The 72,089-nt window shown below is 44.9% G+C and overlaps 1 protein-coding gene across 1 annotated transcript; it reads right to left on the bottom strand.

Moving 5' to 3' along the window:
- Positions 1 to 17,315: 17,315 nt before the first annotated feature.
- LOC124595862 lies at positions 17,316 to 54,205 on the bottom strand. The gene is made up of 3 exons (XM_047134769.1): positions 54,107 to 54,205; positions 30,640 to 30,795; positions 17,316 to 17,900 (listed from the first exon to the last, which is right to left on the bottom strand). The coding sequence occupies exons 1-3, from the start codon at positions 54,152 to 54,154 to the stop codon at positions 17,673 to 17,675; spliced, it is 432 nt and encodes a 143-aa protein (XP_046990725.1). The 5' UTR covers positions 54,155 to 54,205; the 3' UTR covers positions 17,316 to 17,672.
- Between the last annotated feature and the right edge of the window lie 17,884 nt (positions 54,206 to 72,089).

Below are 72,089 nucleotides of genomic sequence, written 5' to 3'. Positions count from 1 at the left end.
AAATTACGCTTGTGATTCACCTGTTTGATAGGACTCTCCTATCGGGTGAATTGAAATTAATGATATTGCAAAGAAGGTTGCTTGGAAGGTAGATTTTTGTAAATATTTTTGTTATTTTCAAAATTTAATGGCTAATTATAGGCATTAGTGCTGTGCGTGTGATAAATGAAGGTTCTACACTGTGTGATCTTGTGTAAAAAAACCATAATTAATATACCAATACAGTGTTAAATGTTACTGCTGAATTACAATAAAATAACCTCAGCATCAACTAGTGTCGTCAAGGTAGTGTTCACACCCCAGCGACGGATAGGCTACAGCAAAATAACCATGAAATTATGTCTCGTAAATAAAGATGTTGGGTGGATGCCTCTGCTGTCAGAGATGATCCCTCAGTCCTTGAGGATCTCTTCTCTTCCTACAAGGAAGCAGGTTAGTACTACTACCCTCCGTACCTAGGTGCCCCGTTGAGACAGGAAGGGGAAAAACAGACTTACCCTCGGGCCTCGAAACCTAATACCGTTGGGGTCGGAAAAAAAAACAAGAGTTGGCAAAGGGAAGCCGATAGAGATTCTCCAACATTTCAAGATAGCTGAAGATGACAGTTTACAAAATGATTATAAAACCAGTTGTGTATAGCTCCTAAAAGTGCAGAATAACAGAGCAGATTAGACATGCCTTGGACGAATGGTTCAAATGGCTCTGAGCACTATGGGCCTTAACATCTGAGGTCATCAGTCCCCTAGACTTAGAACTACTTAAACCTAACTAACCTAAGGACATCACACACATCCATGCCCTAGGCAGGATTCGAACCTGCGACCGTCGCAGTCGCGCGTTTCCGGATGCTTGGACGCTTGGGAACGCAAAGTACTGGGCAAGATAATTGGGCCACTCTGTGAAAATGGTGCTCGGAGAATTGCATGAACTCTATAAAAAATCAGTCAATCACCATGGGTGCAAAGGCAGAAAGATTACAGTGGTTGCCGGCCGAAGTGGCCGTGCGGTTAAAGGCGCTGCAGTCTGGAACCGCAAGACCGCTACGGTCGCAGGTTCGAATCCTGCCTCGGGCATGGATGTTTGTGATGTCCTTAGGTTAGTTAGGTTTAACTAGTTCTAAGTTCTAGGGGACTAATGACCTCAGCAGTTGAGTCCCATAGTGCTCAGAGCCATTTGAACCATTTTTTGATTACAGTGGTTGGGGCATGTGCAGAGAATGGAAGAACAACGAGTGCCAAGGAGGGTGCTAACTGCAAAGCCAGAGGGTATCCGCTCAGTGGGGAGAGAGAAATTGCGATGACTGGATGATGCTTAGGAGTACGTAACTGGAAAAGGCTGGCGAAGTCAAGAGAGGATTGGAGGAGACAGGTGGTTGACAAGGCCCGGGCCCTTCCTGGGCTGTAGTGACGGAAAAGAAGAAGAAGAAATAAATAAAGATGTAAACATAATTTATATGAATCAGTAGGCATCTTACTTTCAGCAGTGCTTACGTGTTTTTTCTCAGTAGTTTATAATCTTAAAAACGTAAGTACGAGGGTTGGAACTTAAATAGTGGCAACTACTTATTCACAATTGATGAAAATGAGTTACATGTTTGCACCTGTTACTGTCCTTCAGAGTAGTCACCAGCGTTGTGGAGAACAAGTTGACAGCGATGTTCAAGGCGTAGTATACCGTTAGCAGAGCCTGTTCTCCTGATGGTGCAAATGGAACGGTCTAAAGTTACGGTGACTCGTGTACGACTGTGATGGTGTTACCCTAACACATTACATTCCTCCACGGTAGACCGTCGATGCACAGTATTACTGTTCGTTTTTGGAGCATCACCTGCGACCAGCTTTGCGAAAGAAGCAGCGACACTTTCTGCGCAACCCACCCATCATTTTGCACGACAATGCGTGGGCGCCAACGGTGTAAGCTGTGGCTGCTCTGTTCGGTCGATGGGACTGGGAAGTACCGTACCATCCACCATACTCCCCGGACTTAAGTCCTTGTGACCTTGATTTGATTCCGAAGGTGGAATCACTTCGTGGCATTCGCTTCAGAACTGTTCCATTGATTCGACAGGCAGTACACAGCTACATTCGCACCATCAACAGGACAAGCTCTGCTGACGATATAATACGCCTTCCACATCGTTGGCAACGGGTTCTACACAACGCTGGTGACTACTTTGAAGGACAGTAACAGGTGCAAACATGTAACTCTTTTGTATCGGTTGTGAATAAATAGTTGCCACTATTTAAGTTCCAACCCTCGTATTTGTTTTCCTACTTACCTTCTTCGAAAAAGCTTCCTCTCTTCGTCCTTACCGAAACAGTAATTCATTGTTGTCGAACATTAGGCAGGTCAGAAAGCAAAAAATGTAAATTCTTTTAAGTTCTGGACATTTGTTAGAAAATTTTCGTGGTCGTAAGTACTCACATGAAACTCGAGGAAATGAAATACGAAAGTTTACAAGTGAAAAGAAATGTGTAAAAATACTTACGAAATTGATAAAATCAACCTTGATAAATATTGTACGGTGATAAATGTACGACTGTTGTACTGTATGATGCTAAAATACTGAAGCTGTGTTTCTGAGTTAGTATATTCTTAAATATTTTTAGGGAGATCCATAAGAACGTTAACAGAATAGAAGAGCCATCACATTTAAATACCACTGCGGCTGCTTGTCGCGTAGCCATAGTATACAGTTACGTGTACCAAGGCTGGAAGGTGCAGCAGTATTCTCAACGAGTGTAAGCGCGTGCGCGTGGAATACAAGAAACAAAGAGTTAGATGTCTGCAATAGTGCTAAATACGCGACGTGTGTTCTGTAGTGTGTCCCTGAGTAAACCCACAAGGTGTAACTAACTGCGCCATCTCCTAACTAAGAGTCGTGAGGCGCATTTTCTCTGGTGTTTCATCAGGTATTTACAATTTCGGTTTTGCATCGTGTAGCTGGAGTCAGCCCACGTGTTACATGCGAGGCGCAATGTTGACGGAAAGCGGCAGTTTCTTTCCCATTACAGACAAAATGATATTTAAAGTGAATCTTACGTGACAACTCGATAGAGCGATCACATATTAGTCTAGTGCGATACTCGTCTAATCGATATGTATTGACAGGGACAGTAAAACGCGAAGAAAAAGCACAAATCCAGTAGCGACTCAGTAGCGCAGCATGCTTGGCGGTAGCTGTCAGCTTGGGCCAGGGCAGTGCTGTCGCTGCCGGAGTACTGGTCTTTCTTCGTGTTTTACTGTCCCCGTCGATACATACCGATACGACGAGGATCGCATTAGGCTAAACTGGGACCGCTGTATCGAATCGGCAGGTAAAATTCCGCTTTGAAAATAATTTTGCTTGTAACGTGAGACAGACACTAGGCGTCTCGCGAAACACGTGACGAGCGCTATTTATGTGGGCTGACTCCAGTTACACGATGCAAAACTAAATTGCAAATATCTGCTGAAACACCAGAGCAAATAAGCTTGACGACTCGTAGGTGAGACACCGTATATAGGCACGTACTTACAGTGCGAAGAGAGCAGCTATACCTGGTCGGATGTTACAAAAATGTATCCAGTTGAAAGACTAAGCTTGATGCACTTAGTTTTCTTCGCTTTTTTCATTTTGATTGAAGTAACGTTGTTGGAATTATGGAGTAACATATACTTCATTTCATTTGTTGAACACTGCACCAATGAGGAACAGGATGCAGAAATAAGAATCACTGTAGTGAGCTCTGTGTTTTGTTACTAAGAGATGCGACAAAATTCTGGAAGTTTTAGGCGGGATGGCAAACAAGTAGTGAACAGACACAGACAAGTAGTGAATAGTCACATCTCTGTTTTGCATAAATAACTTCAGCCTCAGTTGGAATTCTGTAATATTCGTGTAATCTAAAATTGCTGGTACAGGATTCTGAACTTAACAACTGAGCACCGTTTTCACAATACTCAACAACTACGGTGTTCGGCCAGAGTTGCGTTGGTACTCATGTACTTATAAATGAGACAGTTCTATCGCAGTACACAGATTTTATGAAAACTATTTGGCTGTTCAATCTACACACAAAACTGTGAAATTTTTCTAGACTCGACATCTACATAAGATGTGAACATCTACTGCTTGTTGTAGACATTTGTTGTTAGTTTTCGACAAAGCAGCTACCTACTTCCCAGTTTGTGGCCACAGGTACGTGCCCCCCCCCCCCCCCCCCCCTGACAGGGAATTTCATAGCATTAAAAAGGAATTGAGAAAGCGTCAAACCATAACCTTACCATCATACTATCATGAGGTTCTCAGTCACCATGTTACCTATATGTTTGGTGGCATGGACTGGCACGTGTAGGATTTTGAGACTATTGCTGAAATGTAATAAAAGAGAAGCTACCATTCAAATTGTCTTAACTCATAGTTGTTACTTACTTAAAAAAAAGGTAGTCCCATCTGCAAAGTCGAAACAGCATACTTACCTTCTCGGATCATGGTTGAAGTGAGGAAACTAACGTAGTTAGTTTCAAAGACACTTATGAATCCTGACGATTTAAAGGAGCTAAAGGGTCAAAATAAACTAGAACATTATATATTGTTTGATTTGTGACGGTACTCGCCGGTACGCCTTACCGGTACCTCTGACGAAAAAAGGGCTAAAATAATGTTTTATGAGTCTAAATTAAAAAAAGTCCGGAAGTTCGCTGTACCGGGAACACTTCTTCTTGTCTCTCTTTTTTTTCTTCAAATGCATACACATTGATCAGCCAGAACGTTATGACCACCGACATACCATCGATAAAACCCGTCCAGCCGACAGCAGCGTCACGTGACAAGAAGGAATTACCGCTAGTCAGACACACGCACGGTGCATGTAATATCAGTGAGCGTGCTGTCCGTGTGTAGAATGGGGAAGGCGCGCAGTTTATCGGAGTTCGACAGATGACAGATTGTGATGGCCCGGAGGCAGGGCACGAGCGTTCCGGAAACAGCACGACATGTCGGCTGCTCGAGGAGTGCCGTGGTGAGTGTCTTCGACACTTGGCGAAACCGAGGAGAAACCACGTTCAGACGTTGTGGGGTTGGGTGGCAGCCCCTCAGTACAGGTGACGTACGTCGTAGGTTGGGGGGACTGGGAAAACAGGGCAGGCGGTGAACTGTGGCGGAAATAACGTTAGAATTCAATGCTGGGCGGAGTAAAAGTGTTCAAATGGCTCTGAACACTATGGGACTTAACATCTGAGGTCATCAGTCCCCTAGAACTTAGAACTACTTAAACCTAACTAACCTAAGGACATCACACACATCCATGCCTGAGGCAGGATTCGAACCTGCGACCGTAGCGGTCGCGCGGTTCCAGACTGAAGCGCCTAGAACCGCTCGACCACACGGGCCGGCGGAGTACAAGTGTGCTTGAAGACACAGTGCACCGAAAACTCCTAACGATGGGGATCCGCTGTCGACGACACGTGCATGTGACAATGTTAACACTGTATCGGCACTGGATTTTGGCACAGTGACATGGGTGTGATGAATCCCGATACCTTCTTCAACATGCGGATGGGAGGGCGCGAATCGGTCGTATTGAGGGGAGCAGCTCACTGACACCTGTACTGCGGACGGAGACAAGCTGGTGGGTCCAGTGAAGCTCGTGCAGGGCACCATGACGTCCGAGGAGTATCGTACACTGATTGCAGATCGCACACACCCCTTCATGACGAAGATGTTTCCCGACGGCATTGACAATTTGCAGTAAGATAGTGCGCCATGTCGCAGGGCAAGAGTGTGATGAGTGCGCCATGTCGCAGGGCAAGAGTGTGATGGAGTGGTTCGAGGAACACAGTGGCGAGTTTCAGTTGATGTGCTGATCCCCCAAATCGCTACGTCTGAACGCGATCGAACATATCTGGGATGTGATTGAATTTGGCGTCAGATCTGATCGCCCCCTTTCCGGAACTTACGGGAATTCCGTGACTTGTGTGTGCAGATGCGGCGCCAGCTCCCTCCAGCGACCTAATAGGGCCTCATTGCTTCCGTGTCACGACGCATCGCCGTTGTTATCCATGCCATAGGTGGATATACCGGCTATTACCTAGGTGGTCATAATGTTCTGACCGGTCAGTGCATATTTGCAACTGAACGCTGAGGTAATATTGTATTATGTATCTAGAGTTTATCTACGAGATGTAATTTTGTAAGGCATCAGCAATACGCTGCATACTGTTAAAGTATAAAATGATTCCTGAAAATTTGGTTTTTTGTAGATGTTGATTTTTGAGAAAACGATCCCCACTTTAGGTCGCGAATAAATAAACAAATCTAAAAATAATTGTGGTGACTAAGAGATTTAATTTCCATATTCTGTTTGGCAAGTGATGTCATTTGTCGTTAGAACATGAAATAGTGTCTGACCGACAGGTGTGAGACATACAAAGAACGAGCTGTTATGTTTGTAGGCACTGAAGAACAGTGAGTAACGCGCTCTTCGAAATACGCCGCCATCTCGGGGACTCGGCGAGGAGTTTCTGGCTGCACGGAAGTGCACAGCAGACAGATGCACTCGCTCACTCGTCCTCGTCGTCGTAGTCGTTGAGGCTGCAGAAGCCGATGACAAAGTCGAGCAGGAAGAAGAAGGCGCTGAAGATGGCGAGGGAGCCGCAGGCGAGTCCGCACTGGCGGCCGTTGTAGAAGGCGGCGGGCCACACCCCTCGCAGCCGCGTCGAGTTGATGAGCGCGCTGCCCGCGGCCAGCTGCAGCACGGCGCCCATCCCGCAGAACAGCATGTCCTACGGCACGCCCACTCTGTAAGGGGCCCGCGCTGCGGCCTCAGCTGACAGTCAACGCAGCTGCTGTGTCAACTACAGGGGTGTGCAAGCAACAAGGCGGGTGCGTCATCCACTGTGCACGAGAGGTACGGGCATCTGCAATGTGCTCTCTCCTTCTCCCCCACACCGTACTCACACTATCCGTTGACTACAGTGATAATTGGCAATTTTGGGGTAAACACCACATTTAGACCTTGTTTCTGCGGAGGACTACGGTTCAAATCCCCGTACCATGTTTCCCTAAGGCCCCTAAGGGGATGGGGCGGGGTAGGACGTCAAACGGGCCGACTTGGAGCAGGAGAGGCAACACTGTCCACACTTTTACAAATAAATTATGAAACTTTGTCAGTATAACCAAGAAGGATTCAGGATTCACACTCATAGGAGTGAAAGTTAAAAAAACATTACAAAATAAATTTTTTTACGTATGAAATTTCATCATTTTTTCACTTACTATTGGCTGCATTTGTTGCTGTAGATACACTTTTCTTCATAAGTAAGAGAGATTCTTCTATGAATTTTACACAGCGTACAAAACATACTTCCAGGTGTATGAAACAACGCCATATTGGCCTTCAAGAGACACCTAAGCTACAGCGCTTGCGTGCCGTGATTCTGAATATCTTCTCTCGCTCTTAACCAGCCTACTCTGCCAGACTTTAAAATTTGTGTTTCGTTAACACTGGCGATTTAAGCTTTTGTGAAGTTGATAAAATTGTGCTGTCACGGATCGATGCCACACTCACTGGCGTCTTGCAACTGGCAACGGAAACGAACATTTCCGATGGACGACGACAGCGGTCGCGTGCGGACCCGCCGCATCCAGTGATGCACGCCCGCTGAGCCACGCCTTCAGCAGCTCCACCTACAAGTGCGCCTTCTGTCCGCCGCTATATACTTACATGATGGCCAGCCAGTGTTTGACAGTCTTCAGTCTTGGTTAGCCTTCGACAGTTCGCTTGCGCACTAGTAGTACCGGGAGCCTATTGCTGCACGATACATTTAGTTTTCTTCCTGTAATAGCTGTATTTCATTACTGTTCGTTCTTCTGTAAAATTTCTTCGAAACCTTCGGAGGAAGCTGTAAGTTAAGTAAAACTGGTGTCTATTGTATTTACGTGTTCTTTAATCATTTCTGCTGTTGTCTAGTTTCCTTACAACGACAGCTCCTACCACTATGTAGCCCACCTCTCCTTACTGTTGTATACAAAACAGTACACAGCAAAAAGAAAACAGACTTACGTAATCGTTATGCATAAATTATGTCTACAATTGGATCTAAACTTAACGCTGACAAGCAAAGTAGGCTCATAGCAAGAAGGCACTGTTAATTTTACGCTGCTAATGTTCACAAAATTTTGTGGTAAAGTTTACAGAAACGTCAATTTCATAATTTGTAACTGCAACAATAAGCTGTGTTTAATATTCAAGTACTATTTTAGTAGGTCGGGACTGACTAAGCGTGTGGCGTAAGAACGCCGATAGGATACTGAAAATAAAGTGCGGCTCGCATGCGCTGTATCGTTGGGGGCTTTTACAGACCAGTTTGAAGTTATTTCCCAGGCTGACAGACCATATGTGTTCTGTATCAAATTGTTCGTGTTGACTTACCCCACGCTACGTAGTACATTGTAAACAGTTATAGGTGACGCCTTGTAGGATTTCAATATGGTTATTGCGTCTGCACGCAGCACAGACCACATCAATGCCCAGGCATTAAGTGCACGAACAGTACGACGTTTCGGCACGGCTGTCTTAAACAAGGTCCTATGAGAATCATTTGCTGTTGCGGTCTGTCCTGTAATGTGATAATGTGAACTAATGCAGAACAGTGTTCGTATTCTTATGCATGCACATTTTTTCGAATGGTTCAAATGGCTCTGAGCACGATGGGACTTAACATCTGAGGTCATCAGCCCATAGAACTTAGAACTACTTAAACCTGACTAACCTAAGGACATCACACACATCCATGCCCGAGGCAGGATTCGAACCTGCTACCGCAGTGGTCGCGCGGTTCCTGACTGAAGCGCCTAGAACCGCTCGCCCTCTCTGGCCGGCCATTTTTTCGGCTTCGTATTTCTGTACCTACACCCCTAGACTTTTTTCCCTTTGTAAGAAGAATTTTAAGACTATTTTGTTGAGATTGAAGACTGGAACTCCTGCCGCAGTGGCCCAGAGGTTGCGCCATGTCATTACTTCTTCTGTATTACTGCTTACGGGTGTGCTTGATTGCCATCATACTACAGAATGAAATTTTCACTGTGCAGCAGTGTGTGCGCTGATATGAAACTTCCTAGCAGATTAAAACTGTATGGTAGACCGAGAGTCAAACTCGCGACCGTTGCCTTTCGAAAGCAAGTGCTCTAGCGACTGAGCTACCCAAGCACGACACATATGCCGTCCTCACAACTTTACTTCCGCCAGTACCTCATCTGCTACCTTCCACACTTTACGGAAGGTCTGCTGTGAAACTTGATAGACTAGCACTCCTGGAAGAAAGGATACAGCCAGACATGGCTTTGCCACAACCTAAGGGATAAAATTTTCACTCTGCAGCGGATTGACGAGTTCACTTCAGTCAGGAGTTAAGTATAGATTTAGATTTCCTAAACAAGATTCCTTTTTCTTTGGATTCAAACACTTTCTGCTTTAGTGCCAAAGAGGCTAAGAAAAATCTTCAGGTGGCAGACTGTTTGGCGGAACGTGGAGTTACTGTAAGATTTCAGTGGAGTATTACACCCAAAAGTAGTCAAGCGCGCGTGTAAGCTATAGTAAACAACACGTAGTGACATGACGCAACTTCCCGCCTGCTGCGACATGGCTTCCTCGTCTTCAGTTTCAGCAAAATAGTTCGTAACACTCTTCTTAAAACAAAAGAAAAAAAATTGGGGGTATGCGTGAAGAAACGCGAAATTCGAAAAACTGCGGACCACCCTGGTGAACATAGCATGATAGGACAGAAGAGATTAAAATGTAACGGCGTCACATAGCCTGATCGTCTGGAATAGCACGATAGACAACGCTGGCCTTACCGCCCCATGTGACGGACGGATCTTCATAAGAAATTACAGAGCTATTTGGAATTTAGACCAGCATTGGACCAGCAAGGTCTAGCGATTACGAACTTTAAGCTGCTTCTTTCCTTCTCCATGAAAGCCAAATAGGGCGTGTTGAAGAAGAACGTTTGCCACGTCGTCGGTATTCGAATTAGCTTACTCAGGCTCGAGTGCCACAACACAAGTTTACATTAGCGACCTCAACAATGGAGACACGGTTTCAGTGGTTGATACTCTGAAAGCTGGCTTTCATTGCTGAGGATACGAACGAGTGCTCTTGCCGGGTTCTTGACACGAATGTTGCCAGTTCGCATCCTGATCACGGAATACATTTTGAATACCAATGTTCGGCCAGCAAAGTACGGAGAAGTGATAATGTCGAGTCCCTGACCAGCATACTATCTCCCACTGCCTTTGGTTACGTTGCATAGACCTGCAGTCTCTTGTGGAGTAAAAGTATGTTGAGTACCTGGCCAGGAATGTAGGGGAAGTGCTGATTTACGTTTCTTCATCAGACTGTACGCAAGCCTCCTGATTTAAATCCCAGACATAATATGTAGTGTCTCATGGAGTGAGGGCATGTGACCTGCCCGTCAATCGGATGATTAAGCTTGGCCTCGGTGGGGCTGTTCGAGAGTAGCAAGTCTTTTGCTCGCAACTGGCACCGTTTTAATTTTGATACTCCATTGTTGTTTTGGTCAAGAGTTTACGTGAGCGTTGTCATTAACATGTATGTACAAGTAAATAAAGACTCTGGAAAAAATAACGAGTCAGAGAGTAAATTCAGAATAGAAATATTAAGAACTAGTATAGAAATTTGAAGAGACCTCCAAAATGATTTTTTTTCCAAATTTTTGGCGGTTCCGACTAGCCTTTTAAGACAAGTACCCATTCCACCCGCTTAGTCTCTGTTTTCATGGAGAAGTCTTTCGGAAAAATTTATGATGTATGTCATTCGTTCCATGTAAACACGAACAGCAAGCCAAACCATGTGTTGCTCCGCCACAGAAAATACCTCTTCACTATAAGTTACGCTAACAGATTCCTATAGCCAGAGAAGGAAAGTAGTGTGTCAACGGACAGCTCCCTAGTCATAAGCCTCTTACCAATACCTCGCTCGGCTCATAGGGTGCAATAATTGTCGTCATGTCTGACAGCAGTTGTCCATCACTCCCAGCCCCTCGTTCCCCCACCGACACATGACCATGTGCCACAACTGGGAGAGAACGTCTACAGCTACATCATTAAACTTACAGCCCTCTTTGACCTCTGCCAGTTCGTTACCGCGCAATTCCAGCGTTCGCTGCTACTCAACAAAACACCTCTTTCCCTAGTTTTTATAGTGGAGAAGGGAGTCCTCGATGGTCTTGACTTGTTTAGCCCCTCGGCACTTGCCACGGGTGGATTGAAGTGTACTCAGATTATCGAAGACACTACTATACAATAACACAATTACAAGGGATGATCAAAAAGTTTGCGATCGAAGGCCACACAGACTCCTTGCCTAAATGTTGGTGTGGACATACCGCATTGGAGTCGCGCTTGGTTGCATATAAATTGCCTCAACATCCTCAGACGGAAACTTTTTGATCACTTCTTAAATAATAATGCACTGCACAAGAACTTATTACACAACAAGTATACACATGTGACGCACTTTGTTTAGGAAATGAGAGGTAGTTCCTGCGTTAGTCCAGTTTATTTCAAAAATAGCTAAGAAAATGGATCACATCATTCTCTTTCAAATTAATGGCTAGGCTTCTGAAGTTATACTGGATTTTTATTCTATGGCAGTACTATGTTTACGTTCAACATAATTACCAAACGGTACATAACGCCTGAAAACTTTCCGCAGGGAGGTATAACGTGGCCCCAAAGACTTCTGCTCTTCCTCCTCTTCCTTACTTTTATCAGTAATTAAACCTATACGGTTTCAGTTCTGCTTCTGTCTGACCCACCACCAGTTTAGCCTGACATAATTTCTTATTTCTCGTAGTTGGTAACTGAGTATTCCTTGAAATCGTCTTTAATTTGATGCCCTTTGTACTTGGTTTCTGTACTCTACAGTATTTTCTTATAAGCTCTAGATGTTGTATACTTTACAACAAATCCTACTCCCACGTTTAGACAAAAATGCTATATCGACTATTAATTAGTACCAATACGATACTACGGTGTACATTTGCATAGGACGTCGTGTTTTGTTACATCAGCCTCGTAATAATAAAGGAAGTGATTGGGTCTTAGCGTTAAAAGGATCAAGTAGCTGCACATGAAATTCCAAATTGTTTCGTATCGTCTCAACCGGTTATTCTTGAGCGATCTGGATGAAGTCGGGAAAAACAAAAACATATACGGATACGTTATCACTGAAGCAGAGTCGCGTGGCTTGTGCTATGAGACTCATTTACTTGCTGCATATATCTCGTCAACCAATCCTGTGTTTGAAGCATTTAGCTAACATATTTAATCAGAAATTGGATGACAATTGATGCCTATCAAGAATACGTATGAGTAGCTTCTACATTCCGTAAAGATGTAGAAACTGTATTAAGCCTCTGGCGTCAAATACGGCGTCTATAGTGTAACAAAAGATTACTACTGCTTACTTACCGTTATCAGGAAAACGACTTTCATATCCTATAACATGAGATTCTGAATGAAAAAGAACTGACTTCTCGAAGCTGTGGGGCCAAATCAGTTGTGTCACAGTGAAAACGACGGAAAACGAGTTCTCTTTTCCCTTACAATGGCTTCGAGCTGGAACAAAAACATAGGCAGCGGGGTGGTTTGGAAATGTCTTTGTTATGGCAGTATTATGAAAAAAAGCTTAATTTAAAAGTGAATACACTAGAAGAAGAGCTATCAATTTGGTAGAAGTGTGTAGCATGTCGGAAGTACACAATGTAAAAGTAAAGAATACGTAAGTCTGAAGTTGAGGGTCAAACTGCAGGTTTTCTATAACAGACTTGCTTTAATGAGGAGTAGCGGAGTTTCTTTACCATGGAAGGAAGGACTCCGAAACCTTTCATTATCTGGCTTGTGAGTGGCCAGCGTAGGAACACTGTGGTCAGCAGAATCGCTAAAAGATTGCGCAACTGTTAAACGACATGTTTGTCACTTAAGGAAACAAAGTGAAGAAACGTGTGGCAGTGAAATGGTAATTTGGTATGCTTTGTAGCGAATACAAGTGGCGATTTCACGAAGCATTCGACGTCAGCCACTTGTACATTTTTGAGTGTACAGCGCTGAAGAGGACCGGAGGAAGTCGATTGAAACGACGACAATTTAGCTGTTTTAGTAGTTACGATGACGTGGCCCAAAACCCGAAATTATTTTATCCAAAATGACACCGGCCGTGGAAGCCTATGAACTGTTATCAGTTGTACGTTTGCTTGTACTTCGATGAAAGTAAGGGTAGTAACATGTTCACCGATTGACGTATTCATGTTTTACCTCACCCACACAAAATTGCATTCCTCCAGCTACATTGGGCCTAATTTCAGTTACTTAATGTAGAACAAACCAGCAATTTATAGCGCATAGTATCATTGTGGAAGACCGGTTATATTACTACACTTTCTGTACATTTATAAAAACTTCCTTGTCACTATCAGATATTTTCTTTCGCTTGTGTCGTCTGCAACGTGTTGTGTAAGTTGCAGCGTTAGTGGCTTCCCTGATTTGGCATCGACCCATCTTGTATAACTCCAGTTACGTTTTTCTGGTGTGGAAGATCTACCTTGCTGTGAGACTTCTACAATTTTAAATTAATTAAAATCATTATTAGAAAATCGTAACTTAAGTTTCTATTAACGATATATGACAGCGGTATGGCTTAATTTTATAATTTACTGGATTGAGTACCCGGCATTGCCTAAGTATTTATTTATCACATTCTTCCATTTAACTATTAGACCACCTTCTCTGTTCCTCTCTCTCTCTCTCTCTCTCTCTCTCTCTCTCACACACACACACACACACTCACTATCACTCTCCATCACATCCTTCACCTTCTCTCTCTTCATCTTATCTGGCATCCTCTCTTTGTCCACCTCCTCCATCCCCTTCTCTCTGCCCATCTCCTCCTCTCCCGCTATCTCTGTCAATCTGCTCCTCCCCTCTGTCCATTTGCTCCTTCCCCTGTTCATCTCCTCTGGCCCCCTCTAATTCCACTTCCTTATCTCCTCTCTTCGTCAGTCTCCCACTCCTTCTTTCCCTCTGTCCATCTCCTCCTCCCCCTCTCTCTGTCTATCTTGTTCTCCTCCTCTGCCTGTTCATCTCCAATCCTTTCCTTTCTGTTCCTATTTCCTCTTCTACCGTCTCTCTGTTAATTTCCTCCTCTGCCTCTGTCTGTTGACCACCTTCTCTCCTTGTCCCTGTTCATCTCCTCTTCTTTCCTTTCTCCGGCCAGCTCCTCCTATCCTCTCCCTCCCTCCTTCCGTCCCCATCCATTTCTCGCTTACCTTATTCTGCCCATTTCCCCTTCCCCCTATTTCTGTCGAGCTCCTTCTCCTCCTATCTGTGCCTATTGCCTCCTTCCCCCACACTGTCTGTCCATCTCCTCCTCCCCTTGTCCCTCCACTGTAACACGTTCCAATCAACAGGAGGCTGATGGCTCTAACCCCCACAATGTTTCTTTCCAGAATGTAATTAATATGTGTACCAAATTTGACTGAAATCTTTCCAGGGGTTTTTGGTGAGCTTTTTAGCCATGACTTTGGCCACATAAGTACAATTGTTCCTAACTTAACTAATCATAAACAGGAAACTGGTAATGCGATAGTGGTTACATATTTATCGATGTTTAGCGAAACCTTACCGATGGCCACAAGTGTTACTAACAGCATGAGTGATAAAAGGTAGGAAAAAGTAGAAGTAACAAACAGAGTGGTAGGTACAGTCAAGAGTCGACTTGACTCATCAGAATCAGTACTTACTACACTTCCAGTTACCTCAGAATTTCACTGTGCATACCCATGAGTTAAAAGCTTACTTGTAAGCGAAGAGTTGCTGCAAGTGACTTACATCAAAATTACATTTACGCTGGTGTTTTAGCAAGAGTGGACAGCATTCTGAAAGTAAGTGTACTTCAGACCCCAGCGTGCATAGTCAGATGAGTTATACCCATGTTCATAACATTTACTTTATGAGAGACAAATGGTGTCTTAGTTGTCCGGGTGCTGCCACTTATAATACGGAGAAGAATTAGCTTTACATTCTTATCAAGTTTGCAGGAGTAATGGTTTTCTCAGCTGGGAAAGTTAACAGTGTTGATATTGAAGTGTGTAATTCTTTGGCTAAGAAATGATGTCTACCATAGCACATGTCGCTGCGAAAGATATTGGAGCCGCTGGTATTTAAAATGATAGGATGACTGAGGGGGAACAGCCGCAACAGACACCACTACACCTCCGGTTACAGAGGAAGACATTCGCATCCGTCTGCGTCAGTTACCGGAGGGGACGTGGCAAGGTAAACTGCGACCACTGTCATGTCACATGTCATTAAAATACCCTAAACAGGTGTGTGGACTACTTGTGCAATATTTTACTCCGTGATTTTGTTATTTTACTGTAATCCAATAATTTTTCGAATATAAAATTTAATTTGGGTGCAGAAATTAATGTTAGCCTTTCAAGTTTACACTGCACATTTTGATGCGAGATTAAAAAATTTAGGAATGTATGTAAATAAACCACCAACGTGTTGCCTCATTTCTGGAGTAGGAATACACTTCATGGGGAGGTGATGGAGATCTGCGACCTGATAAACTAAAAATATTGGTGCAAATCTTTTAACCAGCTACATTAAGGTTTTTCATCTGAGAAAATTGTGTGTTTACTCCTTAGGTACCAGTAATGGTACGCCAGAATGAGGAGCAAGGAGGGGGTGGTAGGGAATTGATGGACGATAACTTACTTAGATTTAATCAAATGACGTGGTTTCTATAGAGATGGTTTGAACGGCGTACAAACTACACTGAAGTGACAAAAGTCATGGGATTCCTCCTAATATCGTGTCGGATCTCCTTTTGCACGGCGTAGTGCAGCAAATCGACGTGGCATGGACCGAACAAGTGCAGACATATTGAGCCTTGCTGCCTCTATAAGCGTCAGTAATTGTGAAAATGTTGCCGGTGCAGGTTTTGAGCACGAACTGATCTCTCGATTATGTCCCTTAAATGTTCGATGGGATTCATGTCTGGTGATCAAGGTGGCCAAATCATTCTCTCGAATTGACCAGAACATTTTTGAAACCCGTCGCGAACAATTGTAGTCTGGTGACATGGTGCATTGTCATCCATAAAAATTCCGTCGTTTCTGAAACAAAGTCCACGAAAGGCTACAAATTGTCTCCAAGTAGTCGAACATGACGGGAGGACTCAGTTCATTTCACGTAAACATAGCCCACACCATTATGGAGCAACCATCAGCTTTCACAGTGCCTTTGTTGACAACTTGGGTCCACGACATCGTGGGGTGAGCGCCACACTCGAACCTTGCCATCAGCTGTTACCAACTGAAATCGGGACTAATCTGATCAAGCCAAGGTTTTCCAGTCGTCTAGGGTCCACCGATAAGGTGCAGAAGAGGCGCTACAGACGATGTCGTGTAGTTAGCAAAGGTACTCGCGTCGGTCGTCTGCTGCCATAGCGCATTAGCTGTAAATTTCGCTGCTCCGGCCTAACAGGTAGGTTCGTCGTACGTCCCACATTGATTCCTCCGGTTAATTCACGCAGTGTTGTTTGTGTGTTAGCACTGGCAGCTCTACGTAAACGTCGCTGTTCTTGGTCATTGAATGAAGGCCATCGGCCACTGCGCTGTCCGTGTGTAGAGGTAATGCCTGAAATTTAGTATCCTCGGCACACTCTTGACACTGTGTATTTCGGAATACTGAATTCACTAACGATTTTAATACTGAATTCCCTAACGATTTTCGGAATGGAATTTCCCATGCGTATAGCTCCAACGATCATTCCGCGTTCAGAGTATGTTAATTCCCATCGTGCGGCGCCAACCCCATCGAAAACTTTTTCACACGAATCACCTGAATACAAATGACAGCTCCGCCACTGCACTGCCCTTTTATACCTTGTGTACGCGATACTACCGTCATCTGTATATGCGCATATGACTGTCCTACGTCTTTTTCACCTCAGTGTATTTGACAATCGTGAGTTTCACGAGAGGTTACCTTAGGAATGTGCCTTCTGTGGAATATGTTCAGCAAAAAATAGGGATTTACTTGTACAATCTTACACATCGAGGTTTATTTTATAGTACAACAAAATTTAATTTATTTTAAAAATGAAGTATAATACTGTTGTTAGTAGCTGATAAGGAGTGACAATACACTAGTAACTATTTGGTAGGAAATGACGTGTACAAGCGAACACATAATTTTAGTGACCAGTAACAAAACGTCGTATAACAACGATTTTTATTTTCACATTAATACTCAGCAGTATTCAGTGAGGTAGCTTCAGCACCTTGAAATTTCTTTTGTTGCTGGCACAATATATACTACACCAGATCGGAAATCGAAGCAAGATCTGTCGAAGTAAATATGACGTCTCGAAAGTGCCACGAAGAGAACTCGGATTTGTCGCGAACAACAAGTTTCCTCGCATTCGATTTCCGGCCCAGTTCACAACTGTGATACAGATTACATGTACGCCTGGTCTTCAAGGAACGCGCAAATGTCTGATGCAGTCATTGCCATGGGAAAGAGGAGACAAAGAGACAAGAAGCTGCCTGGCTTCGTAAGGTAGAGTAGTGAAGCAAGTTCCGGAGTGCGGCGGACCGGCCTAGCCGCGCTGCGAGGCGACGCGGTACTCCTCGTCCTCGAAGACGGCGAGGACGGCGTCCAGTAGGAAGAAGCCGGCGTTGATGATGGCGAGCGAGCCGCACGCGTAGCTGACGTCGCGCCCGTTGGAGTAGTGCGCCGGCCACGAGGTGCGGCGGCGCGCGTGGTGGATGCAGCAGCTGCCCGCCGCCACTTGCAGCACCACCGCCGTCAGCAGGAACACCAGCTCCTGCGGCCGCCACACCATAGCACACCACACCACAATACAAGACACAAGGCGGCCACGGCACGGCAAAGGCCGCACTTGCTCTCCGTACAGCATAATCTTCCCGAGGGGTGTATGTTTGTGACGGCTTTACGTCTCGTACTTATAGCTAAGTACTGGTGAGGCTATCCGACAACACGATGTGACACAGCGTTAAAGGGGTCGGGTTTTTATTTGAAGGAAATGTGTGTGGGATGAGAAAAGAGAGAAGGTAGAGGGTGAAGGATTAGAATGGAATGTGATGAACAGCAGGAGCTACATTGAGTACAGAGTTAGGCGACCAGAGAGAAAAGTTGATTTAGAAAGAGATTGGGAACAATGTTTAGAGGCAAAGAGAAGTCAAGAAAGAGAGAGGCAAAGTGAGGGAGATGAAGAAAGATGGGTAGGGAGATTGTGGGAGAGGGAGAGAGGGACAGGGACGGGGAAGTTTGAGGAGAGTAAGAGAGAGCAGGGAAGGAGATGGAGAGGTTAAGGGAGAGGAAGAGGGGAGGACTGGGAGGTTGTCAGAGAATAAGAGAAAGTGATGATGAGGTTGAGGTGGAGTGGGGTGGAGGTTTAAGGGGAAGGAATGGAGCTGGAGTTTGAAGGACAAGGGAAAGCAAGATTGAGGAAGAGAAAAGTGGTCATATTGGAGGTCGTATACCCTCTTCTTCCTCTGAAATTTGAACTGATTGACCTGGCTAATTTTATGTGTATTCTGGATTGCAATTTGGCATTTTCCACTTATTTAGATCCTTCCTAGGGGTGAAGCACACACAAAGTGACAAGGGAAGATTGTCCCCCAAACATTTCGATCTGTAGTTCGCCACTTACCCACTTAATCACGCTGGTAAATATGGGCTTGAGCCAAATGGGCATAGAAAAAGTGAACTGTCGGGAAACATGTCGTCTAGGTCTACCTGGACAAAATGTATTTTACTTCGTCACATATAAAGCAATTCTGGTCGCACTCCTCGGTATCACGCCCCATGCAGTAGGAAACAGTTCTGCTGATCTGAATATGGGATGTCAAAAGGCCTTGACAGATTGTATCGTGGTAACTGATACTAGCTGTTGAAAAGAAATGACTGAGAAGTGCGTTTAGAACACATTAACGTGTTTTTACTGAGCAAAGCATTCAACATGCTTCCCTTTTACTTTACCTAGAACTAATGCATCGTTGGTAGACATTGGTGACAATGATGCTTGATGCTTTTTTGGAACCCACTAGCTGTGCAATCATTGTTGTCATATTTTTGTGCCGACTGTAAATGTGCTGTTTTGTGACCAATACCTTACATGCTGGCCCCTGTTCATTGCTGTGTTATTGCTTTTTATGGACTCTATTTTCGTTTGTCGTATCCACGTCAAACTTCGTACTAGTCGGCACGGTCGTAAATGCTGGAATCGTAATCCAGAGATGCCAGATTCATGCCCCGATCCAGCTATTCCGATTTCAATTCGTGGGTAATTTATTGAGATCATAGGTGGCAGTTCTGTTAGCGCTGTCAGAAGCGTTTTTCCACCTTCGTCAAAACTGAGCCAGTGTTGGCAAGAAGGAATGCTGCAAAGAAAAAGCTACCAACGAGCGTCGTGTTGCTGTGCCTGCTGGAATACAGTCAACAGTCAAACGAATCTCGCCTTTACTCATTAATGTTATCTTTACCTTTGATGGTACAGTTTTGATAGAAAGATTCCAACAAATTGCACTATTGATCAAGAAAAAGTCTTGTTAATCAAGTAATGGATTCGCTGCAGAACAGTACAGTGGCATAAATGAGCATTTTGCGTAACCACTACGACCTGCACTGAAAACTTTCGTACTGAGGCGCAGAATTACATAAACACTGCGCCTGTTTCCGATGTACACATGTGCAATGAACGTCCCATTTCTTGTGTAGTCTACTCTGGCGTGCACGTAAAGGTTACCGGCTCCCCTTGTGTGAGATGTTTTCATTTGAGGACGTCTTTGGTGTACGAAAAAGCCAAGGATTGGGCTTTATCTACCAGTGCTACGGACATGACGTACAATATCTTTAGCAACATGTGAGTGCCCTGCCTCGTTGTGGATCACACAACCAGAATATACCGGAGGAGGTGTGCAATTTAAGCTTGTGAACCTTTCCCCAGATAGCGACTAGTCTTGGCTACAGCCCCAGTTCTTTACAGCTGTGGCCGCCGACGGTAACCAATAACTCGTATCATCGTCCCTGCCGTGTCAGTCTTTGTGTCCAAAACACGTTCTGGAACGTGATACTCTCTGTATACAACATGGCGCCAACCACGTGCCACTGTCTACAGGATGCCGAAAAACTTGGTTTGCAAACTATGATACAGTTCACAAAAACAAACGACTTACGTAAAATGCGTGGATAGGGAACGCTAAGTTATTTCTGTGGGCGTCATAGGTGTTGGAAATTAGTACCATCGAAAGCACCTGATTCCTCAACAAAGATCTATTTTTTGTGGATTCAGGTGTAGAACTAGGAGCATTCCGACGGGGGGAGATAGCTAAAGATGTCGTAGATAGCACGTCATATGTTTCCGGCATCATCAACTAAATAGCAGAAGTAGTCGTCTGGAACTCCCTTCCCAACAAATACCTTTTCCGTTTGGTAAGTCGTGCCATTGCTATTGTAACAGCGTGTCAGATTTGAAAAGTGTTAAAAATTTAACGGATATTGTTACTGTTAACTTTTGCTACCAGTTTGACATTTAGGCCACTACATAAAAAAAGTTGTAGTATAGAACTCTTACCACTTTTGTGGAAGTGGTTTGTTTACATGTGCTCCACAATGTTTTTAAAAGTAGTTTCTGCAGACCATATGCATTCATATGCTAGTTACAGCCCTAAGACTGGACGGTCCGTCGTCATTTTCCAACACAGGATTTATAGGATTTTACTGGGCTGATCCATGGTATGCTAGTAAAGAGCGAAATAATTGCATCACGGGAGATTTGTGCTGTGAAGAATTGTGGTCACAGCTGACGCAACCCCTTCCTCACTATAGCGGTAAACGCAGATGTAGCGGTCTTTCTTCGGTGCACACATTGTTAAAAAAAAGTAGGTGCTTCATTGCTACACAACAGCCATATGCCACTCGTTGTGCTGATTATTGAGGCAGATACCACATGGTAGTAGCAGATATCACGTCCTCCCTGGCGTGACCATTCGCAAGGCATGTGTCTGTGTGAAAAATAAACCCATAGTGTCCTATAGCAGCGAACCTCAACGATGTGTAGACTTCCATCGAATCTGTGTGCTGACTGATATCCCGGATCATTTTCAGCACCTCACATGCTTCAATATCATGACGCTCAAAAATTTCTATAGGTCGTGATACTCGGAAAGTTGATGATAATTTTGCGCTAGTAATTTGAGTTTAGCAGCATGAAACTTCATTATTTTATCTTATTTAGATAAATAATTTCCCGCGCTATTCTGATACTATATTGTTATTATTGTAATTAGTAGTAGTAGTAGTAGTAGGAGCATCATTACTAATGAGCAATATAGTACTCATGACAGCGCGGCAGCACTGTTCGCAACGTAATATCTTAATTAGCAGAATCAGACAAGCCTACAATGAAATGTTGCAGTTCATTACTCGCCCTTTAAATATTTATGTACAGACATGTTCTTCAAACCACTGAAAAGTGCATGGCGGAGGGGTACATTGTATGAATGTTAGCTGAAGCTTGTCTTATTCCATTATCGTAAGAAGGCAGAAAAAAATGGCTGCATGTATGTCCCAGTACGAGTCCTAATCTCTGTCACGTTATCTTCATAATCCGTTTTCGACATGTATGATGGAGGCTGTAGAACTGTTCTATAAGGAGTGTTCAAATGATAAGGTACGAACCATCGTAACAACCAGACCGGTTGAAAATTGGATATGCCGCTTTGGCATAACGGATTGATGCAGCTAGGGACGCGAATGTAGTGTCGTAACCTTCGCCTAAAAAATTCGAAGCTGTGCCCTCAGCAGGCAAGTTGGTGATCATCGTATTTTTCAGCGTCCGATTTCCGACACTCATCGAATTCTTCGAGCGTAAAAACCAATAACATTGCCGTGTACTGTGAGACACTCCGAAGCCCGAGCTGGTCCATCAAGACCGAACAATCTGGGCTGCTCACGGTGGGATTGATTCCGCTCCACGGTAACGTGCGTGCGCACTTGGCTGTAGTCACACGAAGTGTAATGGCCGCGTCCAGGAGGGGCCAGCTAGAGCATCCGCCCTGCAGCGCGGACACGTCGCCCTGCGACTTCCATGTTTAAAAAAAAAAAAAAAAAGTCTCAGAGGGAAGCGCGTCCACTCGGATGACGAACTGAAGGACGTAGTGGAGGGCTGGTTCCTGTCACAGCTTCAGCAACTGTGCGAACAGGGCATCCTTCGGCTCGTGGAACAGTTGGATAGTTGTGCTCAGGCCTCTGGTGATTATGTTTGAATAAAGACTTTTTGAATAAATACCTACAGTTTCGTGCCTTTTCTTTTGAACACCTCTCCTATTTTCTCTCAGATACGGATTCTGTAAATTTACCCAACAACGTTTCACGAGTCCAACGTCGTCTTTCTTTGAAGGATCCCAGTTAAGAGTCCCTTGAACGTCTCTGTTGCTGCTATGTCGTCCGAACAAGACACAACCAGGGCAAAAGGGCCACAGGCGCAAACAGTTGAGCTGCTGGCAGTGTCATGGAGCTTCACCACTTGCGCAGGTTCCGCCAGCCCCACGGGCGGCGCTGAGGATGAAGATATCGACTTCGCCTCGGCCAATTGCCACCTGTGTACACGCCGCGAATGACCAGACGACAACGGACAGAAACCTACTCGGAAGACAGAAGAGCAGCTCTCGCCCACTTGGTTATACAGCATCGTCTAGGGCTGACTTAGAGAGGGAACGTCGTTTAGTGAACTCTTAGAAGTGAAGACAGCTACTGTAAAATGTATTTGCTAGCTACTGTGAAGTTTACCTACGATTATTTGCACTTAACCGTTGAGAACCTTTTCGTGTTATGTTACAAGCAGTGCTGTAGACTTCATTATTCGACAAGTCACAAAGATAAGTAAACCTGTTTAACTCATTTTTGTGACTTTGTTACTATTTCGTTGGAGTGTTGTAGAACCTTCGTTATCTATCCTGTTAACTGGCACTGGGGAATAGCTGTGTAATAGTGGCAGGGAGAAATTGTCTTACCGGTGTACCGCACCAGAAACCGTTTCACGAACTCAGACTCGACCTACCGTAAAAACAGTGGCAACTCGGCCTCCACAGCAGTAGCGAAGAGGCCATTACAAAACTTGTGACGAGAGTTTACAAAAGTTACACTTCTGCATAAGATGCACCAGCGTGTTAAGAGCATGGCTTAGAATTCCGTCAACATAATCGTTAGTGCTACCTAATTTGGGCCTGAATAAATTGAGACAGTACTTTCACAATGCGGAACCTGGTTGCAGCAGTGTACTTGGCATCCACTATCGTTTGCAAACACTACCTGGACAGTTCAAGGAAGTCGCCGTGACTTTCATTGGAGAATTAATTATCAGCTGCTTCTGCAAGGAAGTTAAGAAAGTTTTGGTTACAGATGCTGTATTTAAATACTGGAGAGTCCACAAAATTCTGCAGCTGATTTTGTAGCACTATTTATGTGCATGCTCTTTGCCGTGTCGTGACCGCCAACATTGATAGACAAAAAATTACATCATTTTAATTTGCAATAATTGTTGCTACATTATTCATTTGAACAGATGTATAGCGTTTCGCACCAGTCAGATGCGTTTTTTTATCCACCATGGTAAAACATGTGCAAAGTAATAAAGGTTTTCAACAACATGCAGTTTAATAAATGTTTTGTTAGTCATGCATTCATGCAATAGCTTGTGCATTACAGTTGTTAACAATTCCTTGAGTGTCTTAAATTAATTTCTTATAGTTTCGGTCTTACATGCGTATATGATGCGCAGAGTATAATGCTTCTGCTGGAAGCGTAATACGAAGCAAGAGGTCATTCAGGCAGTCGCATGCTGACCAGGTAAACTCCCCATCGCAACCCCTCAGATTTAGTGGTAAGAGAGCCCTTGGACAGCCCGTCAAAAACTGAACACAGATGAAGCAAGAAAACGGGAAGAAGGTGTGAAGGAAAAAAAAAAAAACGAAATAGAAACAGTGAACGGTCCAATCACAAAAAGTGCAACATAGGGCACGTACAAGAGTCACATCGTCGTGGTTCAGTGGTTCCAGTGTTGGACTGCAAAGCAGGCGAGCTGCGTTCAAAGCTCCCTTGTGCCAACGTTTTTTTTTCTTTTTTTTCTCGCTGTATTCAGTTTTGTGCCTTTGTCGTGGTGTAACTTCCGTTATCAACAGTGAGGTGTAAGAATGGGACCTATAATGAAACTTGATTCCGCACAACTACTCTATTAGCAGCTGAAAGTAAGTAGCTTTCGAATGGGAACCGCAAACGTTTAATGACTAGGCGACAATTCAACCGAGTCCTCCACCGAAAAACATGTTAGTTGTGTCAGCCACGGCATTAGTGACAGTACGTGTGTCATGTGATAGGAATCTTTATCGAAGCACGTAACTTGTACGCCTGGTAAGTCAATAGGATATGCCTCCTTGCCCAGTTTAGATGTTCGTATGAATGTGAATGTGATTACTCCCGAATAAATAATGAAAACGTAATAGTTTGTCACATAAGCTACAAAAAATGAATGCAACAGTTTCACAATCTCACAGTTTTCCCTGTGCTCTATCAAAACACACGTTTTAACGTTTTTGAAGTTACTTTCCGTTTTGGAAGTTTTTACTATTGAATTCCTTTCATGTAACATAGTTCACACCCGTTTATTTGTTTTTTTTTTTTTTATTTTCATTTCTGTGAGACGTCTGTGTGGTATCTCGCCTGTTCTCACTATTCATGACGTTTCCTTGCGGTGGTAATGTATTCTTACCACATGACTCATGTTCTATAATCAGTGATAGTATGACAACAAGTGACCGGAAGACAACAAGCATATCAATGACCGGATGTACAGTTCATAATTTTGTGAAAAACAAAATAAAATAAAGGCCACGAAGGAGGTTTGAACACTGCTCGTCCGCATTGCCGTCCAACACCGTGACCACTTAACCTCTACACTGTGACTCTGCCGCTTCACTCAACCTTACATTTGTTAATCTTTCTAGTTTTTATTTCGTTTTTTTTCCAGAGTTCAATAAAACATCTTCCTGTTTTCATGCTTGATCTGTGTTCTGTTTTTGGTGTGGTTTCCACTGGGTCATCTTACCATGAAATCTGAGGAGTATGTGATGGGGAGTTTCCCTTTTGAGCAGTTGTCAGGAATTCGATGGGCAGTACTTCAAGATGGAGCTATAAGTGCTTGAATTTGGATGAAAGAGGTAATGGGTCAGTACTGGACTTCAGGCGTTGAACGGCGACCGTCAGGTACGTGCATCTTAAAGGAAAAAGGTTAATTAAGGGCTGCTGTGGAATGCAAGGTGAGAGGCAACACGTGGTTCAGAATTAAGTGGTACTTACTTGTTTATTTACTATCCTCGTATTTAGAAGAAAAATTGTCGTGTCTTTTTCGTTTACTGAGAACTCGGCGGGTATCGATTGACGTGGACAATGGTACGATCTGAGAAGGCAGTTAGCGCAGACGGATATATGAAGTGACAAGAGAGTCCGCTGAGAACTACTTCTGAAAAACTCTGAGGACTTAGGTTCGGTGTAACTGGGCGAGTGTCGTTAATTGACCGAACGATAGTTTAGTTATTTAGAGAATGACATAAAATGTGTTACTAATGCCCCAGCGGTTCAGTGGAATCAGGCGTCTTCACTCACCTCAGTTACTATTCACACACAGCATATTTCAGTCACGTATCATTATCCTATGAAGCATAATGTACTCATCCTTTAAATAATCGTATCTTCAACATCAGTTTTGCTTAGGTCTTGTGAAAGAATGGCGTTTAGGGTGAATGAATTGTTTGTCAAGTGTAAGATGTGTGGATAACAGATATGTGACGGTTCAGCGTGGACAGCAGGGAAACGTGTAACACGAGAGAAACTTCACAAGCGAGCAGAGATCTGTGTATTTCCTCGGAGTCTTTCGCGGCGGCGTGTCTGAATAAAATCTTCTCGGTTTTCAAGTCGCGTCAATTCGAAAATACACCGCAGCACTTCGTCGATCACATGAGCGGTGGCCATCCCAACATTAAATTTAGCATCGAGCTGGAGAAGGATGGCAAGCTACCGTTCTTGGATGTTTTAGTTGTGCAGAAGGCAAGAGGCCGGCTTGGTAATTTAGGGTACAGGAAACCGACGCATATTGACCGATACTTGAACGCCGATAGTTTTCACCACTTGTCCACAAGACAGCGGTCCTGAACACGTTAATAGACAGAGCAGAAGTTATTTCTGACGACTACCGTCTACAGTCTGAACTGCCGCAGTTGAGACAGGTGCTCAGAGAGAATGGTTAAGCCGGCCGTTGTGGACGAGCAGTTCTAGGCGCTTCAGTCCGGAACCGCGCTGCTGCTACGGTCGCAGGTTCGAATCCTGCCTCGGGCATGGAAGTGTGTGATGTGCTTAGCTTAGTTAGGTTTAAGTAGTTCTAAGTCCCATAGTGCTTAGAGCCATTTGAACCATTTTTGAGAAAATTCTTATAGCAAGTTAGGACGTTCAAAATCAAATGGCTCTGAGCACTATGGGACTTAACTTCTGAGGTCATCAGTCCCCTAGAACTTAAAACTAATTAAACCTAACTAACCTAAGAACATCACACACATCCATGCCCGCGGCAGGATTCGAACCTGCGACCGTAGCGGCCGCGCGGTTCCAGACTGTAGCGCCTTTACCTGCTTGGCCACCACGGCCGGCAGTTAGGACGTGTACTGCAGAGACAAAGACTAAAACCACTGTTTCGGTCCGCCCTCAGGATACGAGATATGCTGCGTCCTGTTAAAGACGACGTAGCTCTTCGTGTGCCCGGTGTGTATGGTGTCGTTTGCGAGTGCGGCAATATCTGTATATGTCAGACAATTCGTAGAGTTGCAGAGCGTTGTGGCAAGCACAAGAGACACATTAAACAAAAGAAGCTTGACAAGTTGGCTATAGTTGAGCATTGCCTGGAAAACGGACACAAAGTACAGTTTGAAAACACGAGAGTCTTGACTCATGCATTGATAGATTGGGATTCCTTTATAAAGGAGACGGCTGAGGTCAGAATGAACAGCAACAATTTTAACAGACCAGGGGAACACACTGAGAAGGTCGTACGGGGGGGGGGGGGGGGGGGCGAGCTTTGGATGTCGAAAGGAAGCAACGACGGTGCTTAACCGTTGTAGTAGGGCGGTAGCGCCAGTTTCATGCGTGGCGCCGGCATCCCGCGTCACCTGACGTCACTCAGTCCTACTGTGGACTTCTGCGCACGCGTCGTTTCGACCCTCTCTGACTGATAACAGCGGCCTTAATCGTGGCTATATAAGCAGAAAATATCAGTACCTATGTAGTTGTGGTACCCATTGCCTGCTACCTTGAACTTACGCTATCGAAGTGTGGTATGGGACTTCAAGCCCCACAGGGACATCATCAACGTGCACTCCAATGATGTCATTGGAATGACATCATTGTAAGATAGAACAAATCTACCCTTTCATCAAGACAATAAGACAGAGATCTACCGGTGACATTGTACCTCAAGCTTAGCTCCTGACTACGACGACGGAGATAACCGTCGAAAGCTCGAATTTTATTGGAATTGACGCGGCTTGAAAACCGAGACAATTTCATTCATATCTGTTTTTTTCTAGCTATCCAGCATGTTGCGCAAGACGCAGTTCTTTTCGTAAATTATAGTACGTTGATTATTAGTGGGACTCCTAGTTTGCTTGTGACAACGACTGGAATGTGTACAACTATAAAAATAGCCTAGCTAACATGTGTGTATATTCTTTGTTCTCTCCGTCTGATACATATGTGCTATTTACGTTTAATTTTTACGCAATTACAAGTAGAGCAGTTTCAGATATACTATTTTTAATCTACAACATTCCACATCCAACCCAAAGCTCTCTATACGGGAAAGTAATGGTAACTATGTTTAACCATAATATAAATTTCCTTTGGTTATATTACTTTCAACAGTAATGTAAGAGAAAAATGAGGATGATTGTGACACCTACGTATTCCTTATTCTCGTGGCGGCGCTGGATGTAGAGGGTGTCCAGCGAAGGAGTCCTTGATTTCAAGATGAAATATGTCGAAAACTAAGATGAATACAGGAGTACAAAGAAAGGTATTTTTGTCGTGAAAGTTGTCAGAATTTTATACAGAAGTTTCGAAATAATTCGAAAAGCTGCTAACAGATGGCGCTGTAATCGCAATACGTGGTGCCTATAAGCAGTGCGCCAGAGTTCAGAGCGATCAGCTCCATCGTTGGAACGTGAAAGGAAGTCACCGTACCGAAGAAAGAGGTTGAAATCATCTATTCCACTGAACATGTTTTTCTGGTACTGGAACACTGCAGGTAAGATCAGTCCTACGGCAACAAGGCGCGGCTCTAAAACACGATTTAATGTTCCAAACGGACCCGATGCGAAAATCAGTCACGAGATCTACGGCAAATTCCAACGGACAGGCAGCGTGGCCGATGATCTAGCGGTGAATGTTAGCTCCAGGGAAACTAAAATTCATCCTGAAACTGTCGCCACGTTTTATAGAAATTTTAAGGCGAAATCCAAGGTAATCGGTTTGAAGAATTACAGCAGAGACTGGTTTGAAGCGTTCCAGCACGCAGAATATACTGAGAATGAGCCTACACTTTTCCATTCAAAATGCAGAGCATTGCAAGTGTGGCCAGACTTTGGGAACCAGATTCTCACCGTGAAGGAGTTGATGTTGGCTGCATTTGGTAACACGGATGAAGCACACTTCCATCTGAATGGAGTCGTGAAGAAACAAAACTGGCGATTCTGGCGTTCCAGTAAAATTCCCATTTGTGTGAAGCGCACTCAATGTGTTCTCCCTAAATTACTGTTTGGGCTGCGGTATGCAATAGGGGTATTACTGGCCCTTTGGCATGCGAGAAACGATCACCAGTGATTGTTACGTTGGAATTTTGAAACAGTTTGTCGCTACAGAGTGAGCATTGGATGATAGACCAGACATTGACTGGTTCGTGCAAGATGGGTCCACACCAATCGCACCGAACAGGTGTTTCGCTTTCTTGGTGAATACTTCGGGAATTGAATTGTAGCACATTTAATGGGGCAGGGGTGGATTGGCCTCCATATTCGCCCGATCTAACTTGTTTTTACCTCCTTTGGTGGGGCACATGGAAAGATCCTGCCTACGGGAACCACGCCACCGCGCTGGACGAGCTTGAATCGGCGGTCTGTGTAGTATCTGAACCCAATTCCATTGAGACACTGTTGCCAAATTTCGTTGTTCATTAGCGCCATCTAGGCCCTGTGAGTGGCGGCCATTACGAAAAGACTGTGATGTGACCGCACAGACTGCTTGCAAGTTATGGACACTGACACTGCACGAGTTGCGCAGCGTACAGCGGCATCTCTCAGCAGCTTTTCGAACAATTTCGAAACTTCAGTATGGTATATTTATTAGATTGTTACAGCTTTCACAATAAACATAGCTTTTGTTGCGCTCGTGTGTCGGTCATAGTTTTCGAGACTGTCTGAAATCAGAGACTTCTTCATTTTCCATGTAAGATGGTGGGGATTCAGAGGAGTTCTGTTGTTCGCGCCTAAGCTGCGGCTGTAACTGCCATTGTAACTATGTCAAACACATCAATAAGAGGAGCGATATAGCTCTTCTCATTGCCGCTACCGACCACGTACCGTTGACTGAATAAACTCAAATTTACAATGCCTACTCTCTCTTGATGCTGCAGGTAAGCCTAATGCTGCGTTGCACCCATTATGCCGAACAGTATGTTGGAAGCGGTGAAAATAAATTAGTGGACTGTTATTCTTCGATTAGGTACGTCAGACGTAGTTCAGTGGAGCGGAGAGGCTCGCAGCTCGAAATTACCATGACTCATCGTCCATTATGCACCTGTTATGATAAATCGAACTCAAGTTCTCCCCGTTGTAGGCCATTATTATAAGCATAAAAATTAAGAGGGTTGTAGCGCACTCCTCTAATCAATGTAGTATTAGTATGCTAGTAAGGTAACCGCAAAGACAATTCGTACGGTGTGGTACGTGTGAAATATCCCACAAGAATTTGCAGTGAGTGTCGAGACTGTCCCTACGCTCAGGCTATCGAATCGTGCGATAATAATGAGAGAAGTGTAATGCTTTGTTAGTCGGGAGAAAATATTCCCTAAAAACAATTGCCGGTAATTGCGGTTAATGATTATCGAAAGATGAAGGATAAATTACTTAAAAATTATTTCAAGTGCTCCATGCATTTTTTAGACCACCAGCAAAAATGTTACCAGCTGGACCAGCATTGGTGTTTAAGTCCCCGAAATATTTCATGCAGACATGCCAGCTAAGAGTATACAGTAACAAAAGCCTTATCCAGTACCTTAAGTTAACCCCCCTCCCCACCCCCCCGCCCCTCAAAGATAAAATGTAAGTTACGGACCACACAGGTATAGCGCCATGCCGCGTGGAAGCATGAATGTTACAGCAGAGTGACTGCTGCAGGGAGGTACGGCATTGCTCAGACACTTGGCGTCGGGTGGAAGCACTCACCACTTTCTTTGGTATGGGGTCCCTGGTGGCCAGGCCGACGATGGCACCGATGACGATGATGATGTAGCCGCCGTACGTGATGTATTGCAGCACTGACTCTGAGAAGTTGCCCGGGATCGTGTAGACCACCAGCGCGATGCAGACGCAGCACAGCATCTGGAACAGCGGAGAAGGGCTCACTTCGAGGCGTAAAAGGATTTCTGTGACGTGTGAAAAAGTAAGAAGAAAGGAGGATGTATTTTGGACCAGCTGTGTTCTCACGTAAAGTGACTCTCAGTACCACTACTGTTACCCTCTGCTGTTTTGTATGGTAACGGATCCAGTATGTTCGTGATAAAATGCATCTTTCTGCATTGTTTCCGCGGGGGAGGGGGGACGGTGGGGGGTCGAAAAGCAAGCTAATTGTTGTCGTGGAACTGGTATTTTGTCATAAATGCATTGACGGAAAATAAAATTGGAACACCAAGAAATAATTAAAGTAGATTAATGAAATTCCGGGAACATATTTGTCTTGGTAACATATGTAAGTGATTAACATTCCAAGATCAAAGGTTAATAATGTAAGCGCGAGATAAGCCATTGCAGATGTGAAATGGTGATAAATTGATAACCGGTGTAACCGTCAGAGTGCTGAACGCTAGCAGGCAAAAGTGCATGCATTGTGTTGAACAGGTGTCTGATGTCAGGTTTGTGGGATGGAACACCATGCCTGTTGCACTTGGTCGGTCAATCAGGGACGGTTAATGTTGGTTGTGGATGACGCTGGAGTTGTCGTCCGATTAAGTTGCATATGTGCTCGATTGGAGACAGATCTGGTGATCGAGGGGGTCAAGACAACATGTCGACAGTCTATAGAGCACGTTGGGCTACAACAGCGGGATGTGAACGAGCGTTATCCTGTTGGAAAACACCCCCTATAATGCTGTTCGTGAATGGAAGCACAATAGGTCGAATAACCAGACTGAGTACAAATTTGCGGTTATGGTACGTGGGATAACCATGAGAGTGCGCCTACTGTCACACGAAATCGCACGCCAGACCATAACTCCAAGTATAGGTCCAGTGCGTCCAGCACGCAGACAGCTTTTTTGCAAGCTGTCAACTGGTCTCTTTCTAACCAACACACTGATTTCCGCAGGGAGTGGTTGGGCTAAAGCTCCAGCAAAGTCTCCGTTGCAAAACTTAGTGGCAGAAAAGGCGCGAAACGGGTTCCGTAGCTAGGAAAAACCGCAACCATCCGAAAATAGTTCGAACGCCAGTAAATATTAATCGAGTGTAGGAAAACTTGGAATAGAGTGTGACGAAATGTCAACGCCGTTCACCTGTGCAAATAAGAATTAAGAGATCGTCCCTTCGACAGCGCAATAGTTAGAGACGGAGCACAGGCTCGGATTACGAAAGGATGGGGAAGGAAATCCGCCGTCTATTTTGAAAGGAAACATCCCGGCATTTGCCTCGAGGGATTTAGGGCAATCACGGCAAACCGAAAACTGGATGAACGGACGGGGATTTTAACCGTCCCTCACTCGAACGCGAGTCCAGTTTGCTAACAACGCCATCTGGCTCGGTTTATCGAGGAGCAAGGACGTAATTACACTAGGTGTTAGTACTCCACCGTCGGTTGTAGCTGTCTGAGTTGCGTATGTCGAGTACTCTGGAGGAAAACTTGTGCAGTTTCTACAAGGGTTAACCACATTCAGAGAACTGTAAGAGTAGCTTTTTTCGTCTGCGTTCGTGTAAAAACACACAATAAATTACGAAGATCCTTTTCATGAATCGGTAGTTATTTGTCTATGTTGTTTTATGAGTCTGCGCTAAAATATACCAGACTTTGACACTTCAATGAAATGGATAAATGTTGAAAAACAGCAGTAGAAATTTTCGATTTTGATGAAAACCGACGGGCAGTTGCAACAGCAATCCACGTAGTCAAACCGTAATTACAACTTCATTTAGTTTTTTGGCCCAAGTGTGAAAGTGCCTGCTAGATATCGTACAAAAATTTACAATAGTTTGGCTGCACATTCGCTTAACCGAATTGTTAACGCGCCTACATAGCCGAAGTCGCTAACGCATGCCTGCGTGGAGGCTCTAGGCTCTGAGGTAAGCCGATTCGAATGCTCGTGGTGTCAGAAATTTTCGCTGTCAGTGTTTGGACAGAAAGAGGAAGGAGAGAAGGTAGTACAAAAGTTCATCACCTGTCTTTGCACCTTTGCCATGGATTAAATTCCAAATCTCCCCGCCGGCCGGAGTGGCCGAGCGGCTCTAGCGCTTCAGTCTGGAACCGCGCGACCGCTACGTCGCAGGTTCGAATTTTGCCTCGGGCACGGATGTGTGTGATGTCCTTCGGTTAGTTAGGTGTAAGTAGTTCTAAGTTCTAGGGGACTGATGACCTCAGATGTTAAGTCCCATAGTCCTCAGAGCCATTTTGAACCAAAACTCCCCGTACTGACTTATGACTGAGGACAGGTGAGCTGTTGATGGTGATCCGTCCGTCCGGATGGGCACGTGAAACACGGCGGCCTCCTGAGTCCTGTCCGAGACGGCTAGGATACGTGCCGGCACCGCAGCTCACCCTCTCCTTTCTCTCATCCTAATCATACAACGCAGACATAGCACTACACTATATAAGCATCCATTACACTTACTTAAACTCTGAAATACATATGCCACACAACTTTCACATATCCACAACGAAAAGGTGTGATGCGCGCGGCGGAAGAACACTCTTTCCGACAGGCGCCGAACCCACCCCGTGGGGTATCCCACGCAACAGTGCCACACAACATTTAGCTTTTTCTCGAATTGTTTCATACTTAAACTTACTTGAAGCGAGTGTACGATTAAAAACAGATAAATATGGCTGTTGATGAACAAGAATGGCATATACGAAAATTTGTTGGGAAAATGGAAGTGCCCTGTTCTTAACTGCAGGAAGTGTACTCGTTTTATATTCGTTTGAGTGAATTCTTGGACCGTAGCAGTACGACGTGCTGTCTATATTTGCAAAAAGATGTGGAAGAACATCTGTCAACACGTCGCCAGTGCTGGAACAAGACTCGGGAGATAATGCGGCTAGAACAGTATCAGCAGTTTTTACTGTTTTGGGCAAGGGCGATATTCCGTTATGGAGTCTGTCAAAACACATTGTGTTTCTCGACAGCTGTCACCAGAAATGGTAGCAAAAACGGCGACTGGGCTGGGTTTGTGTTATCAAAGAGGCGGCGACTTGAAGTCACATATGGCGAGCGTAACGCACGTAATCCTTGTGTGACGCACTCGCGTGGTTGTCCGAATGACTAGGCGCGCTTTTCGTTTCTATAAACTTACCCACTGTTTACCAGACTGTCTGTTTTCTCCCCAGTTTTGTTATATCCACATTTATACTTAGCGAGCGTTTGAGCCATGCTGGCTTCACACACGCCACGACTGATTCTGCAGGATGCCCGTGCTAAAAGCGACGTTGTTTCTCTGAGTCAGTACGATAACTTGTCATTTTACTGTGTCGCGATGAATGTATCTCGAGGAGCAGCCAAACGACAGTCAGAGATTCTCTAGATGCCGTCCATATGAGACAAGGTGGTGATTAATGGGAGAGAAGTTTTCGAGTACGATAATGTAAAGGCTGTCACGTAACGACACCGTCAAACTTACAGACGTTGTAGAGGGCAGAAACCTATCGATATAGAGTGGCAAAATTTTGGGGGCACACCCTTTCGGCAGCAAACTTACATTTGTACACCGACGGACCGCAAGAGCAACTGTTCCCAGTGGGCCTGACGGCGCTGGGAATATTAGGTGACGTCGGTTGCGTCCTCGGTTGTCACAACAATGTAGAGAACGCTAAACGCGCTGGAGGCAGAGGAGGAAACGGACGAAGTCATGTTTTCTGCTGAAGGGGTTTTCCAGTGGTGGGAGACCTTGGTCCCTCTAACTCCAAGGTTCTGTACCATCTTTGGATGACGTTACGATACACTGATCGCTATAGCTATGCATGTGCTACCTAATATGTTCCAAAACATCGCGCATAAAAAAGGGGTTTTCCTGTGGCTCATACCTTGCAGTTCTATTGGTGATAGAAAGGTAGGGTTCAAGTGTTTCGGATACTCCTTGGAATAGGGTCCATTTGTATACTCAACAGAAGGATCGTCTTATCCCACAGTACATCGTCAAAGTTTGCATATTACACACTTTTTCAGCTTAGGCAAATGGAGCAAATCCGTTGGTTCTTTTTGCTTTATGTGTGGTCGATAGTATGTCTCAAGGGACTTGTGCAGGTGTCATTTAGTTCCTGCGCGGTTCTTGAGAAAAATCGAAAAATGGTTTTTGGGTACAAAAAGCGAGCCGTGGATTCCTAGACGCTTCTGCACAGCAAAAAGCTGAAATATTTACTATATATTTCTAAGATTCCAACCTCGAACAGCCTTCAAAATTTTCTTGATATCTTTGCCCGTTTACGAGATACAGAGATTCAAAGTTTCCCTACTTGTACTTTTAATCCGGTGTAAGGCGAAATCTACATAATACACACATAAAAAAAAAAAGTTTTGCTTCACCCTGGTTCCCAGAATTCCAGAACGTAGACGTTGACTGTGGATATTGTATCACGGACACAGTCCTTTTGACTGTTCAGAGATGTCACTAAACCCGCCCAAAGATGTAAACAACCATGCATGAGCTGCGCCTGTTAGGCGGAGGGTTTCCGACACGCGATCAATTCCAGTCATTCCACCAGGAAGGAGGTCCACGTCTCGTGTTGTCTGTAATTCAACCATGCCTAGACGGTCAATAGCGCGTTTCGATCGCGTACGCATTGTTACTTTGTGCCAGGAAGGGCTCTCAATAAGCGAAGTGTCCACGTGTCTCGGAGTGAACCAAAGCGATGTTGTTCGGACATGGAGGAGGTACAGAGAGACAGCAACTGTCGATGACATGCCTCACTCAGGCCGCCTAAAGGCTACTACTGCAGTGGATGACCACTACCTACGGATTATGTCTCAGGGGAACCCTGACAGCAACGCCACCATGTTGAATAATGCTTTTCGTGCAGCCACAGGACGTCGTGTTACTACTCAAACTGTGCGCAAGCGCAACGTCACTCCCGACGTCCATGGCGAGGTCCATCTTTGCAACCACGACACCTTGCAGCGCGGTGCAGCTGGGTCCAACAACATGCCGAATGGACCGCTCAGGATTGGCATCACGTTCTCTTCACCGATGAGTGCCGCATATACCTTCAACCAGACAATCGTCGGAGACGTGTTTGGAGGCAACGCGGTCAGGCTGAACGTCTTAGACTCACTGTCCAGCGAGTGCAGCAAGGTGGAGGTTCCCTGCTGTTTTGGGGTGGCATTATGTGGGGCCGACGTGCACCGCTGGTGGTCATGGAAGGCGCCATAACGGCTGTACGATACGTGAATGGCATCCTCCGACCGATAGTGCAACCATATCGGCAGCATATTGGCGAGGCATTCTTCATGGACGACAATTCGCGCCCCCATCGTGCACGTCTTGTGAATGACTTGCTTCAGGATATTGATATCGCCCGACTAGAGTGGCCAGCATGTTCTCCAGGACATGAACCCTATCGAACATGCCTTGGATAGATTGAAAAGGGCTGCTTATAGACGACGTGAGCCACCAACCACTCTGAGTTATCTACGCCGAATCGCCGTTGAGGAATGGGACAATCTGGACCAACAGTTCCTTGATGGACTTATGGATAGTGTCACGTCAAATACAGGCATGCATCAATGCAACAGGACTTGCTGCTGGATATTAGAGGTACCGGTGTGTACAGCAGTCTGTACCACTACCTCTGAAGGTCTCGCTGTATGGTGGTATAACATGCAATGTGTAGTTTTCATGAGCAATAAAAAGGGCGGAAATGATGTTTATGTTGATCTCTATTTCAATTTTCTGTAGATGTTCCGGAACGCTCGGAACCGAGGTGATGCATAAGTTTTTTGATGTGTGTATATAACAACAAACTGCTTAAATTTTAACGGTATATTCTCTAGGCTTTCACCTAGAAGTGTCATCTTCACGTTTCCAAAAATATTTATTCGTTATCGAGAAACACCCATGGTTTTTGGGTAACAAATTCAAACCACGGATTCAAAGACTACCATACAAAACAAATGGCTTCTATTTTTTCAAGATATTACTAAGATATACGAGGTGCATTCAAGTTCTAAGGCCTCCGATTTTTTTTCTAATTAACTACTCACTCGAAATCGATGAAACTGGCGTTACTTCTCGACGTAATCGCCCTGCAGACGTACACATTTTTCACAACGCTGACGCCATGATTCCATGGCAGCGGCGAAGGCTTCTTTAGGAGTCTGTTTTGGCCACTGGAAAATCGCTGAGGCAATAGCAGTACGGCTGGTGAATGTGCGGCTACGGAGAGTGTCTTTCATTGTTGGAAAAAGTCAAAAGTCACTAGAAGCCAGGTCAGGTGAGTAGGGAGCATGAGGAATCACTTCAAAGTTGTTATCACGAAGAAACTGTTGCGTAACGTTAGCTCGATGTGCGGGTGTGTTGTCTTAGTGAAACAGCACACGCGCAGCCCTTCCCGGACGTTTTTGTTGCAGTGCAGGAAGGAATTTGTTCTTCAAAACATTTTCGTAGGATGCACCTGTTACCGTAGTGTCCTTTGGAACGCAATCGGTAAGGATAACGCCCTCGCTGTCCCAGAACATGGACACCATCATTTTTTCAGCACTGGCGGTTACCCGAAATTTTTTTGGTGGCGGTGAATCTGTGTGCTTCCATTGAGCTGACTGGCGCTTTGTTTCTGGATTGAAAAATGGCATCCACGTCTCATCCATTGTCACAACCGACGAAAGGAAAGTCCCATTCATGCTGTCGTTGCGCGTCAACATTGCTTGGCAACATGCCACACGGGCAGCCATGTGGTCGTCCGTCAGCATTCGTGGCACCCACCTGGATGACACTTTTCGCATTTTCAGGTCGTCATGCAGGATTGTGTGCACAGAACCCACAGAAATGCTAACTCTGGAGGCGATCTGTTCAACAGTCATTCGGCGATCCCCCAAAACAATTCTCTCCACTTTCTCGATCATGTCGTCAGATCGGCTTGTGCGAGCCCGAGGTTGTTTCGGTTTGTTGTCGCACGATGTTCTGCCTTCATTAAACTGTCGCACCCACGAACGCACTTTCCACACATCCATAACTCCATCACCACATGTCTCCTTCAACTGTCGATGAATTTTAATTGGTTTCACACCACGCAAATTCATAAAACAAATGATTGCACGCTGTTCAAGTCGCCATTTTAAGTATTTAAAACAGTTCTCATTCTCGCCGCTGGCGGTAAAATTCCATCTGCCATACGGTGCTGCCATCTCTGGGACGTACTGACAATGAACGCGGCCTCATTTTAAAACAATGCGCGTGTTTCTATCTCTTTCCAGTCCGGAGAAAAAAAATCGGAGGCCTTAGAACTTGAATGCACCTCGTAGATTTTGGACAACCTTGAACCTTTTCTTGATTTCTTTTTCCGTTTTCGGGATACAGTGTTTCAAATTTACCCTCCCTGTACACGTAAAATACGTACATAATAACTGCTGTGAAGCGAAAACAAAGTTTATAAAGTGGCGTACAACGGAAAAATATACTGCAAAGTGTCTCCGTTAAAGAAGGGTTCTGGAAACACCATTTTGTAGCACTGAATCACATGCAAAATTTTTGTGTGTGTCAAATCCGGTCTGCAGTGTAAAATTAGTTTTGCAATATTTCAATTGCACGTAAGTAAACTAGCAAAATTTTAGTGACCCATGAAGTTATTTTCCTACGAGTGAAATGCCTTGCTGTAGCAGGGAAACGAAGGGGCCAGCCGGAGTGGCCGCAGTGGGAAGGAATGAGTGAGATAGTAGCAATAAGAGAGAGCAAGCGTGAGACAGGGACACTGACAGGGACAGTGGGAGGAGACACTAGAACTGGCGCAGAACGAAGGAGAGTGTGGATGTGAGATAGGAGACAGTGACAGAGAGACACAAAGACGTGATGACAATGAGTGAGTGAGTGAGAATGGGCAAGTGGGAGTACTTTACACATATTTTCAAACCTATTCTTTTTTGTCACTTGCATGTTTAACGTCAAAATTAAACACATTAATTAGGTTGTAAGGTAATCAAACGTTTGAAACTGTTTTATACGTTGGAGCTCCATTCTTGAAAGAATCGGGCTTGGGACGTTTGCTGGTCTTTCTGATAACAAACTTTCTTAACTGTTTGCTGACAAGCTTTTTTTGGTATCATTTACGTCCAACTGAGATGGCGAAGTTTATGTCGTTATTACTTCTCCTGTAGATATTCTTAAGTTTTCGAAAGAAATAACAAATTTTAATTAACTTCCATTAAGCACCGAAAAATTATCGTTTCTCTTATTACATATCTAGTACTGTGCGCCGAACGGTGGCTGCCTCTGAGTATGCTGGATGGCGACTTGTATTGCACGTTTGAAGTAGTAATCTAGCGTGATGGTTCACGGAACTCTGTAAATGCGAGAACGGAAAACCGAAATATTCACTGGCTGTCACCGTGATCAACTCACTGAACCAGTATTCTTAAGGAGCGACACTGAAATTGCCTTCCACTCATCTTGATACAGAGCCGCGCTGTTCGTTTCGCTCGCAGTGGGTCGTAAGCGCGGCCTATAAACGCCCGTTGAGGACATCGAGATGTCGGCTTCTGAGTGAAGTCCGTTGTGACGGCGTTTGGGCGTTGGATGTGACATCAGTTATATTGCGGAATCAGGAAATGGCACGCGTTACGACAGCGCCTACACACCGCCGCCGCTCTCGAGTTCTCTGTTGGCTACTGCGCCTTAAGGAAGGCACTCGCCGACAACAGCTGGGACCAAGCCACGGTGTGTCTGTTTTTCTGGAAAAGTATTGTACCAGCTGCCTTGAGCAGCTCGTACTACATATATCTGCTTTAATTTACTGAGATAGTTGTCCCTGCGTCTTTCCGAGAAATTTCTTTTCTTGCAAAGGGGCCCAGTTAATAATTGCAAAACTACTAGTATAGGAATTGTAAATTTAGCATAGCAAAGGGATTTTTTTTGAACTGTCGGCTGTGATTAGGATTCTCTACAAAGCAAACGTGGTCATTTGTCCGTGTGATCAAAACTAAGCTTTCTCAGAAGTAATTTATTCTTTTAAGCATGTGTCTACGCAGATGCACACACCTATGCCGTATTCTGAGGACAATTGAATGAAAAGCTATTTTTACTTCTAAAATCGCTCTAGCAAGGGATTCTAATACTTCTAGTCTATAAATGATAATTAATTGAAACACTTAGCTGCCGACAGGTGTTGTTGATATACCTCGATGGGGACAGCTGAAAATGTGTGCCCCGACTGGGACTCGAATCCGGGATCTCCTGCTTACATGGCAGACGTTCTATCCATTTTTTTTTCCTTTTTGTTCGATATAGTTCGTTGCGTTTGGTCTGAGCGGACGTCACAAGACATCCATTCAAGTTGATCGTTGGTTCCTTGACTCAGTTTTTTTATTACTGAGAGCACGCAGCCCTCTGACCGAACACGCTGAGCTACCGTGCCGGCATCCATCTGAACCACCGAGGACACAGATGAATAGCGCGACTGCATGGACTTAATCCCTTGCACGCTTCCCGTGAGAACCACATTCCCAACTGTCCACAATCTACATACGTAATGTACCTAATAGTTTAAACGGCGCCGTACTGAGGAAAAAAGACAGGAGTGTTCCTTCGACGACGAGGCTATTGGAGACGGATTAGGAGGTCAGAACGGACAGAGATGTAAAAATAAATCGGTTTTATCCTTTACACAAGAACACCCTGGCATTGGTCAAAAATGATTTAGACCAACTACGGTAAACGTAACCTGAAATGGGAGACAGCGGTTTGAACACTGCTGTTTCCGATTGCGATCTCAGTGCCTTAATCCCATAACCTGCAACCATGTGTGAGACTCGTGGTCCGGTATTCGGCCCAAACGTGATTATTACGAGCGCGGCCTGTGGTAAGTTGGTCGGGCGAAACGTAAACGTCACGGGAGTGGTCCGTGGTACATCGGTCGCGACTTGGGATGCGTCCACCACGCACTCCGCAGACTAGGCTCGTGATAGATTCTTCTCTCTTTGTATCACACTCAGTTACACGTCATTCTTGGCCACGTTCACTCGTCGAAATATATGTTCTTATATATTAGGGGCGTTTCCCCACAAAATGTTTCAAAACTCAAATGAAGTGGTTACATTGAGCGCTATGTTGATATTTCTGCTGCCGACAGTGACAATAATGACATCATACGTCCTGTACGACAAAAATGCAAGCGATTAGTTATTGAGGATGATACAGCTGACGGAGATCAGCTACGGAGAGCCTGGATATGGAAAGAAATAAGTAGTAGTCAGAAGATTTGGAACTGTACAGTGATTACTGACGTGAAAGGGGGAACCGTGCGTCAAGTAGGAGTAAATAGAACAGAACTAGATATATTTAACATAGGATTTGATAACATGTTCTGGGAGAATATTGTAAACGAGACTAACCGGTAAGCAGAACAAATACGAACCAATGCAAACAGAATATGAACAATCGACAATAGGTTTCCTGTGGATTGTAATGAAATTAAAAGATACTTAGCATTATCGATAATAATGCCGCAGGTGAAAAAACCAAAATTCAACTAAACTGGTCGAAGGGAGTTATTATAGAAACGCCCATATTTAGCAAAACAATGCCGCTAAAAATATATCTACAAATTACAAGATGTTTGCACTTCGACGGCATTATAAGATGCCTGCACTCTGCCAATCTGGTTGCCAATACAGACAAACTGAGCAAAATAAGACCTGTGACCAAGTTCTATATTTGAATTAGAAATTCAAAAAAGTGCATACAATGAAACAGGACATTACTATCGATGAATCGCTCATGCAATAGAAGGAATGCATATCTTACAAACAGTTCAATCCACCCAAAAGGGCACGATTCGGTATTACATACATTTTACAAATTGTGAGAGTCAGATTCAGGTTATTGCTGTGTCGTCACAACATATACAGCCATGATAAGATTAAGTGTGGTGACACCAAAAGACTATCACAGTCGGTGTTGTGCACAGGACAAACCTTATACCTAGGTAATTAGTAATCTTCGCCAAAATTATTTATGACACTTTCACATAATTGTAAAACAAATGCTATTCGATTAGAAACAATACGCCAAAAGAGTTCTGTAAAATAAAATTACAGAAGAGGGAGTACAGAATGAGGAGCTGCAATCGAATACTCGCTTAAAATGGAAAAATAGCGTGATGTTCATAGAAATGGTTACACAAGGATCTAATCGTACTTCTAAAACAAGTTGCGTCATTGGATACAATAAGGGAATGACTGTTATTGATCGACAAGACCAAGTACCAGTATGCTTCCCAAACATGAGAAAATATATGAAAGGATGTCGAAAAATTTTATCTGTTCGATGTCGATCTTCTCAATTTGTACACATATTGCAGTAAAATAAAAAAACGGGAAAAACAGAGTTACATTGATTATAGGATTGAAATAGTCGAAACATTACTGAAGAATACAACAAAACCAGATTATATATAAAGGACGGGGACGAGTATCGTGCGGAGATTTATCAGAGAGACTATATGCGGAGCATTGGCCCTGTTTTGCTGTGCATATTGACCCAAGAGCATCAGAATCAAGATCATGAAAACTGTAAAGTTTGCACGAGAAATAAAAAAAAATTATTGAAACAACGTGACAGTGCAAAGTTCCATTAGATGTACCCACATGTTTCGAACTATACCCACTCCCTTGAAGATCGCTGATTTGTGTTTTACTTTTTGTAAAAGTGTTAATTACTTGAACTATGAATGTATTCAGGAACTGAAGATAAATGGTATTGGTTTATATTGTACTGTGCTGATTGATATTAAATTCTTTGTTGTATCTCTTACACAATTATTATTTGAGGCTGTAATTACTTATCAAATATTTCACAAAATTAAACCAGTTGGATATTACACATGTACTTATTCCGTAAGTCGTGCTCGATTGCTGCAACATCGGACCGATTTGCTGTACCGTGGGATGGCTCGGAGGTTGGGCAGTAGTGTGCACATTTTGTGCCAAGGCCGTTGGAACTTAAATCGTAGGTTATGGGGTCAACCACTGCGCCACGAAGGTCTGTTTGGTAAGAGAGGAAACAGTAGCACGAACACGACCGTTCTTTACTAGGTATTCTCCTGTTGGATACACTGTGGTCTCAGTGCCTTACAGAAGCTCTTACAAGCTGTACGATTTTACGTGAAATGTTGTAAACATTGGAACCTGAAATAGTTCACGTCCACAAAGCTTGACACCATTGTCTCCAACACGCACAGTCTTAAGCGAGAGAAATGGAAGGTAAAATTTTGTAAATAGCAGTAAACGTGACAGGATGAACCTCATTGATTCTCTTTTTCAGCAGCAAAACTATTCAAGATGAAAGAACTAAATTCAAATAACACTCAGTAAAATACAAGAATAAGGGAAGTATCTCACCAGCTTTGGATCATTTACCTTGGAATGAGTAATATTGTTTAGAAATGCCTGCTCACAATACATTATCGCGTAGAGCAACATTTCTGTACGACAGAGTGTCGTTTTGTACTTACAAGTGCGCATGTTGACGCTGCCCGACATCCTAAGCTATCCTCTTGCCACTGATGGATCGTCACCAAGTATTTCATATGCAGACTTACTGGGGTGATGTTTATCCAGCAAAATTATGGAATAGTCTGATATTCTGGAACTGTACACCACCTACTGGACACCACTGCCAACCAAGTATTGTTTACCATAACGTGTTCTATCACGGCTACGCAGTAGGGTATTTAGAAGACGAGATTTTAAATATATTCCGTCATTAGTTTCCTTTACACGCTGTACGATATTTATCTGCAAATTTCGTGTCCCTGTAGGTGTTCCTTACGAATGAGGCAATACGAAATGATACCATCTGTCTGAACATGATTGTTCGGCGCTTATTTACCGTAGATCATAGTGTTCTGATCTTGTAGAAGAACTCAAATAATATACAAAGCGAAAGTTTGGGGGACTAATAAATACAAGGAACAAAATCTCTCGTATTTGGCATGAGTAGCTGCATTCGCAACTGTTCCGTTGGTTTTGAAAATACGACTTGTTGGCATATTTAAAACCAGTTGGAGTCTTGGAATCAATGGAATTACGCGGGGCATATACACTGAGAGCGAAACAAACCGGTACACCTGTTTAATATCGTGTAGGGCTCCCGCGAGCACGCAGAAGTGCTGCAACACGACGTGGCATGGACTCGACTAATGTCTGAAGTAGTGATGGAGAGAACTGGCTCCCTGAATCCTCAGGGCAGTCCATAAATCCGTAAGAGTACGAGGGGGTGGAGATCTCTTCTGGACAGAGTGTTGCAAGGCATCCCAAATAAGCTCAATAATGTTCATGTCTGGGGAGTTTGGTGGCCAGCGGAAGTGTTTAAACTCAGAAGAGTATTCCTGGAGCCACACTGTAGCAATTCTGGACGTGTAGGGTGTCGCATTGTCCTGTTGCAATTGCCCAAGTCCGTCGGAATGCACAAAGCACTGGAATGGATTCAGGTGATCAGACAGGATGCTTTAGTGGGTGTCACCTGCCAGAGCCATATCTAGACGTATCAGGGATCCCACACCATGCAGAGCATCCACCACATTGAAGAGTCCCCTGCTGACATGCAGGCTCCATGGATTCATGAGATTGTCTCCATACCCGTAAACGTCTATCTGCTCGATACAATTTGAAACGAGACTCGTCCGTCCAGGCAGCATGTTTCGAGTCATGAACAGTCCAGTGTCGGTGTTGACGGGTCCAGGCTAGGCGTAAAGTTTTTTATCGTGCAGTCATCAAGGGTACACGAGTGGGCCTTCGGTTCCGGAAGCCCATATCGATGATGTTTCTTTGAATGGTTCGCCGCTGACACTTGTTGATGGCCCAGCATTGAAATGTACAGCAATTTGCAGAAGGGTTGTACTTTTGTCACGTTGAACGATTCTCTTCAGTCGTCGTTGGACCCGTTCTCGCAGGATCTTTTTCCGGCCGCAGCGATGTCGGAGATTTGATGTTTTACTGGATTCCTGATCTTCACTGTACACTCGTGAAATGGTCGTACGGGAAAATCCCCACATCATCGCTACGTCAGAGATGCTGTGTCCCAACGCTCTCGCCCCGACTATAACACCACGTTCAAACTCATTTAAATCTCGATAACCTGCAATTGTAGCAGCAGTAACCGATCTAACAACTCCGCAGACGCTTGTTGTGTTACATAGCGGTTACCGACTGCAGCGGCGTATTCTGCCTGTTTACATATCTCGGTATTTGAATACGCATGCCTATACCAGTTTTTTTGGCGCGAATATGACACCTAGCGGAATGCTGGAAATCACGCGGTACAAGATAGCAAATGAAATAATCACATTATCGCATTATCAGTGGGAAATGTAGGCATACATCAGCTCTGGGAAGAAGGAAAAGGGGGGGGGGGGGTAGAGATTCGAAAGGGGATTGGAATTTGAAGACGATTCGTGAGATATCAGGGACCGTCAGAAAGCTTCGTCGTTGCTGGAGAAGCACTGCAAATAGCTGCTGAGTCGACCGGAACATGTGCCATTAGATGCGAGCACGCGAGGAATAGAAATATGAGTGCGTCATCGGTGGAGTGGCGTTGGCTGGCGCGGTGTAATACAGGTGATTCAACTTGGCGGGAACCCGTGCTGGGGCGGGCAGTGCTCCACCGCCGACGCTTTGTGCAACCTGTTTTGTCCCCTCGCTAATTGCTCTAACTGAAAACAAGGCCCTGCTCACTTAGCTCATTGTTCCACAACAGCCTCACGTGCTCCGCTTTCTTGACGTTTTTAGGTGACTCTCTCCTGCAGCCTCTGACGCGGCAAACTAATAATGATTCGGTACGGTGCATACGTCATCAGCAATTGTAGTCGTGCCGGTGAAATTTTATTGTGCGGAAAGATGCTGCACGGGAGACGAATGTTAATATGCGTTACAGGCTTCATCTTGCTGCAACCTCGCATGCATGGTGTGCCAAGAGGAATGGTCAGTTTTCAGGGGTCTCACAGGAATGCTGTTTCGGAGCAAAAAAGTCTAGTAAGCATGGGCTATAAAATGCATACCTTAAGAGATATGAGCTCATTGTTCAATGGAGAAGATGTGTTTCACAGTAGCGTAGATGAGCAAGTGCTCATAGTGCTGAAGGTATGTCTTTTAGAACGCATGTTTACTGGATTTTTTTTCCTGTTTTCATACTGCCACCTCACAAAATGTGGAAAGCAAAGAGCTTCCAGCAGAAGAGTTCTGATCTACAGTATCGAAGAAGAAAAGATTGCTGACAGCTCTTAAGGTATGCACTGTAGGGTCCATATTGACCAGACTATTTTGCTTTGAATTTTCGTTCCTGTCATGTCCCTCAGAATTGACCATTCTTCATGCGATTACCTGTATATTTATGCTAACTGAGTAAGTCGAGTACTGTAACCATATTATCCAGCTATATTTACCTGCTAAGCAAAAGAAACGTACTTAATATGGCTGTTATGTATTTTCAATTGATCTTCTTCTCTAAATAATGACGATCGTTGTTGAAGAGCAGTTATATTATATTATCACCGTACATCATTATTTACTGAATTTACCAGTTGCCACTGGCTTTTATTCCACTTATGATGCTCTGCAGATTTATAAATGTCATCTTTATGTCGAGTCCTCTGCTGATTCGAAGTTGAGCTCTCATGCCAGATTGCTGTGGCTGCGAATCCAGACATATTAGAAAAATGGATGTACGTATGTGCCAGACTTGGCACTCACATCTCCTACCGTCAGGTAACAATCGCTGTAAGGGTAAAAACCACCTACCTATCGTAGTTCAGGGGATATAACATTATAAAAAAATGAGATGCGTGAAAAAATGCATCATGCATGAAGTTCTAATACATTTATTCTTTGCAACTAAGACACTCCTACCTTAGAGTCAACTTCAGGAAATCCCTGATGCCTTGCAGGGCTTTTTAACAGTTTTCAACTGCGAAGCGTAAACGGATGTAGGCTGAAACAATAGCCCGCTGTAGAGCTTTGATGAGGCGCTGCCGTAGAGACGTTTACAAAATCAAATGGTTAAAATGGCTCTGAGAACTATGGGACTTAACATCTGAGGTCATCAGTACCCTGGACTTAGAACTACTTAAACCTAACTAACCTAAGGACTTCACACACATCCATGCCCGAGGCAGGATTCGAACCTGCGACCGTAGCAGCCGCGTGGTTTCGAATTGAAGCGCCTAGAACCGCTCGATCACAGCGGCCGTCCGAAGAGGTGAGTCGTGATGGGAACCAACGCTGAGGCAGTTCGGCAGTGAGGCAATCACGAATGTCTGAAAGTAAATGTGGTCGAGCGCCATCTTGTTGCAAAATGAAATTTCTACTGTCTTGCTGTAATTTTGGCATAAAGGATTGCTAAAATATGTCCAGCTACACGAAATCAGTCGCAGATTTATGCGTAAAGAAAATTGGTCCGTACTTTTGAAGAGCATTGGCGCGAAAGATGTTAACTTTAGGTGAACCACGAATGCGTTTCACAATTTAGTGTGAATGTTCTATGTCCCAAATACGCAGATTATGACAATTCATCTTTCCAGACACGTGATACATGGCTTCACAACTAAAAACCAGCTTTTGTGAAGAACCGTCTTCTTGCAGTAACTGCCGCGCAGGTCATTGCAAAAACTCATGTGTCCCAAGTAGTCAACGCATCTAACAACGTCAGCCGGTATGGTTTACATGCAGACCCCTGTGTACAATGCACCAGACGTTTGACTGCGGTATCTACAGTTTCTGTTCGCAAGTGTGTAACGTAGCAAGTTATTACGAAATAACATTTGATGCAGTAAGGCACGTAGCTGTGTAGCAGGGTGGCTACAGGATGGCTACGTTTGCTCTTCGCTCTGACTCACAGCGCAGCTGACGCTACCAGCCGTGAGAACGGTCTCAAGTAACATTGTCGTTATGCAAATTCATACCCCCTACGAATCTAAATAAACCATAGTAAATATCATCCGCTCTTGTTCAAACTTGGTACCCAATCATTTGTTATTAAGGAAAGGATCCTGTCAGAATTTCAGATTTTATCTATCATAGCTACAGACATCGGGAAAATCACTTAAATATACTAAAACCGACTCTTATGTTTCAAAACTCAGTTAGGAACAATAACCAAATGTCTTTTATTATCATCTGAAGTCATAACAAATCTCACAGTATCTAAAATCACTTAATTGGAATTTTCTTTTCAAAACTTTAATCACTCTACGTTACGTAGTATAAAAATCATTCGGAATCATTATTTGTTTATTATTTTTTGTTGTGTGAGTACGTGGGAATGAATCAGAGAATGTATGTGGGACATACGTTAAAACTTAATGTCATTTTATGTAAAACCTTATAAAATTGAACCGTGGGAAAATTGTGTTGCAACCGCGATACTGATGACGTATGTCGATGTGTGCTTGCTTTTGTAAGAGAGTAAGTCTGAAGCGGAAAAAGTTTCTATATTAATTTAAAGAATATTTTACATTTTGTTCTATTTTATTAAACAATATATTAGAAATTGAAATTTTAATGACGTAAATGAATGTTTTGATTAGTGATTGGCTAAGGCAAGTTTTGTCGCGAAAATGATCTTGGAGAATCAATATGATTGGTCATTCAGATCAATAGCCAATCAGATTTAAGCGGTTCCCGCACGCAGAGAAGTGGATAGGCAGAGACGAGAGGAGCATCGAGAGAGTTGCTCGCTAACCTGCTTCGGGGTAACACCATGCTAGATATCTCCGTGAAAATGATATGTAAAATGAACTAGTGAGTTAATTGCGTTTAAAACGTGTCGTGACTAAGGCGGCTTAATTTACGAACATTTTGAGGAAAGTTTGATGTTTCTGAAAAAAATAGTTGAAGTTTTATAAGCGTGTGATCTTTTGGTCGTAGACACAATTCCGCGTGGCATATTCCGTGTTCTTTATGGAATACTGTGGCGAGCACTTCTGACATAGAAAACCACTAAAACGACCGAATGTTCAACTCGCTAATAATGATGAGTCAGTGACTGAAGATCGCAAAATTAATCAGGTCGGACTTGCAGGAATCTGGCTGCTTTTACGTGAGAAATATGTTGGATAAACAGTGAACTTGGAATGATAGAGCATTTGCATTATTAAACACTGACTTGATAGCCATTTCATGTGCTTCCTTATAAATAAAAAGACGTTAATAGAATTTTCAAATGCTTACTGCAATTAAACTGCATTCTCCTATCGCCCGAAATTTGTGAAAATGAACTTACTGGAAATGATTTGCAACTTGATTTACGCGGGCTCCGTGTGGTAGGTATTAGGTAGTGGTTTCATCAACGCTGCATTACTGTGCCTAACGTGTACCTACTACTGCAGAGTGAAGGGACGTCGGAAGGAAGAAATATAGAGCTAGGTAAACTGTTCGATGAAAGTGAGTGAGAGACAGAGTAAGGAGAGGAAAGGACGACAGACCGAGCTCGTCCCGCCGCCAAGTGTCGTCGATTTCTTCGGGTTCCTGGAGAAAGATTCCCGCTCACGGTCCTCCTCTGCTAACGGTTCCGAATAGTCTGCTTTCTTCGCACCACATGACCAGCGAGTCTCACGAAATGTGTTGTACCACCCATGGATAACTTTATCTGTTGGTGCTTTCACTTGATATTTGGAACGACATGCCGTCAGAACTGACTCACTTTCAGCGATTTCAATGACACAAAATGCAAGCATCGCTCCATTATACACCGTGATCTAACAGTAGTGTGTTGTCACGGCGCGTAGTACGAATGGAAACCTGGAGACACGCTCTGACCACTGGTATGTGTGTCTGTTTTATGTCGTGCTGTTTTAGTGCAGTCGTCTTACGAAACCGGAGAGGTATTTTATAACCTTGCATTATTATTGTTATTATTATTATTATTGTTGTTGTTGTTGTATAAAGATCTCCGTGAATTGTGGCGTACAACAATCTTTAGAAGAACTGCATTAAGTGTTTCAAAACAATTCACAGCAATCTGCGGAGCCGCGGCACGTTTGTGTTTTTGTTCGATTCGCCTACATGTCCAGGCGTCTGTGAGCGTGTGGCTTGAGTGTTCTGTCACGGCCAGACCCGACCCAGTTTCTCGGGTGGTCCATTCAGTCGCTAGCGTGAGCAGCGTTTTACGGCGTGTTAGGCCGCAACTGCAAAATACACCCACTTTCTGTACGCCACCACCATGGCCCACAAACCCGGGCCAGACGCGTACATTGGTGGTCTTTCTGCGTACTTGTGGCTGTATGTCGAAAAATTAAGACGCGGACACAGATGATGAACCGAACATTTAAGAAAGTGGAGGCTACAAGTAGGCGCCGGGACGTTAAAAAAAGAGGACTATTTAACCCTGTACGTTCATTGAGCACGAACACTATTGGAGCTGACATTAGGGAGAACCGTTTTCCTTTTCCTTAGGAGGGCCGTTGAATACAAGCATCTTCTGAATCCCTCGCTTGCCGACTAAACTCCTCTGCAGCCCGACTGCCTAAGAATCTCGGGCACCAGACCTGGAGGGAGTCATTTCGAATCCGGATGATAGAAGAAATGTTCTCTATTAGCATTTGGGTCTGCAAGAGTTGAAGAGCTGCTATTGTACTGTTCCTGATTTTCAGATTGTGCAGAATCGCCCAAATTAAAACCCAAACCTTTCCGCAAAGTAATGTCGAATGAGAGTACTTGGGACTGCTGTCGGTTATCCATTTGCCGGGACTGAGCAACGCGACGGGACAGTTAAGATACTGAGTTCGCATTCGGCAGTGTGGGCGTTCCAGTCCTCGTTCAGCCGCTCGTCGGACTTTAGCAACGCAACTGACTGAAGCCAATCACTGTATATTTTCGGGCCACAACTGATTTCGTGCTCGATCCTTATGCAATTCTCATTTTCGCTTCGACTGTCTTAGTCGTCGACGGAACATTAGGCGCCAATATTTCTGCTTTCGGTTAGTTCGAAATGTAGACTTAACTCAGAAGTCGCTTCCCAGAAATTACGCAGGAAGGATCGTGCGCTGTGACTGGGCACCACCCTCTTGTCCTCGTTTCAATTCCACCATTATACATAACAAGAAAACCGAGTGAGGTGGTTAATACGTTTCGACTCGAATTCGGCGAGACCCGGGGTAAAAATCCTAGTCCAGTCACCCAGATTTAGGCTTTTCGTGATTTATTTACTTAAAGAAAATATTGTGTTTGTTATTTTTAATAGGCCACTACTGACTTCCTTTCGCAGCCTTGCCCCTTCAGTGCTTGTCCTCCAGTTACATAATCGTCGACGGGACCGTAAAACCTAGACCTCCATCTGCTACGGTCGCAGGATCGAATCCTGACTTGGGCATGGATGTGTGTGATGTCCTAAGGTTAGTAAGGCTTAAGTAGTTCTAAGTGTAGTGGACTCATGACCTCAGATGTTAAGTCCCATAGTACGTAGAGCCATTTGAGCCTAGATTTCCTTCTTTCCTTTCATAACAACGAAAACACAGCAAGGACTGTTATGCCCGAGAAGCCACCATGTGGTACAAACGAGATAGGTACATGTTTAGCTCACTACACCGAGGGAAGTGTGGTCGTGATGGTATAGTGGGTGGAGCAGTAGAATCCGGCACTGGAACTGCAAATTAAGTTCCGAATACGAGCGTGGATTTTTCCTCTTTTGAACCGTTCCAGCCTCTCCCTCCTAGTCCAATGGTAGAGAAAGGCTGCACTCTAATCGCTAGATGACATTCTATACTGTGGTGGCTAAGCAAAAGAAAACTCCTTATTCGTCGCTATTATAGAAAATAAATAAGGTGAGAAGCAAGTAGCGAAATCTTTATACTTTTCGAGTCCTCGTGCTTCTAAGCTAGCTTCACAGATACAGAGATTTGCACTAAGAAATGGATAATTCCATCGTTGTTTCTGAACCAAGTTATGTCAGTAATTTTCCGAACGCGCTTAACTAAAAATGAACAGCAGTAGAATAAGCTGCAGTTTCTATGTGGTCCGGAGCAAGTTCCAGTTAGGTGTGTATAACTAGATGGGTTAGATTCTAGGCCAGAAGTCAGAGCCGTTCGACTTAGAAGCTGAATACAACGGTTGTGGTAGGAGCTACGTCGTCTGTAGGCTGCCGTGTATCACGAACTGTGGAGTGAGCTGGAGCCGCGGTGATAAAGAAATTCCAGAAGAACACACAGCAGCTGTTGCTCCAGCGGCAGTCTGACTCATACTCGTAAACCTGTGAAAACAAACGCTCTTGCTCGCGAGCTCATGTCCGCCGCGAGGCCAGTGGAGATGTAGACGTTCACTCCTCAAGGCAGTGTTGTGATGGACTCTGAAGTCAGTTGTTGGCCTAGGTTAGGCTCTTACCTATATAGGGGTACCATTATATGTGAGCAGCTGCGAAATAGAAAACTGCTTCAAAAGATACCTGAGAAGTGCGCGAAGATGTCACAAAGGTAACATGACCGCTTTTTAACTATTGGGAAAGCAGTATGGCCAACAGGTAACTGCGAGTCAAGGGACAAGTATTCCGTTCAGGAGGACCAAGGTTCAAATCTACAAGTGGCTGGCCGTCAGTCCAGTGAATTCCAGAATGATTCATTTTATGAGGCAAAGGGGAGTTTCTTTCCGCACCCTTGTGCAAGTGAACTAGTGCAATCAACGAAATCTGAAATAGAACACGTGTAAATACTGATACTGCGTTGACGCGGCGGGTACTTGTTTAGCAGTGGCCAAATTTTTTGAAGGCGGAGATCAAAGAAACTTAAATGCACTGTAACTTTACAAGGATTGCTTTTTTTTTATAAAAAAAAAAAAAGAAAGAAACCCTTACGTTGGCTGTCGCGGCAGGCTTGTCGCCATTAGAAATAAAACGTAACTATAGACACGGCACGCATTCAGTCGCCTTGAATTTTATAAAGAGGCATATATTCACTAAGAGACATAGTGAATTTTGGCCGGCTAAAAGTAATAAAGACGCAATAACTCTAGTCCAATGACAAAATTATATTTAACGAAAAATGTCTTTTAATAGTAACCTTGAAGCACGAAAATTTGCGAGTTGATACTTTTCTTCCAGGAGAAGGCAAGAAAAAGAGAATAAGCGTAGAGAGACAAGTAGATACCACATCCTGAGACGCAACGAATTACTTAATCATCTACCAAATGTTCCAAAATATGTTTCTGAGACGGATGCAGGGATTCAGATTCGTGGCAAATAAAACCCCTCTTGGTGTTGTAGCGACTTCCACTCTTGTCGTAAGCTGTAAATTTTGCTGGGTTTAACTAACAACACGCGGTTAGAAACGAGTGTGGCAATAACGAAGAGAATAAATTTCATCATTTGCTCCCAGTGACGTACTGTGCAATTACCCAAAATATCGTTCCTAGACGTAATGGAAGCCCTCGAGATTGTTGATTTGGACACTCAGTGGCAACTGGTGGAGGAAATTATTATAAATGCTGCTGACTTCAGCAGTAAAAATGGGTTATGGAAATATCGGTATTATTTGGAACATTCGCTGTAATTTTGTGTATGTATTGTATCTAAAATACATATTTCGAAACACAAGACTGAGTCAGTGCACTACAGCGGTCAGACCAGAATGTTCATATGCCAATGAGTACTTTACACTGTACAGTATATAGTCGTAGTGTATCCAGAACTTGAGGCATCAGAAAGAAGCGCTGCAAGAGACGTAATGGGTGCAATAGAGACGGAAGACGGCGGGGAAATTATAAATAATCAGAAAATTTAGTAAAGTATACAGAAAAATAGGACTAAATGACGAACTGAAGATGGACAATTTTTCACCATCGTTATAAACTGTATGAGGAGACAGCAACGAAACAAATAGTTGATTAATTTCTAAAAAGTAAAATAGTATCTTGGTTCAGGGCAGAAAGAAAAAAGTAACCGGATAGAAAAGATATTCTAAAATCTAAATTGAGAAATAATCTTTCAAGAATCAAGTATTAGGTGACAGCAGAAACAAAACGGTAAAGCTAGAAGAAAGTGAAATAATATTGGGAAAGCAGAAAACAGGAAGATGAGGAAATGAAATTAGGGTATGATTCTTGTCGGTTAGTGCGAAACGAATAGATAAATACGCATCCTGTACGTAGCAGGAGGCTGCCAGGACATGAGAATGAGGACGCGTGACACTTCCTTGGTGACGGCTCGCTCTTTGCACCGTGATTAACAGGTCCAGTGCGTTACACGGATGCAGCAACGCCCTTCTCAGCAGGCGGCGATGGATTCGGGGAGAATGAACTAGTCGCGTACTCACCAGCTGCATCACCTTGATGGAGACGCGGAAGGCGGTGTTGAGAGACATGGTCGCCGCGGTGCCGTCGCCACAGAGCCCAGAGCCGAACTGCGGCAGGGGCGTCCGTCGGCGGCCATAAAAGAGCGCTCGGCGCGTCCTTGCCGCCGCCGGCGCGTCCCGCCAGGGGGGCGTCGCTTACTCACCGCGGCCGCCAGAGGCGCGGCGTGCTTTTCCAGCGCTTTTTGGCAGAAATCCGCTAAACGCCACCCAAAGACCCCTCATAGCTACTCGCCACAATTGGCCGACTGTCAGGAGCAGCGAACTTTCCGTAAATGCCGTCACTGTTTGGGGTCGCCGTCACACTCCCGCACCGTGCTCGACACTTGGCGGGCTCACTTTGTCTTTTATCGTCACATGCTAGGGTAGAATCCAAGTCTACCGACAAATTTTCCTATGCTTTGAAACTTCTAGGCAGATAAAAACTGTATGCCTGACCGGGGACTCGAACCAGGGACCTTTACTTTCCGCAGACAAATGCTTTATCGCCTGACCTGGGCAAGCACCACTCACTACGCTATTGTTGTGGTCTTTAGTCCGAAGAGCACTTTGATGCACCTGTCCACGCATGCCTATCCTGTGCAAGCCTCTACATCTTCGAATAATTTCTGCAACCTACATCCATTTGAACCTGCTTATGTATTCATCTCTTGGGATTCCTCTAGATTTTTTACCCCCTCCTGTCTCCCTCTTAGACCGCTACGTCGCAGGTTCGAATCCTGCCTCGGGCATGGATGTATGTGATGTCCTTAGGTTAGTTAGGTTTAAGTAGTTCTAAGTTCTAGGGGACTTATGACCACAGCAGTTGAGTCCCATAGTGCTCAGAGCCATTTGAACCATTTTTTGTCTCCCTCTTATAATGCATGTCGGTAACCGTTATGTTGTGATAAGCCCAAAGTTACGTCTTCGCTGATAATGATAAATAGATCGAAGACGACCAAAGGGATCTGTTGCCTTAGGAATTTGGTCAGGTAAGCAAAAGATTAATTGATACAAGTGCAGCCGGCTGAGATGGCCGAGCGGTTCTAGACGCTACAATCTGGAACCGCGCGAAGGCTACGGTCTCAGGTTCGAATCCTGCCTCGGGCATGGATGTGTGTGATGTCCTTAGGTTAGTTAGGTTTAACTAGTTCTAAGTTCTAGGGGACTGATGACCTCAGCAGTTAAGTCCCATAGTGCTCAGAGCCATGTGAACCATTTGATACCAGTGCACATTAAATAAATATATTGTACTCAGCTAGTGGGTGAAGAAATGTTACGCTGTTGACAGCTCGGGGCTGAGGCCCGACAAGGACGTGCTCTAAGTACACTGAATGTTTGCCGGGACGTCTATCAACAACTCAATGTAACTTTCGGCACCAACTAGCAACAAAAATTAACCTCGACTAGAGGACTGGTGCCCAGGTGCCTGGCGGTCTTCATTGGTCGGCAGCCTTGAGGTTCTTCATCGGGGGCGATATTGAAACCGCCGGTCGTGGCCTCCGCAGGAATCTTCGAGGCACCGGCTCCGGCAGTGTCGATAATGTACGGTACTACACCCTCCAGTTCCAAATTCGTGATACCTTGATGTGTGGGAAAGTGTCCTATCAACCCACGCCTTCTTTTCGTCAAATTGTACTACCAATTTTTTTCTCCTGAATTCTGTTCAGTACCTCTTCATTACTTGCGCCCATCCATGTAATCTCCAGCATTGTTCTGTAGCATCACATTTCAAAAGCTTTCTTTCTCTTCTTGCCTGAACGGTTTATCGTCCATGTTTCATTTCCATACAAGTCTACACTCCGGACAAACACTTTCAAAGAAGGCTACCTAACACGTACATTTTCATTCCATGTCAACAAATTTATTTTCTTCAGAAAATTTTTCTTAGTATTGTCAGTCCCGATTTTACACTTCTCTACTTCGACCATCTCAAGTTACAGCGAAACTCATTTGCTACTTTTAGTGATGATGATGGTTAGTGTTTAACGTCCCGTCGACAACGAGATCATTAGAGACGGAGCGCAAGCTGGGGTTAGGGAAGGATTAGGAAGGAAATCGGCCGTGCCCTTTCAAAGGAACCATCCCGGCATTTGCCTGAAACGATTTAGGGAAATAACGGAAAACCTAAATCGGGATGGCTGGAGACGGGATTGAACCGTCGTCCTCCCGAATGCGAGTCCAGTGTGCTAACCACTGCGCCACCTCGCTCGGTTACTTTTAGTGTCTCACTTGACAGCCTAATGGCGCCAGTATCGCCTGATTCAATTCGACTACGCTGTATTACCTTTGTTGTACTTTTGCTGATGTTTATAATACAACATATTTCAAAGATGCTATGCACATCGCTCAACTGCTCTTCCAAGCCTTTTGCCCTCTGTGGCAGAATTATGGTGTCATCGGCAAAACTCAATGTTTACCTTTCCAAATTTCTCCTTGGTTTTCTTGGCAGCTTGCTCAATATACAGACTGATTCCGGATGGGCAATAACCCGGTCTCACCCGCTTCCCAAATACTGCTTCCCTTTCATGTTATCCACTGTTAGAATTGCTGGACTCGCATTCTGGAGGACGAAGGTTCAAACCCGCGTCCGGCCACCCCGATTTAGGTTTTCCGTGATTTCGCTAAATCGCTCCATGCAAATGGCGGGATGCTTCCTCTGAAATGGCACGCCTGACTTCTTTCCCCGTCCTTCCCCAATCCAAGCTTGTGCTCCGTCTCTTATGACCTCGATGTCGACGGGACGTTACACACTAAGATCCTCCTCCTCTTCCTCCACCTACACTGTTAGAATTGCTGTCAGATTTCTGTAAATGTTGTAAATAAAGTTTTCCTTCCTATATTTTATTCCAGAATTTCAAAGTGTGTGTCAACATCGCCAAATATCTTTCTTTAAATCTCCACTTGCTGTAAACATAGGTTTGGATTTCTTCAACATCACTTCGAAGGTAAGCCGCGCGGGATTAGCCGAGCGGTCTCAGGCACTGCAGTCATGGACTGTGCGGCTGGTCCCGGCGGAGGTTCGAGTCCTCCCTCGGGCATGGATATGTGTGTTTGTCCTTAGGATAATTAAGGTTAAGTAGTGCGTGAGCTTAGGGACCTTAGCAGTTAAGTCCCATAAAATTTCACACACATTTGATTTGAACTTCGAAGGTAAGTCGCGTATCATCGAAGGATTTCCACTGAAATACGTATTCTGATATGTAAATTCATCTTCAGAGGTTTCCATTTCCTTTTGTGTATCCTCCTTTTTTAAATTTACTTTATTAAGACATAGCCGGCCGGTGTGGGCGTGCGGCTTTAGGCGCTTCAGTCCGAAACTGCGCTGCTGCTATGGTCGCAGGTTCGAATCCTGCCTCGGGCATGGATGTGTGTGATGTCCTTAGGTTAGTTAGGTTTAAGTAGTTCTAAGTTCTTGGGGACTGATGACCTCAGATGTTAAGTCCCATAGTCCTCAGAGCCATGTATTAAAGACATCAGTAGTTCTTCTAGTGCAGTGCTGCTCAGCATTTCCTTAGATCTGGCACTGAAATTTTTTGCTTTTACATATCTTTTAAACTTACCATCTTCGATACCCTGTATTATGTATGAAGACCACATGGGAAAAATGGGTAGTCCATTTTTGTCATTCATTTTTTGTTCGATTGTATACCTTATGCTCCGTGTATTACAGTGCTCTAATGCTTTAGGGATCAAAGATGTCACAAAAATATTGACTGTGTTAATATAAATGTACAGGAGAGGAAGAAAGGGGGCGCAGCTCTCTCTGGAGGGACAGCACGCACGTCCGTAAACTGCGCTCTGCGTAGTACTAACAGTTATTTTTTGTAATTTTTAGTTGGCCATCGTGGTCTTACTTGTTACACAGACAGCTGTTTTGTTTTCCTCTTTGGTCGTAACCTTAAACCAGACGTTCAGTTTCATTTGTTTATCATTTTTCGATTCGTCGTGAGCCATACAGACGACCATGAATAACTTAAATGTCAACAAAACAGGAAAGAAGGTCTGCAGATAAGGTGGACAAAACACATCAAGAATAATAATTTCGGATCTGCATTGCAACATTGAAAAGTAATGCGGAAAGAAGTATGCCAGCAATGGAGGCGCATTTTTTCAGATTACGTTCCAGTATCTGCAGAGAATTCCGTAGACCTACAGAAACAATGCTCCTCCGAAACCCAACAGTATTAGCGTCACTACCGTACGAGTAATTTATTCTCTTCACTACCGCATAGTGCTTCCTGTATTATCAAGTAGAAAATACAGAGTATATCAAAAAGAATCATCCGATTTGGCACCTCTATATATCTGAAACTAATAAACATACATAATGAATTTTGTTTTTTTGATGAATCGGATCTCAAAAAAGTTCTGTTTCATACCTTTTCATAGGTGTTCAGTATGCCCCCCTTGAGATGCACGGCATATGTCAATGCGGTATTCAGATTGTTCCCACACTGCAGCACGTATTGAGTTATATTAACCCCCACAAGAAAGAATCACATTGTCATTTGCAGTGACCTTGGAAGTCAGTAATGTAAGGCTGAATCAGTGCGACGGATCCATCGTCCACTAATCCTTGGATTTAAAAATTTGCGCACTTCCATCTGGAAGTGCCAGTGTGGCGGTGCCCCATCCTGTTGGTAAATGAAGTCGTTCGAATCAGTCTCCAAACGTGGGAAAAAAAAGTTCTCAAGCATGTCGAGATATGTGCTTCCTGTAAGTGTTCTCGCAAAGCAAAATTGCCCGTTCACCTTTTCCCGTAAAACTGTACAAAACACGGTAAATTTAGGAGAGTCCCTCTAATGTTGTACAACTTCTTGTGGTTGTCCCGTACTACATATTCTCACATCATGACCGTTCACCTTTCCATGTAAATGGAATATTGCCTCGTCACTAAACACTAAGCGTAAAAGAACACTGTCATCCTCCGTCTCGCCAAGAACGAAATTACAGAACTCAAGACGTTGTTGTTTGTCTCCTTCACGAAGAGCTTGCAGTAGTTGAATTTCGTGTGTAAACGTGGACACAACACAGGCCAGATGGACATCGAGGGCATGCAGAACTGTCCAGCTGCTCGACGAACGGATTTCTGCGGACTCCATGTGAAACTATGGCGGGTGCATTCTACGTCAGTGTCAAGACACTCGGAGACGGCCCGACGATTTGCTTTTACAAATGGTTCAAATGGCTCTGAGCACTATGGGACTTAACATCTGAGGTCATCAGTCCCATAGACTTTTTTTTTTTTTTTTTTTTAAAAAAAAAATTCTTTATTCTCAATATTCTTATATCATACAAACAACCCACCACCTTATACAATTAGTGGGTCCTATTTGATACATTTGTATTTTATATTAGTACTACAGCTAACACAATTTGTTACTTTTCTGTTGCTCACACTATGGGCACTTCTGTCTATTTCCTACATTGTTATATTCTACTTATGCTAAGCTACTTCTACCTGCAGCGTTTACATTTGTGCCAGAATAGTATAAACCTACATTGTTGGCCTTGTTCACCGAGCTAATCCCGGTGAACGTGCCCCTGGCACCAGGCTGGCCGGAGTTTCGATACGCTGCAGCACTATACTAATGGTTTCTATCCTAGCTTATCCTACGTCTACTCTGTCTTAACCTAGTGTCGAAGTTGGTGAGTGTCTCAATCGGTAGTTGGGCGCACCCTACCTCCTAATCCCAGGCATGGCGGATTCCAGCCGTAAAGCGGCTGGCCAAGTCCTCGCCTCGGCGGAACAGGTTAGAATGCGCAGAGTCTAATTTGGGAATAGTTAGGTCTTAATTGTTGTTCCTTAAATAGTCCCTTATCACTTTGAGTGATATTTCGTTAGATAATTTATTCAAGATTGTAAAGTGGTCCTCATGCCTGAGCAGGTGATACGTGTCGTGATTTGGTAATTGCTGACGAAGTTGCGCGGCTACATCGTCGAAGAGGTGGCACTCATACACCACGTGTTCCGGGGTGCCTGGTGTGGCCCCACAGTCACACGCTGGTGTCGCCTGTTTCCCAAACCGGCATAGATATGCCGGGTAGGGTCCATGACCTGTGAGGAAGTGCAGCAGTCCTCGTGATGGTGTGAAGTGCTTTAGTTGTAACCTTTCCCTAATATTGGGCAACAGTTCATGTGTTCGCCGACCGGTTTCCTCGTTATCCCATTGTTCTTGCCAAAGTTCTTCCCCCCTTCGTTTGATTTCAATTTTGTTCCCCACGTATATCCCCATCAATTCAACTACTTTGTCCCTGTTTCCCTTTTTTATCCAGTACCATGCTGCCTGCTCCCGGATTTTAATGTCGAGCGGGCAGAGCCCCATCAGTACTGTTAGGGCTCCTCCAGGTGTAGTTCTGTATGCTCCCACTGATCTTAGTAACATGCTCCGCTGCACTCTTCTCACAGCCATGGCAGGCATAACCCTCGTGAGTCTGTGGGCCCAGATTCCTGATCCATATCCTACAATTGAAGTCAATATGCTATTATGATATAATTTGATTAGTTCTGGTGGTAGGTGAAATCGCTTGTGTCCAATTGCAATGAGATGATTTAATGTTTCCAAGGATTTTTGTGTAACGGTATCTATGTGTGATGTATATGTCCACCTCTCATCGACGACTACGCCCAGGTATCGCGCTTCATGGCGTCGAAGAACTGGTGAGCCGTCTATCCTCACAGTTGGATTTCTAACTAGTTGTCCTTTTAAGAGTAGATATGTAGATTTTGTTGGAGAAATCTTCATTTTGGACAGGTGGCACCATGTACTTAGGATTGTTATGGCCCTTTCAATTTTCGGCTCTAAGTCTTCGCGGCTACGGCCACCAACCAGCAGGAGGAGGTCGTCCGCGTAGGCTATGCCCTCTAGCACATCGTCGCTGTTCTGAAGGTTGTCCAAAAGAGGTTCCATATTAACATCCCAAAAGAGTGGCCCCAGGACTGACCCCTGTGGACACCCCTTGGTGATCTTTTTGCTTACTCTTCCGCTAGGGGACGATAGCCAGACCTCCCTATTCTCACAATAGCTCCTGAGACAGCCATATAGCGACGCTGGGCACTCCTTCTCTCGCAATCGAGAGAAGAGCGAGGGCCACCACAGGCTGTCAAAGGCGCCACTGATATCCACCATGATGCCGACCACGTATTTGTGCGGGGTAGAGGCGCAGACCTCAGCAGCCAGGGCGATGGCGTCAGACGCCGATCTCCCTGTCCTGAAACCGAATTGTCTGTTACTCATCCCGCACAACACTCGGTGTGCTGCCAGTCTGTCTGCCAGCAACCTCTCAAAAAGTTTCCCCAGTGTGTCTAATAGACATATGGGCCTGTAGGATTTGGGTTCTCGTGGATCTTTGTCTCGACTTTTCTTGATTATTACAACTGTAGCCCTTTTCCATATTTGGGGGAATTTCCCGAGCCGCAGACACTCGTTGTACAACTTTGTGAGAGGTGCCACCAATTGGGGAGCCAGGAATTGCACCACCTCTGCGGTGATGCCGTCTGGGCCTGGAGCCTTGCCTCTTTTAAGGGCTTTTATTTGTGTAGCTACTTCTTCCTCGGAGAAGGGATATACCATATTGTTGTTTCGGTATTCCTCTAGATCTTGTCTCCGAATCTGCTGTTGTGCCTCAGAGTCCTCATTTTCGCCATCGTCAGGCAGCAGGACACGGAGGAGGACCTCAGCAGTCTCCTGCCAGGTTTCCGTCATCCTGCCCTGATCCCTGACGGTGGACAACACCATGGGTGACCTGATCTTTTCCCGCACCAACTTATATGGTACACCCCATGGGTCTGTAGCTAGTTGCGTTTGTACATACTTTTCCCAGCTCTGTAGCCTCACGGCTTTGAGCTCTTGCTGGAAGTGCTCCTTGGCCTCTCTATATCTCAGCAGCCAACGTTGCTTTTCTTCCCAGACGACACTTCGCTGGTAGTACCTCCTGGCTCTCCTGACAGACTGGCGCATCTGTCCCAGCTCGGTTGACCATGGTGACGGAGAGGCCGCTACGGCTCTCCTCCTGGTTGGTACAGCGGCCTTTACCGCCCTTACGACTGCTTTCACCAGCTCCTCTGCGTATCCCTCGACATTTTCGTCACCGTCGGGCAATGTCGGTATTTCACACTCCCTTGCCAGGCGATCCCAGTCAGCTCTGTTGTAGTTTAGCTGTGTCTCCCACCCCATGTCCCAGCGGCATTCTTCGTCTCCCAATGAGAATGTGATAAGATTGTGGTCACTGGTTGTTACCTGGTCCCAGACCATCCAGTTTGTTACCTTGGTGGCGAGATTGGGCGTGACCAATGTAACGTCAATGTTGGTGCCCTCGCCCCCACCTCCTGCGTAGGTGGGCGGGTTTCCTTGCTTATTGGCGACCATTAGCTGTAGCGCCATGATGGTCTCTTCAGCCTTTTCTCCTCGGTCATCTCGTGTGCCGCTGAACCACAGGGGGGACTTGGCATTTATGTCTGCTGTAATAACACATCGACGTCCCCGCAACGCCGTGGTTACTTGTGTAAGCTTGTCAAGGAATTCATCTATTGTCCGGCCGTACTGGAAATACATGTTTATGATGTACAGTACTCCAGCTGGTGTTTGTAGTTCCACGACGTTGCAGTGATCGTCGGAAAACTGGGAGAGAACTGTGGCTCTTAGCGCTTTGTTGATAATCATTATAGCTGCTCTGGGTTCTGCTCCACTGTGAATGACCTGCCAACTTGCTGCCGCAAATGGGATTCGCCCAGCCAGGGAGTATGGTTCCTGCAAACAGAGCACATCCAGACTCCTCTCCTCCACGACTCTGCGGAGTTCCTGCATGACTAATTTGCTGTTATGTGAGTTAATCTGTCCTACGTTTAAATGGGTCTCGTGCATAATATGTTCTTATATGTGATTCGGGCCAGTTCTTATTCCAGTCGTGGGCTATTCTTCCATTTGTTATGACAGATTGACTGTAAAGTTCATCTAGATCAAATTTCTCATTTCGTCTGTCAAATACTTTTTTGATCAGGTCACGCAGGGCTCCAAAGTCGGTGGGGAGATTCATTGTCTTCAGCTGTATTCTGTCGACAGCCTCCATCACCGAGAAGGTGACGTCTCTGCCGTATTCATGACCGACACGTACCACATGCCTCAGGGCTGTGGTGAGGACCGCCGGCTCCTCCAGGCGTGCTAATTGTAGTGCATGTTCTAGGTTGGGGTATACCCTTTTGGGATCTACGCCCAAACCTTTTTGTATACCAGAGTTGGTAGAGGAAAATGTACTGTCTATTACATTGACTTGTATGTCTTGTTTCTCTGGTACGTTCGTCTGTGGTTTTGCCACAGGATGCCCTTTTGGTCGTTCTAGCTCTTTAAGCGACCCTAGTCCCCGTCTTGGGGGAGAGGAAGCACCAATGTAACCACAGGGGTCCGTTTGTACACCAGCATCTTTCGTGTCTACTTTCATGATTCGGATATTGGTAACTCCTTGTAAGAACTCCCTAAATCTGCTGGCCCTTAGTGCATCCCTCGCCCTTTTACTCGGAGACTTTCTCTTAGGCTTCCTGCCGCCTGATATGGACTCAGCCATAATCAGTTCTCGAGATAAGTCTCTGTTCTAATAACCTATATGTGGGGCAATTTCTTCCCGTGGCATTACAGTTCTTTTTTCCTCGTCTTGTACAAGGGATACATATCCCTGTTTTGCCACACGTTTTCCTGGTGTGATCTTCTGCACCACACCTGGAGCAAGCCGGCTTTCGCTCACAGTGTTTGTGAACATGATCGAGGTCTCCACAATTATGACACCGGGGAACTACAAGGTAGTCCCTAACGTTTATCGAGTGGAACCCCATGTAGATTCTGCCCATAGTAGTGAGCTTACGCCACATATTCCCCGAAACTTCAGCTACATGGTGTACAACATCGCGCTCTCTGGGTCCAGTTCTAAATCGTAATTTGAACTCTTTTTTGAAATCGTCCAGACTCATGTTCTCAAAATTTTGTTGATTTATTGTCTCATAGATGTCGTTTTCGTTTATTGCAGTGGGTACGTCGTATAGGATTACTAAGGGATTCCGCTTTTTGGGCGGTTCACACTTGACAACCTTTTTGAGTTTTTCATGTTTTAATATTTTGTCCCTGTCCTCTTCAGTCGCAACATCTACTATAACAACGTTTTTTGTTGCCTTTACCTTGTTTATTTTTATTTTGTCTGCTGCAGGATTTATGGTAGTTGTAAATAATTCCTGTACTTTTTTGATATCCTGGCCTGGCAGGGGTCTTAAGAAGACAGCCGTGTCAGGCTTTTTGGATACCTTTTCAATTGTCTCTTTTGTGGATTGTGCTTTGGTGGCCGCTTGTGCGACCACTCCTGCCCACGTTTTGGTGGGCTGTTTCCGTAGTCGTTCATTTTCCTTTTCCAATTCCTCGAGTCGTCCCTCGAGCTTCGCGCTAGCGATAGCCCAGGCGGCGAGCTCCTTCTTAATTGAGAGTACTGCTGTGTTACTAATTTTACCGTTTTTGATACTAGTGTCCAACAATTGATTTATCTTAGTATGCCATTCTGTCACGTTCTCTGCGTTCTGCCCCAGGCCCTCTTCAGGGGTGGGAACAGTAAGTGTCGAACACCTCGAAATAACACTCGACTCACTCGTCTCTTGGTCAGCCATGATTTATTTGACGAGTGAAAAAGTTGGGAGCCCGTCTCTTGCCCCGGACCGGCTCCTCTGGCATGGGGGGGGACTGTTGCAGCTCGCCCACCGACCTCGCCCCTAGGTCAAGGGCACTCCTGAGCTGCAGGGTTCAGCGCGCCGTTGCCAGCGCACTGGTCCCCGTCGAAGGCCTCGTCGTCGACGATTTCACTCGACGCTCCTCGGCAAGTGCACCCCGCACTCCGGAGAGGCGGATGCACCCCTCGCCCTTCGCCGCCTACTAGCCCGAGTTTCCACCTGAAGGCCAAGGACCCACTCCTACTCAGGTGGTGGGTCGGTCCCCCAGTCGTTCGGCGGTCTGGGCCCATCTAACCTAGCCCAGGCGATGTCACCACCTCCTGGGTTTGGCAGAACACGCCCCGGTTACCCAGGGGCGCGGCGAAGCACCCTTGCCGACTCGCGCCGCGATCCCGCGCCGACGAACGAGGTCGCCGGCATGCAGAGCACCTGCTGGTCTGTGCCCTGCGAACAGAAAGGGACTGGTGTTCGGTCCCTCGACACAGCTCCCCCTGTGCCACGCACCCTTCGCTTTCGCATCGGGTTGGGTCGCAGCTCTCCCTTTTGACGCAAGGCAGAATGCCGAGCTTGACGTCTGGCACCACGGGAAGGCGGAAAGAGCTACTTGGGAAGGAGAGGCTGTAAGAGACGCTTCACTTCCCCGAGTGAGGACTGCCGCGGCACGCCCGACTGGAAAGCGATACGCCCCAGTACGAGCCTCCGTGCCTTACGGCGCGCCGGCAACGGGCGGGCCCGCGCCGAAACGCGCCGTCAAGCGACTGACCTCACGCCAGACGTCCCATAGACTTAGAACTACTTAAACCTAACTAACCTAAGGACATCACACACGTCCATACCCGAGGCAGGATTGGAACCTGCAACCGTAGTAGCAGCGCGGTTCCAGACTGAAGCGCCTAGAACCTCTCGGCCACATTGGCCGGCCTCGTAGGCTCGATTCCCGGTCGGGTCGGGGATTTTCTCCGCCCGCGGACTGGGTGTTTGTGTTGTCCACATCATTTCATCATCACTCGGGAAAGTGGTGAGAATGGACACTGAAAAGATTGGGATTTTTTACGGGCGCTGATAACCAAGCGGTTGAGCCCCCGTAAACCAAATATCATCGTCATCGTTCAAACTCAGTGGTGTGTCGATAATGACGTGTCTGTCGTCTTAAATGGCTTCGTGACTAACACCAACTCACCATGTCCAATCTCAAAGGTAACTATCGTTCACGACCATTACAGCGTGTGTTTAAAACAAACCTGATTTGCATCCTCATAGTGGCTCTACTGGGGCAACTTTTATGGGACTGACGCGAAATTGGAATAGACGTCATTTTTTTGATGCAGAAACATACGTCTACCAACTTTCGTTTATGTCGCGCGCCTTCTTCATGGTTCTGCGATTTTTTTTTTTTTTTCAGTCAATGTAGTTGGTGCTACGCTTGCAAAGCCGGGCCGGGTCGCTAGTAGTCGATCACTTTCATAAGCAGTTTCACACTGCACTGAGAAACAAAACATATAACAACAAGTAAGAACAATTATGTCACGGAGGGCAGCTGTCGTCCAATGCTGTCTGGTAACCGGCAGCTGAGGCAGCAGAAAGATACGAGAACTGTGCACAGGGCAGAAAGTGTGACCCAACCCGTGCTGTGATTGGTTGTTACTATGGTAGCTATTCTGTAAATAACTAGCTGTCAGTCACTGTGTTATTCTGACCTAGCTGTGTCCACGTCATTTCTTGGCGAATCCATTTCTTCAATTTGTGCTCGACCGGTAGGACAGCCTGTGTGAAGTTTCGAAAGTAGCACTGAGGTACTGGCAGAATTTGATCCGTTAAAATGGGGACCACGAGTCGTGGCTGCATAGCTCAGACGGTAAGAGCATTTCCGCCCGCGTTCGATTCGAGTCCAGAACGCAGTTTTAATCTATCAGGAAGTTTGAAAAGAGCGTACATTCCACTCAGAGGCAATAATTCATTCTGGTTACTTGCAGGTATTTCCTTAATCTCAAGGAACAATGATCTTTACCGCGAACTAGTTACGTAGTCTTTCAATCGTCTCGGATATTGTGGAAAATTAAACAACCGTGTTTTAATCTTTCGGAGATGGTCAACGGTACATTCTCAGATTTAAGTAAAACAATTTCCTCCTTAGTCTCACATGTCAAGTTTCATTTGTTCCATTATGTTTCCTTAGCTGTGTTCGTATCGGAGACCATCACTGTACTTCTAAATGCATACTGTCCGACAAAGTCGGCGAACTAAGACATACAAAACGTGCAACGACTCATGTATCGACGAGAGGGATCCACGAAAGCGACCGCTAGTGAGTTTATTATTTTATAACGCGGAGGTGATGTTCAGAAAAGAAGAAAGATCAGTGTTTAACGTCCCATCGACGCCGAAGTCAATAGAGACATCATAAATTCGGACTGGGCGAGCAAATCAGCCATGTCTTTCGAAAGATCCAATTCGGCAGTCACCTTAACTGATTTAGGGCAATGGCCGGATGGAGATTTTGAACCACAGTCTTCCGGAATACGAATCCAGCGTATTGCCGTTGCACCATCTCGCTCCGTAGCGTTTTAGTTACGCGCACGACTTCAAACCGAGCGAGGTGGCGCAGTGATTAACACACTGGACTTTCATTCGGGAGGTTCAAAGCCGCGTCCGGCCATCCTGATTTACGTTTCCCGTGATTTCCCTAAATAGCTTCAGACAAATGCCGGGATAGTTCCTTTTAAAGTGCACGGCCGACTTCATTCCCCATTCTTCCCTAATCAGTTGGAGCCGAAACCTCGCTGTTTGGTCCCCCTCCCGCCAAACCAACCAACCATCCATGACTTTAAAAACATTGCACTGGGTGAGTGGCGTAAATAGCGAACACTTGTAGGAAACGCAAAATAGGTTAACATCTGTCGTGCCTAGACTGCATACGTAGAATATTGTTAAACGGAGCTGGACAACATGCTCTACCGAATTCGCGAAGGCTTCTACATAGTTTTTTCGACGTCACTGTAGGACACACTTTAATTGGATGCTTCACGATCAGAAAACACCGCACTATTTCTCGAGGTGTGAAGCGATAGTGTCTCATATCTCACATGAAAAAGACGCGAAGAGATTTTAGAACGATGGTGATGTGCACTAATATGAATGCTGTAGGACGATCACGAAATGCAGTGGATCTATATAGCTGGCTCTCGGCGGAAGTGTGAGGTCTGGATTAATAACACGAGTGGACGCAGGTCTGACTAAAGAAAGACTCGCCTGCATCTTCCATGCCCACTTCCTCTGGTAATGTAATTAACTTTGCTGACGCAAACGGGCCTCTCTTCTCGTTAAGCGGCATCGTCACACTCGCTAACTTGAGCATTAGCAGTTAGTTCGTCACTTTCGAAAATGTGTGACGAAAGAAGGAAAAGGGCATCATCAAACAATTCCTTCTTGTAAAGTATGGAAGGTTAAAGTTTAACATCACATCGACCTTGTGATCATTATAAGTAAACAGTGAATCAGAATGCACGTGAAATTCCTGGCAGATGAAGAGTATGTGCTGCACCGAGACTCGAACTCGGGACCTTTGCCTTCAGCCGGCAAAGGCTCTGTCCTCACAGTGAAGTTTCCACATCCACACTCCGCAAGCCGACGTACGATGCGTGGCGGGGTAACCCGTAACACTACTGGTCATTTGCTTTCCTGTTCCACTCGCAAATAGCGCGAGGCAAAAACGACTACTCACACGCCTCCGCATGAGCTGTAATTTCTCTCATCTCATCTTCGTGGTCCTTACGCAAAACGTGTTTTGGCGGCAGTAGTATCGCTCTGCAGTCAGCTTCAGATGCCGGTTCTGTAAATTTTCTCAATATGTTCCTAGAAAAGAACGTCGCTTGTCCTCGAGGGACTCTCATTTTAGCCGGCCTGGAGGCTGTGCGGTTCTAGGCACTTCAGTCCGGAACCGCGTGACTGCTACGGTCGCAGGTTCGAATCCTGCCTCGGGCATGGATGTGTGTCCTCAGAGCCATTTTAACCATTTTTCGAAGCTACGACCCCGTGATCCAGAGGCAGCAACGACAGCCACTGGACCACGAGATGTACATGACTGCTGGCAGCGGTGGTGACGAAAATGTACGGTCGCAAGGATACCGTGTCTGGATGGCTACGTGGGACTACCGAAGGGGAAGACCATCGTGTTCGGCTTGGGGCTCTGGCGCATCGTACAGCATCTCGAGCAGCAATTTGAGCAGCGGTTGGCACCACAGTGACACAACAAACTGTTCCAAACTGGTTAGTTTAGGACAGCTCCGAACCAGGTGTCCTGTAGCTTGCTTTCCACTGACACCAAACCACCGCCATTTGCAGCTTGTGTGGTGTCAAGCGAGAACTCATTGGAGGGCGGGATGGGTCTGTTGTGTTTTTTTTTTTTTTTTTTTTTTTTTTTTTTTTTTTTTTTTATATATATTATGAAAGCTGACTCTGTCTCGGTGCCAGTGATGGCCGTATGTTGGTTAGGAAGAGGCAAGTTGAGAGTGTGCAACCAACATGTAGGCATGCTAAACACGCTGGATCTACCCATGCAGTTACGGTTTGGGGTACGGTGTCGTACGACAATACGAGCACTGTCGTGGTTATTCCATGCATCCTGACTGCAAATTTACGTCAGTCTCGTTTCGACATGTTGTGCTGTCATTCCTGAACAGCATTCCAGGGGGTATTTTCCAACAGGATAACGCTTACCGACATACCGCTGTTGCAACCCAACAGACCTTAAAGAGTGTCGACATGTTGCCTTGGCCTACTCGATCACCAGATCTGTCTCCTATCGAGAACACGTGGGACATCATCAGACGACAACTCTAGCGTCATGCACAGCCAGCATTAACTGCCCCTGTACTGACCGACCAAGCGCAACAGGCATGGAAGTCCATCCCACAAACTGACATACGGCACCTCTTAAACAGAATGCATGCACGTTTGCATGTTTGCATTCATGGTTCTGCCGGTTTTACTGGTTATTAATGTACCTGCATTTCGCATTTCCAATGGCTTATCTCGCTCTTACAGTAACCTGTGATCTTGCAGTGTTAATCATTTAAAAATTTCCTAGACAAATGTATTCCCGAAATTTCGTCACTCTACATTAATTTTTTGTTGGTGTTGCGATTTTTTTTTCGCCGTGTATTTGCGGCCGGACGACGTGTCTGGCGTAGCTGTTGTTTTGTTTACGCACTGCTGCGTAGAGCTGTAATTAAAATTCCGAGAATAGATTTAGGTAACTCCAAACTTTAGTATAACTTAAAAGATTTAAATAGTGCACCCCAAGAAAGTTTTCAGATGGCACAAATTAATCGGAAAAAAATCTTCAGATTTCAGCGAATATTCACGAAACATTTACAAATTATATAAATAAACCTCTCTCGTGGATGAGTCTGTTAATGTGTTTATGTATTAGTGAAAACCGTATCATAATCGCTAGTATAGTTCCTGAGATTAGCCTTCACGTACAGACAGAAAAAAGCAAAGGGGTCTTTAATTTATAATACGTGCAGATTAGGATCTTACAAAGCGAACTCTATATTTTACGTTAACGGGTAAGGTATGAACGTACTCCGTGCTGATCTGCACAGCCGCCGCCGCGGCCGCCGCCGGAAGTATATAGCGATTGCATGTGACGGCGAACCGACAACGTGCCTTCTTTTGCATAGTCAACTGCCAATCACTTTGTTATTCTGATCCAGGTACAGGTATTAACATCAAGGCTTATCCTTCCCAAAATAATTGTGCAGTACTCTATCCGTGACGTCTACTCTGTTATGTTGCCCGTTTATTCTATTTTCGATCTTCCTAGGCAAGTTACATTGCTAAGTACGACCTGTATCTACTGTACTGAAACTGTCTCCGTGAGAACACGCCTCGGAAGTCCCAACGGTACCGAGCGACCGTCATGTCATCCTCAGTGATTGGATGCGGATATGGAGAGGCATGTGGTTAGCACACCGCTCTCCCGTCGTTGTCAGATTTTGTGGCAGGAATCGCTACTTTCCCATCGAGTAGCTCCTCAAGTGACGCCGATGCCGCAGCCCCCCCCCCCCCCCGCACCCCCACCACCCTTGCCTACAGCACTCGACCCTGACGGCCACCCATCCAAGTGTTAGCCAAGCCCGACAGCGTGAAACTTAGATGATCTGACGGGAACCGTTGCCTGTTGTACTTAGATATTTTCCGCTACAGGCTATCTATTGTTGTCAGGCTGCAATTTACTCTCTACTCCAAATATGGGAGCTACCTATCCCGCCTGTTTGTACCAGCCCGTGATATGTTATCTCTGCCTTTCTTCATTTTAATACCAGTGTCTACGATAACTAATGATTATTATTTTAAGAATACTTAGCTGCTATTCACAAGCGGAAAAACAAGTCTGCGTTCCTTCCTAGTAAACGTGTGACGGGTTACCCATGAACTGAACGACTCTGTTTGCTAAACCGAGAACTCTTCAACCACGCGTTTCCTCTTTTTTATTTTTTATTTCACTATATAGATGCCGCCTTGCCGCAGTGGATACACCGGTTCCCGTGAGATCAGCGAAGTTAAGCGCTGTTGGCCGTGGCCGGCACTTGGATGGGTTATCATCCAGCCACCATGCGCTGTTGCCATTTTTCGGGATGCACTCAGCCTCCTGATGCCAGTTGAGGAGCTACTCAATCGAATAGTAGCGGCTTCGGTCAAGAATACCATCACAACGACCGGGAAAGAGGTGTGCTGACCCCACGTCCCTTCTATCCGCATCCTCCAATGAGGATGACACGGCGGTCGGATGGTTACGGTAGGCCACTCATGGCCTGAAGACGGGGTGCTATATAGATGCCCCGTTTCGGATTTCATAGGGGTTCTGGACGTGAACAATTCTAATGCTTTCATGTACGAAAGCGCTATGTTTGAACATTTGTGGATATAAAAAGTACACACGCTCTGTAAGTCAGTGTAGATACCGCCGTAACTTACATGAATCGGTCGTTATACTTGCGATGCTGCAGCCGATTTTTGTTATTAAGCAGTATCCATCATATGAGAATGTGGTAATATACGGTAATATGTGGGTAACTCCTACAACTCTTTGAAGACTTTGCACATATTCTGTCTACGTTGAGTTGTAATGAATAGAAGCAATAATACACATTAATTTGTTAATAATACTTTTCACGCATGTTACGTCCATGTAAATCAGGCACAATTTCCGTTTCACATGGTAAGCTTATATAGTTTATTGTGCGAACTCCTTTTCGC

The sequence above is a fragment of the Schistocerca americana genome, chromosome 2, assembly GCF_021461395.2.
Source record: "Schistocerca americana isolate TAMUIC-IGC-003095 chromosome 2, iqSchAmer2.1, whole genome shotgun sequence".
Classification (NCBI taxonomy): Eukaryota; Metazoa; Arthropoda; class Insecta; order Orthoptera; family Acrididae; genus Schistocerca; species Schistocerca americana.
This window is presented reverse-complemented; position numbering and strand designations above follow the sequence as displayed.

Excerpts from the sequence above, each read along its gene's own strand:
- LOC124595862 (XM_047134769.1), bottom strand. The coding sequence starts at position 54,154 with ATGTCTCTCAACACCGCCTTCCGCGTCTCCATCAAGGTGATGCAGCTG. Across the intron at positions 30,796-54,106 it reads CCATCAAGGTGATGCAGCTG|ATGCTGTGCTGCGTCTGCAT; the intron begins GTGAGTACGCGA and ends CCGCTGTTCCAG. Across the intron at positions 17,901-30,639 it reads ACCCCATACCAAAGAAAGTG|GAGCTGGTGTTCCTGCTGAC; the intron begins GTGAGTGCTTCC and ends TGGCGGCCGCAG.